A 60948-nucleotide genomic window follows, 5' to 3' on the forward strand; every position below is an offset into this window, starting at 1 on the left:
ATATAAATTCTGGACAAAATACAGTGGGCAACTACTTCAGGGCTCTAGAGAATAAAAAGACCAGGGAGATGTTAAGGGGATATTGACATTTGGAAGAAGGCAACAGTGCAGGATGAGTTTTCTATTTTTGTGATTTTATTCTGAAAGCAGTCTGTCTGTAGTCATGGCATGTTGCAAGGTGGCTTATACTTTGCTTTGTTTTGTTTTGTTTTGTTTGAAAAAACAGAAACGTTCTAAATTGGGCGCAGTGGCTCACACCTGTAATCCCAGCACTTTGGGAGGCCAAAGAGGATCATTTGAGTCTAGGAGTTTGAGAACAGCCTGGGCAACAATAGTGAGATCTCATCTCTACAAAAAATCAAAAAGATGTGCCGGGCATTGTGGCAACTCGGGAGCCTGAGGTAGAAGGCTCACTTGAGACGGGGAGGTCAAGGCTGAAGTGAGCTGTGATTGTGCCACTGCACTCCACCAGCCTAGACAACAGAGTAAGATGCTGTCAAAAAAACAAACAAACAAGCAAACAACAACAAAAAACCTTTATCTTTCTTGTATGAAGAACCAGATGATGGAGCCAAAACAACTTCCAGTTGAAACTAAAAGAACAAAACTGATATCTAAGCTGCTACCTACCATAGGCAAAACAGAGTTTGCAATTTGCATCTCACTGGGTAAATTGCCTGTTAGCACAGAAACATAAATCCTTTTTGGAAAAATATAACAGAATTCAGGACCATACAACATAAAACTCACAGTATCCTGGATATAATTTAAAACTTCTTGATATGTGAAGAAGTGGGAAAATGTGATTCATTCTCAAGGGAGAAGATAGAAAAGCAAAAGCCAACCATAAGATGAATTTGCCATTGAAATTACCAAACAAATACTATAAAGCTGCTATTTCAACAAAGTTCAGTAAGGTAAAGGAAAATACACTCCTAATGAATGAAAGGATAAAAATCTCAGAAGAAAAATAGAAACTATAAAAAAGAACAAAATACAAATTCTAAAATTGAAATATAAAATTTCTAAAATGAAGGTACGCAGGATTGGTTTAACAACAAAATAAAGATGGCAGACAGAAGTGTCAGTGAACATCAAGGTAGATCAGGAGAAATTGTTTAATGTGAAGAAGAGCATTTGTGTGTGTGTGAGAGAGACAAGGTCTCACTCTGTGGGTAATACCCGGGCTGGAGTGCAGTGGCAGGATCATAGCTCACTACAGCCTTGACCTCCTGGGCTCAGGCAGATCCTCTTACCTCAGCTTCCCAAGTAGCTGGGACCACAAGTGTGAGCCATCATGCCAGGCTAATGTTTTTATATTTTGTAGTGTTGGTGTCACCCTGTGTTGCCCAGGCTGGTCTCAAACTCCTAGGCACATGCTATCTTCCCACCTCAGCTTCCCAAAGTGCTGGGATTACTCATGCCACCACACCTGGCTGAGAAAAAATATTTAATGAGGAAACTAAAGGAACAAGTAGAACAATATCAAAAGTCCAATACATGTGTAAATGGAATTCAAGAAAGAAAGAAAGAAAAGAACTCCCAGTTTCCAGTCTGGCATGTAAGAAGCTTGCAAGTCACCACTCTGTTTGTCATAACAAGAAGTAAAAAACTGAACAAATTGAAAAATCAACAGCTTACACCATCAGAGAAGTGAGATCACAAGGCAAACCACTGCCCCCAAAATTGGAGAGACAGACAGATACAGAGAATCCCAACTTCCCAAAGCAAAAACTCATAAGCAGAAACTGCAGGAATCAGCAGTGGGCTAGGAAAACCTGAACTGTAATAGACGAATTGCTGGAGGCTCAGAATGGACAAGTCTAAGAGTTGAACACACTAGGGGGACCTAGTCATTAGGCAGCCTCCACAGTTTAGTTTTACCTCCAGGAGCTCTATCAGGTTATCACAGTGAAGATCAGAGAAATATCTCCTCATGCTTCCACCAAGGAATGGGGAAAAATAATCATTTTGAAATATGCCAGAGCATTCTGTCCCTCCTAATAAGGCCTCCTCTCAAGAAAAGCAATTTTACCAGACCCTAACCTGCCAAGGTTTTATCAGACTAATTTACCTGGGGAAAGGGAAATATCCAACCCCCAGCCCCTTCTAACCATCCTGTCCCACCCAAGGGGAAGAAGGTATGAACTGAGGAGCAATGATGAGGTTTGCAGCCCAGGGCACAGGCTCACCAAAGGACACAGACTTACTCATCGGACTATAGAATGCTTCCTTTTCCCCCACACTTTACTACGACATCACATTACTAAAGGCCTATTTACCCCAGTTCCTTTTACCTAGCACATTATGTCCAGCTTTAAACAAAAAAAAATTGCATACTAAGGGGCAAAAAACACGGTTTGAAGAAACACAGCAAGCATCAGAATCAGACCCAGGTATGGAAAATATGTTATATTTATCAGACCATGAATTTAAAACAACTATGATTTAATATGTGAAGGTCTGTAATGAAAAAACTAGGCAGCATGCAATAATGAATGGGTAATGCACATTCTAAGAAAGAATAACTGGACATTCTGAAAAGGAATAAATAATGAAATGTTAGAGAAGAACAGAATATTCAAGAACTGTGGACAATGACAAAAAATTGTAACATGCAGGTAATGTGACTATCAGGAGAAGAAAAAGTGAAAGAAACTGAAGGAATATTCAAGACAATAATGACTGGTAATTTCCTCCAATTAATTAAATCAGACATTAAACTCCAGATCCAGTAAGCTCAGAGAACACCAAGAAGGATAAATGGAAAAAAATCTACACCTAGGCATATAGTTATATCAATATAGATATTACAAACATGGTAGATATTAATCTGTTCTCACACTGCTGACAAAGACATACCTGAGACTGAGTAATTTATAAAGGAAAGAGATTTAATTGACTCACAGTTACACATGGCTGGGAGGCCTCACAATCATGGCAGAAGCCAAATGAGGAGCAAAGTCACACATGATGGCAGGCAAGAGAGAAGTGTGCTGGGAAACTTCCCTTTATACAACCATCAGATCTCGTGAGACTTATGCACTATCACGAGAACAGCATGGGTAAAACCCACCACCATGATTCAATTACCTCCCACCGGGTCCCTCCCATGACACGTGGGCATTATGGGAGCTACAATTCAAGCTACACATGGACATTATGGGAGCTACAATTCAAGAAAGTTACCAGGTATAAAGACAGGAATTACATAATAACAAAGGGCCCAATTCTCCAAGAAGACATACCAATCTTTAATGTGTATGTGCCTAAAAACAGAGCATCAAAATGTAGGAGGCAAAACTGATAGAATTGCAAGAAAAATGGAGAAATCCACTATAATAGTTGAAGATTTTTGATACTCCTCCATCAGAAATGAACAGATCCAGCAGGCAGCTCATCAGAAAAAAACATAGTCAAGCTCAGCAATCAAATGAATAAAATTGATGTGTATCAACCACTTCATTCAACAGCAGCAGAATACATATTCTTCTTAAACTCGGGTGGGACTTTCACCAAGATAGACCATATTTGGTATCATAAAATGCATCTTAACAAATTTTTAAAAATAGAAATCACACAGCATCTGCTCTCAAGCCACAATGGAATTAACTAGAAATTAATAACAGACAGATAGTCAGAAAATCCCAAAATACTTTGAGATTAAACAACACATTTCTAAATAACACATGGGTCAAAGAATGAATCTTGAAGAATACTTGAAAATATTTTGAACTAAATGAAAATACAAGTTATCAAAATTTGTGGGATGCAATGAAAGCAATGCTTAGAGGGAAACTTACAGCATTGAATGAGTATATTAGAAAAGAAAACATCTAAAATCAATTATCTAAGTGTCCACCCTAGGAAACTAGAAAAAGGAGAGTAAATTAAATCCAAAGTAAGCTTTAAAAAAGAAATAATGAAAGTCAAAGCAGAAATCAATATAATTGAAAACAGGAAATCAAAAATTAACAAAATCAAAAGATAGCAATTTGAAAAGTCTAAAAAATTAATAAACCTCTTCCCAGACTAAGAAGAAACAGAAAAAAGACACAAATTATCAATATCAGAACCAAAAGAGAGGCCATCACTATAGATCCCAGGAACATCAGAAAGATAATAAAGAAAACGTATGAACAAATAGATAAAGAGTTCCATGATAAGCAAAGAAAACCATGAACACACCTTTGAACTACAAGCCCACAAATTTGATAACTTAATGAAATTGACCAATACCTTGAAATACACAATCTGCCAAAGCTCATATAAGAAGAAATGGACAATCTGAATAGGCCTATAGCTACTAAAGAAATTTAATCAATAACTAATAATCTTACAAAACAGAACACATCAGGTCCAGATGGTTTCCCTGGTGAATTCTACCAAGCATTTAAGGAGGAAATGATACCAATTCTCTACTATCTCTTTCAAAAGATAGAAGCAGAAGGAATACTTCCTAACTTATTCTGAAGCCAGCATTACCCTAATACTAAAACCAGACAAATACGAGGAAAAAAGCTACAGACCGATGTATTTTATGAACATAGATGCAAAAATCTTCAGCAAAATATTAGCAAACCAAATCCAACAACGTATAAAAATAATTATATATGATCAAGTGGAGTTCATACGGGCATGCAAGGCTAGTTCAACATTCAAAAATCAAGTAATGTAATCCATCACATTAACAAGGTAAGAAAAAGAAAAATCACTTTATCATATCAATAGACACAGAAGAAAGAATGGGGGAGAAAAAATATTTGAAGAAATAATAGCCAAAATGCCTCAAATTTGGAGGTGTAAGTTTACAGCCTTAAGAAAACCAGTGAATTTTAACAGAATAAATGCAAAGAAAACCAAGAGTAGACATATCAGCATCAAAGGGCTAAAAATCAAATATAAAGGGCAAATATTGAAAGCAGCCATATAAAACCCATCCATTAAACACAAAGAAACAAGAATTCTGACTTCTCATTTAAAACTATGGAAGACAAAAGACAGTGGAACAAAATCTTTGAAATAATGAAGAACAAAAAGCCCTCTCAGCCAAGAATTCTACAGCTAGCAAAACTAGCCTTCAAGAATGACAGTGAAATAAAGGCATTTTCAGAAGAGAGAAAACTAAGGGGATGAATTGCCAATAGATCTGAAGGGACAATAAATAGAATTATATCATTGCAGGATTCTTACACTTTGTCTGAAATTTCACAATGTTATATCTAAGAAGATAGTTTTATAAATTAAGAATGCATATTGTAGTCCCCTACAACCACCACTAAAAATAATGTAGGGTATAGCTAACAAGCCAACAGATGAAATTAAAATGAAATTTTAAAAATATTCAAGTAATCTACTTGAAGGTAAAAAGGGGAAAATGAAAAAATACAAGAGATGAAGCATAGAGAATTTTGGGGGCTATGAAGTTATTCTGTATGGTACTATAATGGCAGATGATGATTATGATGTGTCAGTGTGGTTCAATTGTAACAAATTGTAATACTCTGGTGGGGAATGTTGATAATGGAGGAGACTATGCATTTGTAGAGGATTGGGGTATATGAAAAGTTTCTCTATACATTCCACTCAATTTTGCTGTGAGACTAAACCTACTCTAAAAAAATAAAATCTATTTAAACAAAAAAAGAGGGAAAACATAAAACAATTAATTAAGTGGTAGGCCTAAGTTTAATCATATTCATAATTATATTAAACGTCACTGGGCAACTTAAAGTTTCAATTCCAACATGTAAGGAGCATGAAAATCATCACTTCTCCTATTATAACAAGATAATCTGGGTAATCTGAAAATCAATGGCTTTTCTTGGACTCATCAGAAAACTTAAGTTTCAGGGAAAACCATCACCCTAAAATCTGGAGAAACAAGTGAATCCTAAGTCACAGTTGAAATCTTACTACCTAAAGAAAAAGTCTCAAGAGCTGTTAACTGATAGGAACACTTAAATGGAAATTTTGATGAATTTCTGGAGACTGGGTATGGATTACTATGAGGGTAAAAATTTCCTAAAGGCCTTTTTCTTAGGTATTTCCCCAGATTTCCATGGGCTTTACCTCCAGGAGCACTACCAAGTGATCACAGTGAAGATCCCAAAGAAATCCCCTCATGGCTCTGGCAGTTGGGGGTGGGAAAAGGTTAATCATTGTGAAATATGTTCAGAGCCCTCTCCTTAACAAAGTTCTACTTACAGGGGAAAAGACTTTGCCAGAGCTTTATCCTGTCTGGGGAAAGGGCATTCCTTCTAACCCACCTCCCCTAAGGTGGGAAAAAAAAGTCAGTAAAGGTTATAGCTTCAAAGTAATAGAGCTGCAGCCATGGAAAGGAATTAGGGAATGAGCTATACTACTGGAAAACACTTTTAAGATCACATTCCAGAGACACGGGTGCACTAAAAGATTGAAATTTAATTATAAGATTACAAAATGCCATTTCTTCCTCACACCTCACCACCACACCAACAGGCCCTAGTAAAACAACTGTGACAGAGACACAAGCTGTAGACTATATGTAAAGAGTCAAGGGAAGTTCTTAAGGAAGTCTAAAGACAATGGAGGAAACAAAATCAAGGACATTAGGGGAATTTGAAGCTTCTAGCATTTACAGCTACAACAAACATTAAACAGCTGAAATCCTAGTTAGATAAATATAAAACCTCATGCTAAAGGCCTATTACCTCAGTTCCTATTACTCAATGCATCATGTCTGGCTTTCAGACACACACACACACACACACACACACACACACACACATAATGCTAAAAGATAAAAAAAAAAACTTAGTCTGAAAAGGCAAATCAAGAATCAGAACAAGATATGACACAGATTTTGGAATTTTCAGACAAGGAATTTGAAATAACTATGATTAATATGTTAAGTACGCTAAGAGGAAAAGGAGACACCATGTAAACAGAAATGGATAATGTAAGCAGAAAGATGGAAACTCTAAGAAAGAATAAAAAGGAAATGCTAGAAATCAAAAACATTGTAACAGAAATAAAGAATGCCTTTGATGGGGTCACCAGTAGACTAGACATGATCAAGGAAAGAATTAGTGAGCTTGAAGATATATTGACAAAATTTCTCAGACTAAAACAAAGATAGAAAAGAGAATGAAAAAAAAAACTCATTAACAGAAAATCCAACAACTATGAGACAACTGCAAAATGTGTCACATGTGCATAGTTGAAACGCCAGAGAATATATATATATATATATATAGAGAGAGAGAGAGAGAGAGAAGGAGGTAGGAAAGAAGGAAGGAGCTGAAGGAACAAAGGCTAATAAAAACTGAGCATTTTCCAAAATTTATGACAGACAGCAAATCATAAGTCCAGGAAGTGCAGAGAACACCAGGCAGGATAAATATCAACACACACATACCTACACTGTCATATTCAAACTGCAAAAACTAACAAAAACTAAAGGGAAATCTGAGAAGAATCCAAAGGATAAAAACTTTTTTTCCTGTACTGGAAGAAGGATAAGAATTACAATGGGCTTCTCATCGTAAACTATACAACAAAAAAGGGATGAAGTAAAATCTTTAAAGTCTTAAAAAACTACCAGTGTAGAATTCTATGTCCAACAAAGTTATCCTTTAAAAGTGAAAGAGGAATAAAGACTTTCTCAGACAAACAAAAACTGAGGGAATTCATTGCCAGCAGACCTCCCTAAAAGAAGTGTTAAAAGTAGTCTTTCAGGCAGAGGAAATTTTTTAGTTCGGAAACTTGGAACTACAGAAAGAAAAGAAGAGCATCGGTGAAGAAACAAATAAAGATAACATAGAATCTGTTACTTTTCTTTTTCTTAAAAGATAACTGTTTAAAGTAATAATAGTAACAATTTGTTAAAGTAATAATAGTAACAATGTCTATAGCATATGGATAAGTGAAATGAATGACTGCAATGTTACAAAGACTGAAAAGAGGAACTGAGCACACAGTTATAAGGCATCTGCATTACACGTGTTCTTTGAAAGTGAACTGATATTTGTTAAAAATATATATTACAACCTCTGGGAAACTTTTTTTTAATTTCAAAAAAGTATAATTGTTATGCTAAAACAGATTTTTTTAAAATCATATAAAATGATCAATTAAAACTGGGAGTGGGAGACCAAAAAAATGTAATAAATAAAAAATAGTTACATAGTACATATTAACTTATTTATATAAATAGCCATTTTTTTTTTTTGAGACAGAGTCTTGCTCTGTTGCTCAAGCTGGAGTGCAATGGCACAATCTCAGCTCACTGTAAACTTCCCTCCTGGGTTCAAGTGATTCTCCTGTCTCAGCCTCCAGGAGAGCTGGGATTATATGAGCACACGACCATGCCCAGAATAGCCACTTTAAATGGTAACAGTATAAAACACTGAGTAAAAGACTACAATTGTTAAGGCAGATTTTTAAAAAAGGCCTAACTAGATATGTCTCTATGAAACCCACTACAAATATAAAGACTCAAGAGAAAAGTAAAGGGATGGAGAAAGAACATCACAATAATACCAATCAAAGTAAGCTGAAGTAGTTGTATAACTTCAGACAAATGTGACTGACTTTAGAAGAGGGAAAATTATCAGAGCTAAAGAGGATATTACACAATGAAAAAGGACTCAATTCTCCAAGAAGGCATAACAATCCTAAACATGTATGCACCTAACAATAATGTCAAAATATATGAAGCAAAAATGGATAGAGCAGCAAGAAGAAATGAAAAAAATCATTATTATAGTTGAAGACTTTAATATGTTTCTGTCAGTAACTGATAGGTCAAGCTGGCACAAATTTAATAAAGATACAGTTGGCCTGAAAAGCACTATCAATTAACTGGATCTAATTGATGTTTATAGAATACTCCATCCAACTACAGCAAAATACACATTCTTCTCAAGCTCACATGAACATTCGCCAGGATAGGTCACATTATTAGCCACCGAGTACACCTTAACATGTTAAGAGAATATAAATCATATGAAGCATGTTCTCAGACAACCATGGAATTAAAGGAGAAATCAGCAACAGAATGATAGCTGGAAAACACTGAAATATTTGGAAATTGAACAACATATTTCTAAATAACACATGACTTAAAGAAGAAATATCAAGAGAAATTTAGAATATTGAACTAAACGAAAGTAAAATACAATTTTTCAAACTTTGTGAGATAGAGTTACAGCAGTGCTAAGAAAGAAATCTGTAGCATTAAATGCCATTAAAAAGGAGAAAGATCTAAAATCAAAAACCTGTGTCCACCTTAAGAAACCAGAGAAAGAAGAACAATTAAAGTCTAAATGAAACAAAAGAAAATAAGTATAAAAATTTGAACATAAGTCAATGAAACTGAACATGAGAAAATAATAAGAGAAAATGAGTGAAATCAAAAGCTGATTCTTTAAAAAGATTACTAAAGTTGACAAAACTATTGCCAGGCTAACAAAGAAAAACAGAGAGAAGACACAAATAACCAATATAAGAATAAAATAAGAATCACCATTACTAACCCCATGAATATTAAAAGTGTAATACATGAATATTATAAACAACTCTATGCTCACAAATTTGATAGCTTAGATGAAACTGACAAATTCCTTGAAAGACTCAAACTATCAAAACTCACATAAGAAACAGAGATTGCATATCTCTTATTCAAAATGCTTAAGACTAGAACTGCTTTAGATTTTGAATTTTTTCAGATTTCGGAATATTTGCACATACATAAGGAGATATCTTGGGGATGGTACCCAAGTCTAAACACAAAATTAGTGTATGTTTCATGTACACATTGCCAGAAGGAAATTTTATACAATATTTTTAATAATGTTATGGATGAAACAAAGTTTTAACAGCACTTTTTAAATTTTTTAAAACTGCTTGTGAGTACAAGGGAAGCGTACATATTTATGATATGTACATATTTATGATATGATATTTTGATACAGACATGCCATATGTAATAATCACATCAGGATAAATGGGGCACCCATCACCTGAAGAATTTATCTTTTCTTTGTGTTACAAACAATCCAATTATACTCTTTTAGTTATTTTAAAATGTACAATAAATTATTGCTGACTGTAGTCACTCTGTTGTGCTATCAAATACTTGATCTTATTTATTCTAATTATAATCTTATATCAATTAACCATCTCCACTTCTCCCCCACCCCACTACCCTTCTCAGCTTCTAGTTACCATCATTCTACTTTCTATCTTATAGAGTTCATTTCTTATAAACTTTAGTTCCCACAAATTAGTGAGAACATGTGAAGTTTATCTTTATCTTATTTCACTTAACGTAATAAACTGTAATTCCATTCATATTGTTGCAAATTACAGAATTTTATTCTTTTTATGGCTGAATAGTACTTCATTGTGTACCACCACATTTTCTCTATCCATTCATCTGTTGATGAACACACATTACTTCCAAATCTTCACTATTGTGAATAGTGTTACAGTAAACTGAGAGTGCAGGTATTTTTTCAATATACTGATTTCCTTTCTTTTGGGTATATACCTAGCAGTGAGATTTCTGGATCATATGGTAATTCTATTTTTAGTTTTTTGAGAAAGCTCCAAACTATTCCCCATGGTGGTTGTACTCATTTATATTCCTGCCAACAGTGTACAAATGTTCCATTTTCTCCATATTCTTGCCAGCATTGGTTATTGCCTATCTTTTGGATAAGAGCCATTTTAACTGGGGTAAGATGATATCTCATTTTTGTTTCAATTTGCATTTCTCTGATGCATAATGATGTTGGCACCTCTTCATATGCCTGTTGCCATTTGTATGTTTTCTTTAGAGAAATGTCTATTCAGATCTTTTGCCCATTTTTAAATTAGATTATTAGATTTTTTTTTCCTATAGAGTTGTTTGAGCTCCTTATATATTCTGGTTATTAATCCTTTGTCAGATGGGTAGTTTGCAAATATTTTCTCCCATTCTGTAGGTCGTCTCATCTCATGAATGTTTTATTTTAGTAGTTGCATAGTTTGAGGTCTCAGATTTAGGTCTTTAATACATTTTTATTTGTTTTTTGTATATGACAAGAGATAGGGATCTAGTTTCATTCTTCTGCATATGGTTATCCAGTTTTCCCAGCATATCCAGTTTTCCCAGCACCATTTAGGGAAGAGACTATCCTTTCCCCAATGTATCTTCATGGCATCTTTGTTGAAAATGAGTTCATTGTAAAAACATAGATTTAGTTCTGAGATCTCTATTCTGTTCCATTTGTCTATGTGTCTGTTTTTATACCAGTACCATGCTCTTTGGTTACTAGAGTTCTGCAGTATAATTTGAAGTCAGGTAATGGGATTCCTAGTTTTGTTCTTTCTGCTTAGGACATCTTGAGCTATTCTTGGTCTTTTGTGGCTCCATATAAATTTTAGGGTTATTTTTCTATTTCTGTGAAGCATGTTATTGGTATTTGGATGGGGATTGCATTTAATGTGTAGATCGCTTTGGGTAGTATGGATGTTTTAACAATATTCATTCTTCCAATCCATGAACATGGAATATATTTTCATTTTCTTGTGTCCTCTCCAATTTCTTCAATTACTTACATCAATGTTTTATGGTTTTAGTTTTTGTTTTTGTTTTTTTGAGATGGAATCTCACTCTGTCACCCGGGCTGGAGTGCAGTGGCATAATCTCAGCTCACTGCAACCTCTGCCTCCCAGGTTCAAGTGATTCTCCTGCCTCAGCCTCCCGAGTAGCTGGGACTACAGGTGCCCGCCACCATGCCCGGCTAATTTTTTGTGTTTTAGTAGAGACAGGGTTTCACTATGTTGGCCAGGCTGGTCTCAAACTCCTGACCTCATGATCCACCCGCCTTGGCCTCCCAAAGTTCTGGGATTACAGGCGTGAGCCACTGCACCCGGCCTGTTTTATAGTTTTCATTGTAGAGATTTCCTTTTTTTTTTTTTTTGTTAATTCATGAGTATTTAATTTTATTTGTGGTGATTATAAATGGGACTCATTTCTTTATTTCTTTTTCACATTGTCCTCTGTTAGCATATAGAAATGCTACTGATTTAGGTATGTTGATTATGTGTCCTGCAACTTTACTAAATCTGTTTATCACTTCTAATAATTTTTTAGTGGTCTTCAGATTTTTCCAAATATAAGATCACATCATCTGCAAACAAGGATAATGTAACTTTTTCCTTTCCAATTTGGATGCCTTTTATTTCCTTCTCTTGTCTGATTGTGCTAGCAAGAACTTGCTGCACTATGTTGAATAACAGTGGTGAAAGTGAGCATCCTTTTCATGTTCCAGATCTTAGAGGAAAGGCTTTCAGTTTTTCCCCATTCAGTATGATACTAGCTGTGGGCCTGTCACATATGGCTTTTATTGTGTTAAGGTATGTTCCTTCTAAACCCAGCTTTTTAAGGGCTTTTTGCATGAAGTGATGTTAAATTTTATCAAATCTCTTCTCAATCAATTGAAATGATCATATGATTTTTGTCCTTCATTCAGTTGACATGATGTATTAACTTGATTGATTTGCATGTGTTGAACCATCCTCGCAGCACTCTTCCCTCCCCTTTTCACATGTAGAAGAGTCTCTCCTCATGGCTACCACTGCCCCATTTTCATGATGAGTACTACCTGACTACTGCTGATGTTCATTCAAGGCCCAGGGGCTTTTCAATCAGCTTATGGAGAAGGCTGCCAGGCCTGAGACTCTCCCTTCAGGGCAGTGGGCTCCCTTCTGGCTCAGGGCAGGTCCAGAAATGCTGTCCAAGAGCCAAAGCCTGGAATCAGGGACTTCAAGGGCCCACTTGTTGCTTTACCTCACTGTGGCTGAGCTGGTACCTAAGCTGCAAGACAAAGTTCCCTTTAGTCTTCCCTCTCCTTTTCTCAAGCAGAAATCCCTTCCCATAGCCACCACAGCTGGGAATATGCCCGGTCACATCTGAAGCACATCTCTGAATCTCACCAAAGGTCCACAGGGACTACTGCCTGGTACCACTACTGATTATTCAGGGCCCAAGGGCTGTTTCGTCAGCAGTGATGAATCCTGCCAGGATTGGGTCATTTCCTTCAAAGCAGTGGGTTCCCTTCTGGCCCAGGGTGTGTCTGGAAATGTCTACAAGCTAGGGCCTGGAATTGGGGATCTGATATGGTTAGGCTTTGTGTCCCCACCCAAATGTCATTTTGAATTTTAATCCCCCAGTGTCAAGGAAGAGATCTGGTGGGAGGTGATTAAATCACAAGGGTGGTGTCCCCCATGCTGTTCTCGTGATAATGAGTGAGTTCTCACGAGGTCTGGTGGTTTTATAAGTGTCTGACAGCTCCTCCTTTATGCATTCACTGTCTTTCACCTGCCACCACGTAAGATGTGCTTCTTCCCCTTCTGCTATGATTTTAAATATCCTGTGACCTCCCCAGCCATGTGGAACTGTGAATCAATTAAACCTCTTTTCTTTATAAATTACCCAGGCTTGGGAAGCTCTTTATAGTGGTGTGAGAATGGACTATTATAGGGTCTCAGCTCTCTCCCTGGTGCTCTATCTTAACGTGGCTGAGCTGGTATCCAAGTTGCAAGACAGTCCTCTTTACTCTTCCCTCTCCTTTCCTCTAGCAAAGGAAGGAGTCTCCCCCGGAGCTGCAAGCTGTATTGCCTGGGGTTGGGTGAGGAGTGACAAAAGCACTCCCTTGGTCACTCCAACTGGTGTCTCACTGAGTCATGTGCCCCCAGAGTCCACTGGCTCCATGCCCAGCATAGCACTGGGACTTGCCCAGGAATTGTAGTGCTTTTGGCCTGGACTGCCTTTCAAGTTTATTTGGAGTCACAGAGCACTTTAGCCCCTTTTAGTCAGAATTCAGTTTCCAGCTGCTGGGATGAGCAAGTCTCTTCTAGATAGGGCTGGTCTAAATGCTCACTCTGTGGGTGCTAGCTGAATTCTGCCTAAAATTGCTTTTCACAGTGTCAAGACAGCATGGAGTTCTAAAGCAAAATCCCACAATCACTATGGTCTTCCTTCCCCAAGCGCACAGATTCTCCATGCCATGTGGCAACTGTTGAGGGAATGGGGAAGGGGTGGTGGCAGCAATTCAAGACTATCTTTTCTACCCTCTTATGCCTTTTTAATGATATGAAGTTAAAACCAGGCACTGTTCCCTTTAGTCTTGAGTTTCCTGAGGTTCAAATTGCAATATTTTATTGAGGATTTTTGCATCTGTGTTCACAAGAGGTGTCAGTGTATATTTTTCTTGTAATGTCTTTATCTGGTTTTGGTATCAGGATAATACTAGCCTCATAAATGAGTTAGGAAGTTTTGCTCTCCTCAGATTTTCTGGAAGATATTGTAAAGCATTGGCATTATTTCTTCCTTCATGTTTGGTAGAATTCACAAGTGAAAACATCTGGGCCTGGTGCTTTCTATTTTGTACAGTATTAATTGTTGATTCCATTTCTTTAATGATATACACCTATGTGAATTAGCTATTTCTTATTGTACAAATTTTACTAGATTGTGTATTTTATGTAATTATTTTTTAGATTGTGTCTTTTAAGAAATTAGTCAATTCAATCCAAGTTAGCAACCTCATGGGTATAGAATCTCCAAACTTTTTTATTCCTTTCTTTACAATCTGCCATAGCAGTTTTTGCTTCTCTATCTCATTTAATGTGGACCATGACTTTCCATAAAGGTCCAAGAGCAATCCAGCAGTGTACTAGAATTATCTCCAAGGGTGCTTGCCATATGTTAAATTCTGTATCATGGACAGTACCTTCTTATTAAAAAAGATATAATCACTCCCCCTTATTAGTTTTCCCCAGCACATGCCTGGATGATTTAGGCTTAAATGTAATCCTAGTATTGGTCTAGTGGTCAGAAGGAGAATTGAGGGCAAATTCTGAAGAGAATCAATACTTTATTGCTACCTGTCTAATAGTCTTCAAGAAAAGGAGACTCTATATTTTTGCAATGGAGAGTTGGTGCCACTTCTACAAGCCCAGAGAGCACAAGAGGATTATTAATGCTCAATATATCTACCCAGATAACCTTCTATCAAGTCTTACAGTCTCACTCCTTCTCTATCAGGGGATTATCTTTAGCATAGGAAATTTGGCTAGACTGAGAATTCACCTGTCTTTGAAGTACTGCCACTCCTAGAAATTAGGTCCTGGGCCTGATCGTCAGCTGTATCTGTCCTCCACTAGCGAGAAACGAGGTCACTTTGAAGGCGACCTAAGCAGCCCCCTAACTCTCACATTTTGCTTTAAATTGGTGTCAGAGGGTCAGGTGCAGTGGCTCATGCCTGTAATCCCAGCACTTTGGGAGGCTGAGGTGGGCAGATCACCTGAAGTCGGCAGTTCGAGACCAGCCTGACCAACATGGAGAAACCCCGTCTCTACTGAAAATACAAAATTAATTGGGCATGGTGGCACATGCCTGTAATCCCAGCTACTCGGGAGGCTGAGGCAGGAGAATCGCTTGAACCCAGGAGGCAGAGGTTGTGGTGAGCCAAGATGGCACCATTGCACTCCAGCCTGGCCAACAAGAGCGAAACTCCATCTCAAAAATAAAATAAAATAAAATAAAATGGTGGCAGATTTCCTGAGCCTATAATTTTCTCTTTTCAAAATATTCTGCAACAACCACCAAATTTTCCAGTTCTTGTAATTATTCTCTTCTATGTTCCAAATGCCATAGATATTTTACAAACCTATGCAACCTCTTTCATAATATCCTATCCTAGTTCACTACAAGTGAATGTCTCAGCAGTTGTCCTCTACTGCATACCACAACAGGCTATCAGAACTGGTAATGAGGTACTCTGTCATGCATCCAGAAAGTGATCCAAATTGGGGATCCCATTCCTAGAGTCTGCTTCCTGGAAGCACTTCTGGAAATGACTGCATTAGATTGAGTTCCCCAGACACAAGGCCTGAGACAGGGTTTGTAATGCATGTGATTTGAGAGAGTGCTTTTCAGGAAATTATTCCTATATAGGGAGAGAAGGAAATATAACAGGAAAGGATAAAGAGCCAAGTAAGGCTGTGTTTTCTGGTAAAGGCTAGCTACGGCTTAATCCAGAGGGGAGGCTCAGAAGCATAAACCACACCGTGGTGTTGACCCTTCTTGAGGCAAGGAATCCAGCAGTAGTCCCATATTAGTCATTCACTGTCTGAGGACCATTCCCAGAGGAGATATAACTTCCCAGGGGTGGTGGTTCTCATTAGAAGATGGCAATTCTCTGAAACATTTGACATTGTTAGCAGTTGACACACAGCATCTAGAGGTGTGGGTGCACTGCCTTGCTAAATGGGGATCTGGGTAAGACATTATTACATTACAAGTGGTGAAAGGAGAGTCTTTTCTATACTCAGTGCTATGAAAACTGGATATCCAGTTGATGCAAAAAATATTGAATTACCTTCATGCCATATTAAAACTTTATTTAATTCCAAGCATTGTAAATATATATATTAAAGGTTGTTACACAATAACATCCCCAGAAAAAAGTATGCTATCTTCATATTCTTAGAATAGTATAAAATTTCTTGACCATCACATGAAAAAAGCATTATCCTTAAAGAACATGATTGTTTAAATTAATTACTTTTGCACATTTAAGGACATCATTAAGAGAATGAAAAGGCAAACCACAGAAGGGAAGAAGATACAGGCATTATAGATATCTGACAAAAGATTGATCAGAGTATATGACAGTCCTACAAAGTAATGAGAAAAAGACTAACAACTTTATTTTTACAATTATTTTTGCAAAAGATATGGACATGCTCTTCATAAGAGGATATGGCTGTCAAACATATGAAAGAGCGCTCAGGATCATTAATCAAGAAAATCTGAAACCACTATGTATCCATCTGAGTGACTAAAATTAAAAAGACTAATGATAATAAGTGCTGACTGGGATGTGGAGAAACTGGAACTCTCCTCCACTGCTACTGGGAGGATAAATCGTGACCATTTGAAAAACCATTTAGCTATATATACTACAAGAGTATACACACTCAATGACATAGAAATTTCATTCATAGGTAAAATATTTAAGAGAAATGTGTATATATGCAGACAAAAGAGCATGTGCAAGAATGTTCATAGCAATGTTATTTGTAATAGCTGAAAACTGGAAACCAAAATGCCCCTGAAGAGTAAAATAGGTAAGTATATTTATATCATGAAATTTTATACAGTAATAAAAATAAACAAATTACTGCCACATACAGCAGTATAAATTAATCTCACAGAAAATAAAATCAAAGCATATAATTTCATTTATATGAAGTGTAAGTTGTTACCTCTGAGGGAACAAGAGAGGATCATTATTAGGAACAGGCATGAGAGGATTGGCTGGGTGTTGGTAATGTTATGTTTCTTCCTAATCATTTTGCAAAAATTAATCAAGCAGCACAATGGGGATTTATGCCTCTACCTGTATGCATTTTATATTTTAATATACAATACAATTTTAAAACAAAATATAAAGGACTTGCAATTAATAAATCATGATTTTCTGAGTTAGCCCAGGAACAACCTTTAAATAGCCTTTAAAAAATATGTATCAGGTCTCATGCTAAAATCCGTATTAATTACAGTTGGATAATTCTTTGTACTTTACAAAGTCTTTTCATATATTATCTTTTTATTGATGTAATGTAATGGTAAATCAGTATTAGAACATTTCTGAAGTGAAGGGAAACCAGAGCCCAGCTATGCCCACACAAAATCTGTGTGAAGTTATCTCACATTTGAGAGGGAAAACTGCAAGAGAAGTAAAATGCTGCTAACTTTTTTTAATCCCTCAAGTGTATCCAGGGAAGTCCAATTTTATTTTTCCCACCCCTTCATCATATGTTTCCCACAATATTTTTCCCTTTCTCTCTTTTTCTCTCTCTTCCTTTTCCCCTCCTCTGAGATTCCCTCCTTTTCTTCCATTTTCTTCCTTCTTCAGTCTCCTCTACAGTAGTTTCATGGAGATAGTAGAGACAGTGGTGAAGGTATCACCATTAAGGCTATTCATGGGGAGAATGGTTTATTCTTCTGATATTTTCCATTTCAAACACTAGTGTTAATTCTTTATCTGTCTAAATTTTCTCAAAAAAAAATATGGTAGAGCACATGATGTAGGTAGTTAACTGTCCACCAAAAATTCATGGTCTCCCATCCACAGTGTAGAGATTCTTTGAAAAGTGACTGCCCAGCTAAGGACTACGTTTTCCGGTCTTCTCTACAACTAGGTAAGACCATATAAATTGAGTTCTAGCCTATGAACTCAAGATTTCCACTCATGCCATGGAAATGTTACATGCCATGTCCAGTTCTGGTCCATAAAATTCTTTTCTCTGGCTTATTTTCCCTAGTAGGAAATCCCTGTTGGGAAAACCTTGGTGCATCCATATACTGAAGTTAGCAAGACCTCTATCAACCTAGATTTCTAAATGACTGTGTGGAGAAAAGCTACTGCCCACATTTTCCCCTGCCTACCACTGGTATATGGACAAGAAATAAACTTGTATTATATTTGAACCTATATACTTTGGGGTCTATTTGTTAAAGCAATTTGCCCTGATGCAAAGTCTTTTTGGAAACTTTAGTAAAGCTCACTGGATTATTTTTTCCAAATCCTAGGTTTGATAGACCATAAAATTTCTGTGACTATCCCTGTACATAGAGGAGACTAATTTTTCCACTCCGTGGAATGTCATTGAAAACATTCTTCCTCAAATAGTTTGTTCTATGAAACAGGGAACAGAGCAGTTTTGTATCATATCTATTCTGCCAATGAGTCAAAGAAAATGGCCAGGGAAAATGTCAATTAATTCTTGTAGCCTAAAAAAAGAAGAGATGTCACATCTTTTCTCTTTAATTCTACATCAGTATCTTTACCAAGGCCTGTATGAAATGGCTTATAATAAACCATGAGAGCCTCTGAACAGAGTGCAATAACCAAAAATGATGATGGGGCTTAGCAACATTTCATTCAGAAATACAGTGGTTTCCTGAAAACCCCAGCTTCAGAATTTTGTGGTTCGGAAACCAAAGACAAGGCTTGTTTTGTAAGAATGACTTGTTTTTAAAACAAAAAGAAATACTGAGTAGTTTATTGAGTGTCCCACTACCCAAGCCTCCTGCTTCGTAAAACAATGCCAAGGAATTCCAGTGGTCTGGTGCGCATGTGTCTTGGAAGTTGCTTTATGCTTACAGGCACATGAGACTTTGTCTGATTGGACCAAATTGCTCTAGTCATAACCTTGGAAAATCATCCCAGGGACATCTTAACTCTATCCCCAGAACATCTGAGAATATCTTGAAAAATTAATAATGAATCATGGGGCAGAAATTTGATAAGTACTTATGACATGGGCATTAATGTCAAATGATTTTTATCATGATTAATTTTACTATAATAAATACTAAGGGAACAAGAAATGATTTAGGCCATCATTTTAGGCCATCACTTACATAGGCCAAGGTACCCAAAGTGTAAATCTTTAACGAATATAGTAGTTTGTTGTGATGCCACTAAGATGTAAAGTGTCACTTATCTCCATGTGACTCCATTTGGCATTCCAACAGTTCCACTGTTTATAGTTCAGAGCTATCTAATCATGTGGTGGGGTACATTCCATAGCTCCCTCTGACAGAATAATTCCAGTGTGTCATTTCATAGGAATACTGAACTAGACCCTAACTTGGCTAACAGTTGGGTACTCCAAATTCCCAACGGATTGTTTTTGATGGGAATCTGGCCCCAAATACTCTGAAATGCTCACACTTAACCTCTACAACTAACCCAAGAACTATCTATCCCAGATTTTGTGTTTGGTCCAGTAGGTCGTCCTGGGCTGACAAATGTAAAAATACTCTGATGAAGAAAAATGGATTTGATCAAAATTCAGGACTACAACTTCAGGCTAATGATCATCACCAAAAGGCTTGTTCTTGTGCCTCAGGGCCACTACACCTCCATGACTGTAGAGATTGCCAGGGTCCACAGAAAGGACTTCATACAGGATCTTTATATACATAAACACACACACACACACACAGTTCTCTGAAATGCCTGTAGTACTGAAGTCACAAACTTCAACTGTCTTAAAAACAGACTACATCTCTCTCCACTAGAATTTTTAGAGGTATGAACAAATGAGAGTTTCACCATATAAAGTTGCTTTATGACATATTTTAAATTAAGCATAGATTTCTCATCTTATGAAGGTAACATATGTTTATTATAAATCTAGAAAATATGAGTAAGCAAAGAGATAAATTCATAATTGTACAACCTATAGATAACAACTATTAATATTTTTGATGTTTATTCTTCTAGCTCTTCATTATTCAACATTGTAGCTACTATCTATATGAGGCTATTGAGCCCTTGAAATAAGCTTTTTTTTTTTTTTTTTTTTGATGGAGTCTCACTCTGTAGCCAAGGCTGGAGTGCAGTGGCACAATCTCGGCTCACTGCAACCTCCACCTCCTGGATTCAAGTGATTCTCCTGCCTCAGCCTCCCGAGTAGCTGGGTTTACAGTTGTGCACCACCATGCCTGGCTAATTTTTGTATTTTTGGTAGAGATGAGGTTTCGCCATGTTGGCCAAGCTGGTCTCGAACTCCTGAACTCAGGTGATCTGTTCATGAACCACCATGCCCGGCCAAAATGCAGCTATTTTGAGTTGAAATGTACTCTAATGGTAAAATATTGACTGGGTTTCAAAAACTGTACCAAGAGGCCTGGCACAGTGGAAGAAAAAGAAGTCTATTCCTTTCTGGGTTTTCCAAAAGGTTTTCAAAATATATGACAATATTTGTCCTTCACCCAAAATAGAAAGATGAAAGAACAATAAATATCATTTGCCACAGTGGTTATAACTAAAATACGGATTGGAGCATCAATACAATTAATGGAATTGGCTTAGAACTTAAAAGCACAGTATAAATGCCCCTACTGTCCAGCTTTACTCAAGAGATCACACTCTACTTCAGTAAAATACGTAATATTCTGAGTTTAACCCCAGAAATTGGATGCTGTTTAACTGTGCTCTGTAAACATTTTATGAAAGTAAACCACATGCATTGGTGGTATTCAGAACATTTTAAATGTGGGCAGAAATAAAATCCTAGAACCTTCATTGGTATTACATCCATTTTTAAGACAGTAAATAGAAGTACCTAAAAACACCCCCTCTCTTAAATATTCCTGGCTTTAAATCCAGTACTCTTGTTTTCTATTTCTCATTGAAATTTTTTGTTGTACCATGTGAAATGTAGGTCAAGTTGCTGGTAAGTGCTGGATAAAAATCTGTTTATACCAAAAGTAAACAGTAAAATCCTCCCAGCCTACACAGTTTAAAAATATAACTCCTGCCAAGTGTGCTATTCAGGGTATCCCCAATAAATTTAATTTTGAAGAATTCTTAACATAGACCTCTCTGGATGCTAGACTTTAGTCATAGCCGCATAATATTCTTTTAAGGCAAAATTTATAAGAATTAAAATTCGCAAGGCCTTTTATTCCTGGGGATCAATGATGAGAAGCACAATTACGATCTTATTCAGGTTGCTATGCTTTGTGTTCAGTAAAGTCATAGAAAGAACCAACATGCAACTAGGGGCAAGAAGTATGCTATGGACTTAATATGTGTGTAACCCCAAAATTCATATGTTGAAGTCCTAATCCCCAATGTGATGGAATAGATGTGGAGCCTTTGGAGGGGGGCAGTAATTAGGTTTAGATAAGGTCCTGAAGTTGGAGCCCCCATAATGAGATTGATGCCCTTGTACAGAGAAAGAGACCAGAGGCCTCTCTCTCTCCACCATGAGGACACAGCAAGAAGGCAGCCATCTGCAAACCAGGAAGAGAACCCTCACCAGAAATCAAACCCTGCTGGCACCTTGACCTTGGACTTCCAGCCTCCAGAACTGTGAAGAACAAATGTATGTTGTTTAAGTCACCCAGTGCATAGTATTTTGTTATAGCAGCCCTAGAAGATCTTAATTCACAAGGTGAAACTCCAGCACTGAAGGCAAGTCAGGCACCATAAAAGCCACCACCAACTTCAGGTGGAATTCCCCTAGTTCACATTAGAACCTATCAACATACATTGCTTTCTTAGCCGTGATTTTTGAACACTAGCTTACAAAAAAGCCTCAATGTTATAGCAGTAGCAGAGAATGTGGAAGTAGTATAAAATTTAAGTTCTTTGAAATCCACAGATGAAACATTCAGCCCTTCTTCTGCTTGACTTGGGCCAATGTGCTAGCTACTCTTAAAGTATCTGGAGCAGTGGGCAGTGAGGAGAGACAAAAAGATCTTGACTTTATGAAGCCTGTCGAAAGATGTAAAAACAAACAAAAAAAAAACCTACGTACATGTGCATTTCATATATGTATATACAGTCGTGCACTGCATAATGACATTTTGGTCAATGATACACCACATATACAATGGTAGTCTCACAAGATTACAATGGAGTTGAAAAATTCCTATTGCCCAGTGACTTTGCAGCCATCTCTGAGTCATAGCACAATGCATTACTCACATGTTTGTGGTGAGGCTGGTGTAAACAAATCTACTGTGCTTTCAGTCCTTTGAAAGTATAGCACATACAATTATGTATAGTATATAATAATGACAATAAGTGACTGTGCTCCTGGTTTATGTATTTACTATACTATACTTTTTATTGGTATTTTACCATGTGCATCATCTACTTATGAAAAAATATTAACTGTAAAACAGCTTCATGCAGGTCATTCAGGAGGTACTCCAGAAGGTATTGTTCTCATAGGGAATGACAGCTCCATGCATGGTATTACTCCTGAAGACCTTCCAGTGGCACAAAATGTGGAGGTGGGAGACAGCGATATTGATGATCCTGACCCTATGTAAGCCTAGGCTGATGTATGTGTGTGGTCTTAGTTTTTAACAAAACAAAAGAAAAACTAAGGTAAAAAATTTAAATAGAAGAAAACATATGGAACAGAAACATAAAGAAAGAAAATACTTTTATATAGCTGTGCACTATGAGTTTTAAGCTAAGTGTTATTATAAAAGCATCAAAAGTTTAAAAAATTAAAAACTTTATAGAGTAAAATACTTACAGTAAGCTAAGGTTAATTTATTCTCAAAGAAAGAAAAATATCTTTTAGAAATTTAGTGTAGCCTAAGTGTACAGTGTTTATAAAGTCTACAGGAGTGAACAGTAGTGTCCTAGGCCTTCACATTCACTCAATACTCATTCACTGACTCACCCAGAGCAACTTCCAGTCCTGCAAGCCATTCACAGTAAATATCCCATACAGATATACCACTTCTTATCTTTTTTTTTTTTTTAAGATGAAGTCTTGCTCTTGTCCCCCAGGCTGGAGTGCAATGGGATGATCTTGGCTAACTGCAACCTCTGCTTCCCGGGTTCAAGTTATTCTCCTGCCTCAGCCTCCCGAGTAGCTGGGATTACAGGCGCCTGCCACCAAGCTCTGCTAATTTTTGTATTTTTAGTAGAGATGGGGTTTCAACATGTTGGCCAGGCTGGTCTTGAACTTCTGACATCAGGTGATCCACCCGCCTTGGACTCCCAAAGTGCTGGGATTACCGGCATGAGCCACCACCCCCAACCCACTTCTTATCTTTTGTACTGTATTTTTACTGAACCTTTTCTATGTTTGGCTACATTTAGATACACCAATATTTCCCATTGTGTTCAATTGCCTACAATTCAGTACAGAAACATGCTGTATAGGTTTGAAGCCTAGGAGCAATAGGCTATACCATATAGCCTGGGTCATAGTGGGCTATACCATCTAGGTTTGTGACAGTACACTCTATAATGTTCACACAACAACGAAATCACTGAAGGATGTATTTCTCAGAAAGTATCCCCATCATTATCATTAAGTAACACATACAAATCTAGGTTTGTTTGAAGATAATTTTGCTAATTTAACCCTCAAATATAATGTTTTTATACAATGTCCAAGCATATAGGTATGGTCATTTTGGAAATGGGAATAAATTACGTGATTATCAAGAATTCCTCCAATATAGCAACATAGTAACTATCACAGCTCTTGCTTAAATGATTGTCATATGTGACCATTATAGTTTGTGAAATAGAATCGGTGAAGTGCTGAGTGTGGTAGGAGGGTGTTCTAAAGTAACTCCAGATCCTAGAGCAGTCCATCTTCTGGGTGAAGTCACCTAGCTTACAGTAATCTTGACCTGAATCAAACGATGCTTATCTGGCAATACTCTTTTGGTATTCCATGAAGAAAAGTGTCACTGAACGTAAAGCACCCACTGCCATGAGACAAACCAGTGCTTCAACCACAATGGAAGAGAATGAAAATCCATCAAGGAAAAAGACGTGATGGCTACTAAGAAGGCATGAATCTAAAGTTCACAGATGTACAAGGTGTGCTCTGAGCAAGGTGACCCTTCTTAATCTCCAACCATTCAGTTCTAACACGTGCTAAAACTGCAACTGTATTCCGGTTGCGAGTAGGACCTATGTTGTTAAATGACAACAGTTTTCCACAAGGACTCACCTGGGTCTGGTTCTAGTTCTGGCTCCACCCAGACTAGATCATCTCAAGTTTTCCATGAAAATGTTGCCAGTGCTTAGAAAATAGGTAGCATAATAGCGAGGCTATAAAGAAGGAAAAGTCAAAAGCGTTCCCAGTTGCAGTATATCTTCCCAGGGTTTGTCTAGGTTATGAGCCAAATGAATTGGAGGCCTCTAATTCAGAGAACAGGAAATTAAGAGAGTTTGTTCCTCTAATAAAAATAGTATCAAATCCTTCCAGTGCATATTTTAAAAATAAATATTTTGCTTGCTTATGGTGATTTAAGTGCCCTTCACTCTATTCTTTTGGAACAACCCTTACCGTGAGCTGAGCCACCTTTGCACCAATAAACCTCAGTGCTCTGGCACACTGTGTTTTCTCAGGGTTTCAGTATGGGTGGCCAGGGAGCAATGCATCACTGGGTTCAAACCAGGGTAGGATCTACTAGCGCTGATTGGAGCCCCAGTATTGGAGGTCACATTCTTTCAGGTTAGAAATGCTGTAGGCAAATCCCAAGGGGAGGGGCATCAAAGAATTACCCAGTGGGGGTTGATGCTTCTGAAACTCCCCATTCTCCACCAGTACAGTATAAAAGGAGTGAAGCCAAACCTTGGGGGAATATACCGGGGATCTGAAATATAAGCGCACAAACCTAGGTTCCCTGACCATCAGCACTCTCAGAGCCACAAAGCAAGATCTCATTGAATTCCAGCATTCCTTGGATACCTTCTATGAGCCAGGGTACGTGATGAAAAGAGAGAAGCCGGGCGCGGTGGCTCACGCCTGTAATCCCAGCACTTTGGGAGGCCGAGGCGGGTGGATCATGAGGTCAGGAGATCGAGACCATCCTGGCTAACAAGGTGAAACCCCGTCTCTACTAAAAATACAAAAAATTAGCCGGGCGCGGTGGCGGGCGCCTGTAGTCCCAGCTACTCGGGAGGCTGAGGCAGGAGAATGGCGTGAACCCGGGAAGCGGAGCTTGCAGTGAGCCGAGATTGCGCCACTGCAGTCCGCAGTCCGGCCTGGGCGACAGAGCGAGACTCCGTCTCAAAAAAAAAAAAAAAAGAAAAAAGAAAAGAGAGAAAAACAAGTGAAGAGTGATGGGGTGGGTCCCTAGCCACAAGAAGCTCACCACCTAAAAGATTTTCTCACATGTTTTTGTTTAACAGTTTTATAGTTTTTAGTACTGACATTTAGATCTATGACCTATTTGGGGTTAAATTCTGTTTATGATGTGATGTAAGGGTCAAGGTTCACTTCTTTGTACACAACTAGCCAATTGCTTCAGTGCCATTTGTTGAAAAGATCATCCTTTCTGCATTGGATTGCCTCGATACCTTTTCTTAAATCAATTGTATATGCATGAGTCTATTTCTAGACTTTTTATTCTGTTCCATTGATTTTTTTTTTAATTTATAAAGAAAAGAGGTTTAATTGACTGACAGTTCCTACATGGCTGGGGAGGCCTCAGGAAACTTTCAGTCATGGCAGAAGGGGAAGCAGGCTTGTCTTACATGGCAGCAGGCAAGAGAGAGCATGTGAAGGAGAAACTGTCAAACCCTCAGATCTCATGAGAACTCACTCACTATCATCAGAACAGCATGGCGGAAACCACCCTCAAAATCAAATTGCCTTCCATCATTTCCCTCCCTTGACACGTGAGGATTATGGGGATTACAATTTGAGATGAGATTTGGGTGGGGACACAGAGCCAAACCATATCATTCTGCCCCGGCCCCTCCCAAATATCATGATCTTTTTACACTTCAAAACCAATCATGCCTTCCCAACATTTCCCCCAAAGTCTTAACTCATTCCAATGTTAACCCAGAAGTCCAAGTCCAAAGTCTCATCTGAGACAAGGCAAGTTCCTTCTGCCTAGGAGCCTGTAAAATAAAAAGCAAGTTAGTTACTTCTAAGACACAATGGGGTTACAGGCATTGGATAAATGCTCCCATTCCAAATAGGACATATGAGCCAAAATGAAGGGGCTACAGGCCCCGCACAAGTCTGAAATCCAGAAGGGCAGTCATTAATCTTTTGTTGTTGTTGTTGTTGGAAGACAGAGTCTCAATTTATTTATTTTTATCTTTACATCAAGACTATACCATCTTAGTTACCATAGCTTTATCATAAGTCGTGAAATTAGGCTGTGTAAGTCTTCCAATTTTGTTCATCTTTTTCTAAATTGTTGTTTTTTTCTAGATCCTTTGCATTTTCACATAAAGTTTATAATGAGCTTATCAAAAAAAATTCTACTTGTATTTTGACTAGGTTTGGGTTGAATTTATGTCAATGGGGGAAAATTAACATCCTAATATTGACCATTTCTATTTGTGAACATACAGAATTACTTTTCAGCTCCTATACCTGTGTCTTCCATCTTTCTGAGTATTTTTCTGGGGCTTTTAAAGCACAGTATCTCTAATAGACTCTGCTGTATAACATGCAGTATTCAGGAAATAAATGATGTGTAATAAATGTCAAAATAAATACTACTACCCAAGAAGTGGTGTGAAAATGTATTATGTTTTATAACAAGTAACAGAAAACTAAGGCTGTTTTGTGCTGATATGCTTTTTTACTAAGAGATTTTCTTTCAACTGATATGCTATAAAGTCTTTATGTGTTTCTTCTCTTTAAATTGCATAAATAATTCGTCTAGTTTCACTTTTACTTGAAGGATATTCACATTCACTTTCAGTCTTTCAGTCCCTAAAAGGGTAGATCCTCTGCTTTAACATAAACTGTTAGCAAAATTTGATCCCTGAATAGTAGAAAATGGTGAAAACCTCAAGACTCCACATCTAGATTCTTCCTAATGGATGTAAGGAAAAAGTATCTCTCTTTGGATGCACCTAAGTATGACATATGGCTAGAATTTATATTCAACAATCTATGTAACATAGACCCAAAGAGTCAGAAAGGATACCCACCATAACTTACCCATAGAGCAATTTGTTGCAAACCAGCTAAAACTAAACCCTGTTAATAGACATTAGGACAGGTTTCCCTGTGCAAGCCCAAGTGCCTCATAGGAAAAGGCTGAACTTCTGTGAAATTTTAATAGATACGAAGTTGCTTCAACTCCCCACCTTTCCACTTTCTGAATTCCTAGTAGCCTCAAGGCAGTTCCTGCTTCCCAGAGACCATCCTTGGAGTACCATCTCCCCACCCCCAGAACTGTTCCATGCTTCCAGTATTTCACTCCAACAAAACCTAGAATTATAGGCTTTCTGTGCTGAGAAGGATCTTAGAAACCATCTATTCCAATCCTCTTGTTTTACAAGCAGGAAAACAGGCCTAGGAGCATAAAATAATAAGCAAAGTCATATACCATATCATGCTAATGCAGAAATTGTAGAAGTCAAGCTCTCCATCATTTGCTGACTTCAAGAGCTGTCACAGAATACGGCATCACAGAAATTAGTTTTAGGTACTAATCATCCTGGGATAGCTCTATTTTTTCTTTCTAATTATAGAATTAATACACAAAAAATTATATTTTATAATTTTTAAATAATGTAAATTATATAAAAGTTACTTTTGGTCCTACAGTACCTTACTCCCCTCTCCTGATGTACTTTTATTCTCAGATTGGTGTGTATCTTTCTCCCTGTGCATTTATATATAGATAACTTTTTTTGCACAAGCAAACATTTGATTTAGCCATTTCTGTGAATATTTAGACATAAGGCACTAGCACCTCAGAAACTAATGCCAAATAGATTACATTCTTAAAGTAGTGAACACTCTGGAGGTCACCGATATCTGGTTTTTAAATTTTTATTTATTTATTTATTTATTTATTTATTTATTTATTTATTTTGAGACAGAGTTTCATTCTTGTCTCCCAAGCAATTCTTCCACCTCAGCCTCCTGAGTAGCTGGGATTACAGGCGCCCACCACCATGCCTGGCTAATTTTTGTATTTTTTGGTAGAGACGGGGTTTCGCCATGTTGGCCAGGCTGGTCTCGAGGTCCCAACCTCAGGTGATCAGCCCACCTCAAACTCCCAAAGTGCTGGATTACAGGCATAAGCCACCGTGCCCAGCTAAATTGTTTTTTTTATTATTATTTTTAGATGACAAATAAAAATTGTATATATTTGTGAGGTATAATGTGATGTTTTAATATTATGTGTACATTGCAAAATGATTAAATCAAGCTAATTAACATATTCATCACCTCATTTTTTTGGTGAAAACATTTAAGATCTACTCTCTTAGCAATTTTTGAGTATATGATACATTATTAACTATAATCAGCGTGCCACATACACTTTTAAGAATTCTAATAAAATTTTGCTTTAATTTCTGCATATAATTTTGTTTTTGAGGTGTTGTATTAGTCTATTCTCACGCTGCTATAAAGACATACCCGAGTATGTGTAATTATAAATTACCTGAGTATGGGTAATTTATAAAGGAAGGAGATTTAATGGACTCACAGTTCCACTAGGTTGGGGAGGCCTCATAATCATGGCAGAAGGCAAATGAGGAGCAAAGGCACATCTTACATGGCAGCAGCCAAGAGAGTGTGCAGGAGAACTGCGCTTTATAAAACCATCTGATCCCTTTCCCCTGGCTGGCAGCACGGAGGCTGCACAATGCCTGGGGAATTACTGTAAAGAACATGAACTGGCTGGGCGCAGTGGCTCATGCCTGTAATCTCAGCACTTTGGGAGGCCAAGGCGGGCGGATCACGAGGTCAGGAGATCGAGACCATCCTGGCTAACACGGTGAAACCCCGTCTCTACTAAAAATACAAAAAATTAGCCAGGTGTGGTGGCAGGCGCCTGTAGTCCCAGCCACTTGGAGGCTGAGGCAGGAGAACGGCATGAACCCGGGAGGCGGAGCTTGCAGTGAGCCTAGATCGCACCACTGCACTCCAGCCTGGGCGACAGAGCGAGACTCTGTCTCAAAAAAAAAAAAAAAAAAAAAAAAAAAAGAACATGAACCAGCAGGAGTTCATTAGAGCTCTGGCAGCCATTCTCAAAAAGTCCAGGAAGCTGAAAGTCCCTGGATGGGTGGACACCGTCAAGCTGGCCAAGCACAAAGAGCTTCCTCCCTGTGATGAAAACTGGTTCTACACATGAGCTGCTTCCACAGCACAGCACCCGTACCTACAGGTGATGCTGGGGTTGACTCCATGACCAAGATCTATGCGGGACATCAGAGTAAAAGCGTCATGCCCAGCCACTTCAGCCGAGGCTCCAAGAGAATGGCCCGCTGGGTCCTCCAAGCCCAGGAGGGGCTGAAAATGGTGGAAAAGGACCAAGATGGGGGCTGCAAAGTGACACCTCAGGGACGAGAGATCTGGACAGAATCACCAGACAGGTGGCAGCTGCCAACAAGAAGCATTAGAACAGCACAGGAAAAATTCACCCCCATGATTCAATTACCTCCCATGACACGTGGGAATTATGGGAGCTACAATTCAAGATGAGATTTGAGTGGGGACAGAGCCACAACATATCAGATGTTTTTAATCAAAAAATGTTGCTGGGCCTCATGGCTCAAGCCCGTAATCCCAGCACTTTGGGAGGCCGACGCGTGCAGATTACTTGAGGTCAGGAGTTTGAGACCAGCCTGGCCAACATGGTGAAACCCTGTCTCTACCAAAAATAAAAAAATTAGTCTGGTATGATGGCGAGTGCCTGTAATTCCAGCTACTTGGGAGGCTGAGGCAAGAGAATAGCTTGAACCCGGGAGGCAGAGGTTGCAGTGAGCTGAGATCGTGCCACTGCACTCCAGCCTGGGTGACAGAGAGACTCAGTCTCAAAAAAAAAAAAAAAAAAAAAAAAAAGTTATAACTACCTATTGTTGGTAAATTCAGTTTGCCTGTCTGTTTGGTGGCTTGCCATACTGGAAGTCTGCCCCATATACCAAAGTGTGCCAGATGATCTGTTATCCACTCAGCACTATATCTTCCTCTTTCTATGCCCTGCTCAGCACCACAAGGGAGAAACTCAGAAATGCATTTCCCAGAATCCCTTATAACTATGGTTCTAAGTTAAATTTTGTTCTTGAAAAGAACTCCCTCAAGACTCAGATGGCAATAGAGAAGTTATTTTTCTCCAGCAGTTATTGCAGACATGTGGGCAAATGGAAGAAGATGGGAGCCTATAGCAGTTACTGAGAAAGCTCCTGAAAATCACCTGCTGCCCAACTTGTAAAACGCCTCAAAGAGCAAGGATATGAATGAAAGACTATTTGAAAGACAGAAATCCCAAAGCTTTTTCTGGACACAGGTTTAATTCCTGGATCAAGTGGGGCTGTCATCACCGATGTCCCATTGTCCAGTTGTCCCTCCCAATCCCTCTTTAGATTCTCTTTTCCTAAAGTTTGTTTTGATTCAATGTCCTTTCAGTTCATCTTGAGGCAGCACTGTAAATCCCATTCTGGTATTTTCTAAGGGATATTGCTGAGGGTGCTGTTTCCTATATAAAGAGACATTGAGAAATTTCTTTCAGAAATAATTGCTGAAGGAAATATTTGCAGAGATAAGAGACTGGTGGATTAATCAATTAACAAATCACTTTTGTTGGTAGGAAAATCAGAGTAAAACTTTTGCTCAATTTTCAGAAACTGTGTAGGTTTCAATGGCTCACGTGTACAGCATCTTCCTGGGTTTTTACCTTCTATATAAATTTGTTCTTTTTCTGCCCACACTTTTAGATTTATTTATACCTCCCCATTTCATTATGTATACACTGGTATTTTTCCTAACTTTCCTAATTAAATACATATTTTAAAAATAAGTTTAAAAAAAATGCATGTACAACTGGGCATGGTGGCTGACACCTATAATCCCAGCATATTGGGAGGCCATGGTGGTGGGATGGGATGGCTTGAGTCCAGGAGTTTGAGACCGGCCTGGGCAACATGGCAAAACCTCTTATCTACAATGTGTGCAAAAGTTAGCTGGGTGTGGTGGCATGCACCTTTCTTCCCAGCTACTTGGGAGGCTGAGGTGGGAGGATCAACTGAGCGCCCAGAAGGTTGAGGTTGCAGTGAGCCAAAATCATACCACTGCACTCCAGCACAGGCAAGAGAATGAGAGCCTGTCTCAAAAATACATAAATAAATAAATAAACAAACAAATAATACATGTAGCTCAAGTTTTCTCAGACCTCATCAGCAGGCAGGTGCAAGGGATGATTTGAACAGCAGCTAAAAGGTTACTGGTTTATATTCCCATTTTTTAATAAAAGTCCCTGGGTTCCTATAAAACATGCCTTCTCCACCCCCCAACCAAATGTTTCTGGAAGTCCTCAGTGGGTGTTTCACATGCACACCCATCTGTTCTATCAGGCATCACCATGGTAGCTGAACTTCATAGACATGTATTTCTTCCCTCAAGTAACAGTCCTCAAGTAACAGTCCTAGATGAGCACTCAGGTCAGCAGGACAACTCATCTCTTTGTGGCTATTCAGGATCCTAAGCTGATACCACTCTGTCATTTTCATCATGTGACTTCCAAGGTTGCCCTGAGTGTCAACATCCAAATCAACTGAAGACAGTAAAACTTTTTTTTTAATTTAAAGGCATAGAAAAACATGTGTGAGAAATTTTTATGAGTCAAACCTGTACATGGAATACATCATTTATGCTCACAAACCATTGGAGAGAACTTAGTCATATGACCACATGCAACTGCAAGGGAGGCTGGGAAATGTAGTGTGCCCATATATCAGGAAGAAGAGAAGGGATTCTGGTAGATAGCTAGTGATCTCCTCCACAATATATTTTCTTCTAGTCTTTTTGCAATATTGTTTCCACAAAATTATGATCATATTGCATTCTTCTATATTCATTTAAAATTATATTCAGCACTTCCCTGTCATAAAATTGTCCTCAAAAACCATTTAAAAGATAATATATTATTTCATCTCATATATACCAGAACTTACTTACCTACTCTCCTTCTGTTGGATATTTATCTTCTTTCCAATTTTTGGTTTAATAAATGAAGCTGAAATTTGAATATTACATATCAGTTTTTGTTTCTTTTTTTTTTTTTTTCTTTTTGAGATGGAATCTCACTCTGTCGACTAGGCTGGAGTGCAGTGGCACAATCTCAGCTCACTGCAACCTCTGCCTCCCGGGTTCAAGGGATTCTCCTGCCTCAGCCTCCTGAGTAGGTGGGATTACAGGCACACACCACCACACCTGGCTAATTTTTGTATTTTTAGTAGAGACGGGGTTTCACCACATTGGTCAGGCTGGTCTTGAACTCCTGACCTCGTGATCCGCCCACCTTGGCCTTCCAAAGTGCTGGGATTACAGGCATGAGCCACCGCACCCAGCCTACATATCAGTTTTTAGCAGCTTCCCTAAAATTTTTCTTAGGATGGATTCCTGCAAGTGGAAGCACAGGGACAAAGGATATATACATTTAAAAAGGCTGTGTTTAATTTCTGTTCCATTTGGTGAGTGGAGTGGCAGGGGTTGAGGGGATGAGCTAGGCCTGTTTAGTCACACTGGGGTATAGAGTAGGAGATTTCTCTTTTCAACCATCACCCCTCTAGGTGTCAAGGGCCCCACCTGGAAGGCTCTCACCAATGCTGATATGAAGGGCATCTACGCAGATCCTCAGCACAGGTTACATATAATATTCACTCAAATGAAAACTGAATGGTCCACAGACACTGACTTTGCTCCCAAGTGATTCCCGGATGTTAGCAATAGATGTACTCAATCTACTATAGGCTGGAGCCCACTCCATTCCTACCCACAAAATCTCTCCAGGTCCTACTGTGCCTTGACCTTGCTATATACATTTTTAAGGATTTTTCAAATTTTGGGAAATTTGCCTTTTGCTTACCAGTTGAGCATCTGAAACTCAAAAATTCAAAATCCAAAATGCTCCAATGAGCATTTGCCTTGGATGTCTTGTCAGCACTGGAAAAGGTGCAGATTTTGGAGCATTTCAGATTTTAGATTTTCAGATTTGGGATGCTCGACCTGTACTTGTAAGCTGCTTCAAACTCCCTTTCCAATGCATTGGTCTACAAGTAAGTAAATAAGAAAAATTATGTTCTGTAGGATAGGAGGCAGCAAACTACAGTCTCCAAGTCAAATCTGGCATGCAGCCTGCTTTTATAAATAAAGTTTTATTGAAATACTGCCACATCTATTCATTTCCATATTGTCCATGGCTGCTTTCTATTACAACTGCAAAACTGAGTAGTTGTGATAGAGGCCTATGGCCTCCAAGCTTAAAATATTTTCTGTCTGGCCCTTTACAGAAAAAGGTTGCTGACCTGTTCTTCAGAATCAGGCTACAACAACGAAGCTAGGGTCTGTACTCACATACACCCCTATTTGTTCGATGAGCTTGTTCAGCTCCATATAACTTCCTTATTTTACTTATGAATGTCTTATACTATATTAATGCATCGTTAATACATCTGGCCTTCATAACTTCAGACCTTGCCATAATTAATTTTTAAATTTCACTCCTCTTCTCATTCAATTTTGATTCACAATTTATGAACACACACTATATTTCAGTTACCCAAATTAATAATGAACATGCAAAGTGGTATTTTTCTCTCTGGAAATGAAAGACACACGTATTTTCAAATGCTTGGTGAGCAGCACTATTGATATTTCTCTTTCTCTTATTCCAAGTAAATATTATGCCGCGTCTGTGTGGTCATAGCCATTTCCATCACAAAAGACTCTACAAACCCAGGATTACCTCATCCCAATAGAAACAAAGGGGAAAAGGGAATTAGGCTGAAGGGAAAGCTAAAGTAAAACCATCTTCAGCGATTTCAAAGGGACTCAGAAATAACAAAGTATATTTCTTTCAAGTAAATGTGCCCTTTTTTCAAAAGACTACTGTGGCAGTCCTAAAAAATGCCATTAAATGCAAAGCATAGAAGAGAGAGATCATTAAAATTAAAAATCAATTAAATTCTAAAATTTAATTTGCCTAAATCAAATTAAATCACCCAAGAGAAAACACACAGCTACTTGAGAAGTGCATATAAAATTGCAAGATACTCCCGTCTCCTAAACAGCTAGTTAATCACTGTTTTCCAACTGACGTAACAAGGATGTGCTTGCGTGTATTGTTTACAAGACCAAATACATGATTAATAAAAAGACGTAGTTTAAAACACCCTCTTTTAATGTTTTTGTTACACAAGTGGACCCAGATTTGTGATTAAAACTCATCAGAGAAGCATGTGAAAAAGTGGTATGAATCATTACTGATTTCCTGCCTTGCCCCTTTCCAAAGAAACTCATCCTTTCCCCCAATTGAAAACACATAAAAAGTTGACAGTTATAAAACCATGTAGTAAGACAGCAATTTGTTTTTTAAAAATTTTTTACTCTCTAATACAAAGCCTTCTTCCCTAAATGCTAATATGTGACTTAAGTCCTTCCTAGAGGTACAAACATGATTCATAGTTTAATATAGCTAGAGATAATTTTAGAAAGAGCCCCTTTTGTTTAAATGAATGTGAAACCTTTTGCCAAGCCTTGAAACTGCTGCCTTCATTGGCATGTTGACTTGTAAAAGGTGAGATAGTCTTTGGTAGCCTTAACTAGAGTCTTGTACGAGGAAAAAAAAGAATGACTCAAGGATCTCAGGAGACTTTTTTTTACCCACATTACTGTGGTCCTACTGTCTGATGAAATCCAAGGGTTGTTCAAGTACAAAACAATTTTCACAACTTCACAGGATGTTGAAAGATCCATTTCCAAGCCTTCATATCCAGGAGTCCTTCCCAAACTAACATTCATCGTTTTGCCTTTTTTTCCTTTCATCCAGGTGCTCTGGGAATTAGTTATTGAATTCATTTTCTCCCACCATTCCCAGCCCCATGACTACATCCCCTTTATAAAGTGTAAACTATACCACTTTGGGGCAAAACGTGAAGAAAATGTCTCTTTGGCCTCCCTGATCTACGCTTTTAATATTTCTTTTAACGTTGCTCTTTTCTTCCAGGAATCTAGCACCATGTGCTGGGTTCTGTATTAGTTATGTATTGCTGTTTAACAAATTATCCAAAAACTTAATGACTTAAAATAATAATTATTTATTACCTCACACAATTTCTGTGGGCTAGGAACTTAGCTTGGTGGGTTCCGCCTCAGACTCCCTCAAAAGGTTAGAGTCAAAACGTCAGCTGGGGTTACAGTCACTGAAGGTTGCATTGGGGCTGAAGAATCCACTTCCCACGTGGCTCACTCACATACTGCTAACTGGTGCTGGTTGCTGGCAGCAGGCCTCAGTTCCTTACCCCAAGAAACTATGGGGCTGTTTGGGTGTCCTCATGACATCGCAGCTGGCTTCCCGTAAGAGAAGTTGATCTGAGGGATCTCATAGAGTAAGGCAGAAGCCTCTGGAAGTCACACTTAGGAGTCATTTCCACAATGTACTATTGGTTACTAAGGTAACCCTTATTCAAAATGGGAGAGAACAACACAGAGTGTGACTAACAAGAAGTGAGAATCACTGGAGGTCATCCTGGAGGTGACCACAGACCCTAATGGCCCAAGGTCTTCCACCCTGTCCCAGGCTGCCTTTGTCCTGGCAGTCCTCTCCAGATGGCCTCCCCAACGAAAGCAAATCTTTCATGAGTGTATTCTGTCAGTTCCCTATTCTTTACTAAGGTAATGCTGCTGATCTGTTACTGAAATTTTGCTAATGTGCTCAGAGAATGCTGCAGGGGAAAAGTGTAGCTTTTTGCACACATTCTCCTTCATCAGCAAATAAAAGAGTCAAGGCCTTGACTAAACACTGATTCTCAGGGTGGAAGCACCAGGTCTACTATAAACAGATGGGGAAATGTCCTATTATTTAGTCCTGGAAAATTTCACCATGTAGGCATATACCTGCTTCAACAACTCCTAAGTCTGAGTTTATAGGGACAATTTGGACAATAGGATTATTCTAGTCACAACAAGTTTTTACTTCAGCTCTCTGACTATTCCCTGTGCACACTTATGCATCCTCAGAGCCTGGCAGAGACCACTCAACAAATACTAATCTCATGAAAAAAGGAAGGTCTAGACAGACTTCATAGTATTGATAGAGATACACACCTGCTTCATAGAAACTCAAGAGGTACAGCTTCAATAAAAAAGAACAGAGGAAAAGCAAAAGAAAAAATCATTGAATACACTTTACATCAATGCAACCCAGTTACTATCAGAAAAGAACAATTAGAAGCAGAGCTCTCTGAAATTAAAAAAGCGAAGAATGGGATTACTTCATTCAAGTTATGTCTTTGAAATTAAAAACAAAAGAACTACAAACAGTAATTGTTAGTCAGAGACTAATAATAATAATTTCACTTACTGAGCATCTAACTTGGGCCATGTACATCATACATTATCAATACCTCTTTCAACAACCCTGCAGGGCAGATAGGTATTAGGATTCTCATTAGAAAAGGAAAAACAAACATGAAACAAATGGCTAGTTTAGAGAGGCAGAACAGGGATTTAAACCCAGGTTTGTCTGACTTCAAAGCACAACCTTTTCTCCAATGCCACACTGACTAACCTGTTGTCTTTAACAACAACATAAAAAAAAAAAAAAAGAAAGCAAAAAAATAACCAGGCTCACTGACTACTACCAATGGAAGTTAAGGTAGCTCTTTGACTCCTCTATCATCTACCTGGGCTCATGGGTGCAAGTATTATCAGATTGGCTCAGTGCCCAATCACAGGCCTGCTAGAGCCAGGGACTTGATATGGTTCATCCCTAACTGTACAATGCTCTTTTGAGGGGTGTGGAAAAAATACAACTGGGTTAAGGCTCCCTTAGCACTAAAGTCTATAAATTTTGGGGATGTATACGATTTGACTGGACAAGGGCAGAGAAGAAAACAATGAAATATTTACATTTCTTTAAAAACAGTAAGTTAAATTTATTCTCCCCTCTGTTTGGTGTATAGATATACCCAAAGGGTCCATTTTTCTGTACATCATGATTTTTTTATTCTACAGCAACATTCATCTCTATATGAGAGTTCCAAACTGTAATAAAGGACTTTAATGGGAAAGAGAAGAAAAGGAAATTATCCTCCATGCTCACATATGGCCACCAACCACACAACCTTCCAAGAAAAAAATCATCTCTAAACTACAGATTTCGTGTTTTAAGGATGTTGGAAACAGTGTGCTGAATAGCATCATTTGACTACTCAGTGCTGGACAACACTAAAATTCTAATGAAAGGAAAAAGCAAAAAAAAAAAAAGAAGAAATTCTCTTCAAGAGGCTTACCATTAAACTCGTAAGCTATTCGATCCTTCATTGCAATCAGTAAGAAATTGTAGCTTTTTATTTCTTAAAATTTCATAGCTTTTGAAAGCATTTCTATTTTCTTGCTTGTCATTGAAAACTTGTCTTAAAATTCAAGTTAGGTAGGATTTTAGTAACTTCCACATTTCAGCTTTGTCCTGGCATTGTGGAGGATGCCAAGAACTCTAAGATGTGTCTCTTTCTTTCACAATCCTGGTTCTCAAATTTGAACACGCACCTGAATCATCTGGAGAGCTTGTTAATTAAAATACAGAGTGCTACCCCCTACCCCTGGAATTTCTAATTCTGCAAATCTAGGGTGGAATCTAAGAAATTACAGGTCTAACAAACTCTCAGGTGATGCTAATGTTATGGTCCAGGGACCACACTTGGAGAACTTCTGCTGGAGAACTGAGTCTCTAGTCCTGGTAAAGAAGCAAGACAAAAACATGTATGAAGTAAAGGAATTGTATGCAGCAGCATAAGCTCAGAAACCAACTCAGAGAGACAATTGCTGTAAGAACTCTCAGGAGGGAGTAATCCCACAGGCAGAAGTCATCAGAAAGGAAGTGAGACTTGGCAGGTTCTCACTGAATGAGTAGGAAGACGAGGAAGAAAGGCATCACAGACCAGTGTACATGTGTTGTGTTCACATAGCAACCAAGCCACCATAAGGAGAGCTTCTCCACTGGCCAGCGGTTTGAAAAAATATACCAGGGCAGTGCGTGCAGAGAACCATCAAATAAGACTAAAGGATCAATGGGCCTTAGGAACCACTGAAGGTTGTATAGTGGAAGGGTGATTGTTTAGGGAAGATTTAGTGATGTTTTAGTGAGGATTAAAAAGCAACAACATACACATTGGATTGGTGCAGGGAGAAACCAGACAGAGGGAGGGTGCCAGCTACAGGGCAAATGCTATGATCCAGACAAAAGCTTGGATCCAGACAAAAGCTTGAGAGAGGTTGAGGCAATGGAAATCCTGAGAGAGAGACAGACCAAAGAGGTAGAGGATTTAGTGACTTACCTGATACGAAGGCCAATGCGACGGAGAGAGAGGGGAGTCAAAGTTTACTGAGGTTATGAACCCTATGACTGGGAGGAAAAATATAACAAAACATTTCATTCTGTTGAACTATGCCCAAGTAATTCTGCTGACAATATGATATCACAAGGTACTGACTTTTAGGGAGGAATGGGAGAGTCTATTTTGGCAAGTTTCAAACTTTCCCTAATCTTACAGGGTCAGGATTTCAAGTCTGAATCTCATTTGTGTCCAAACCCATTTAAACTCTTTAATAAGTGATTTCCTGTTTTAAAGAGGAAAAATGTATATTTTTAAAATTATTCAAAGGACTTAAATACTTCTTAGACATCAAACAAGTCTCAAGAAATAATATTTTGATGATTTAAGTAAAATTAAACAAAAACATATGGAATGAATTTCTTTCAAACATACATCATGTTTAGAAAGTGAGGGTAAGACTGCTTCATAAAATGAATTTGCTGTTCTATCAAACCCAAAATGGCTGAAAAACTCTTCAAACATTTACAATTCAGCCAGATTTGTCCTACCCTGACTTCTATGCTATTGAATATCAGAATCTTTCAAGGTCATTTTACTTTTTTAGTCAATGAATCATGACATTGGTTTCTACAAGATGTAATATTTATGGACTGTTTTGACATGTGTATCAGCAAAATAAGAGAATTCAGTTGAATCAATTGAATGCTCTGATGAGAGGTTCCATACACTTCCAAGATTGCCCATTGCTGACAGTAACCTATGATCGTGGTTTTCACATTTGGCAAGAGAGACTGTTCTGAGCAAACCCTCCTCCCTGAGGAGCTATGAGGAAGCTGACTAGCTTGCTAACTGTGGCCCACCTAGCATCTTTACCACCAACCTACACACACAGAAAGAGAGTGAGAGAGCAGCAAAGATGTATTATGGCTTTTGTGTCATACTCATCATACTTTATTTCCTTTCAACAGAAACTCCATTACCTTCGTCTTAGATTACGGCATCCCCTAAACCCTGTAATTTATCTTCCCATACCCCTCATTGATTCTAGCCTTGTACTCTGTCAAAGCATGGCTCCTCCTCTGCAAAAATACGTAATAATGGGCTATTCATTAGACAAACAAATCTGTGATTTTCTTCACACCTGAGCAGGAGAAAGAACTTTATGGGTCACTTGGTTCAGCCCCCTTATTATCAGCCGAGTGAAGAGAGCTCCTCTATGGGACACAGCTGGTCAGTAGCCAACCCAGGATTAGCGTGCAAGTCTGCTAATTTCCCATCCAATTTTTTCCTCTTTACACACACTATCTCTTGGACACCTGCTTTTTACAAATGACTGCATTACTCCCAAGTGACTGTTCTTTTTCTTAAGACAAAAAGGAACCATTTCCCTGGCTGATTGATTGTTCATCATTTGCTCTCAACTTTCTGCAAAACTATCTCAGTTAAAACATTTATGGTCATCCTTCCTAGAGACACTGAGGGCAGGGGAGGTATTGTTGGTCAGAAGAGCACTTCCATGGTGTTCATATCATATTTCATGATTTACTACTGCTGACTCAACTAATGCCTAAGGCCATATCTCTTCCACATAACTACGCTCAGTTTAGGATGGTGATTTGCAACCAGGGGATATTTCTGCCCCCCAGGGGACATTTGTCAAAATCTAAAGACATTTTTGGTTTTTACAACTAGAGCATCCTACTGGCATCTAGTGGGTAGAGGTCAGGAATGCTGCTAAACATCCTACAATGCATAAGACAGCTCCCTGTAACAGAATTATCCAGCCTCAAATGACAATAGAGCCAAGTTTGAGGTCATGTGTTAGGAGAGGGGGCTGAAGTAGACATTAGTACAAGAATTTCAGTATATCGCTAGGTTTCAAGATAACAGCTAGATCCTTCGGTCTTGGAGCATTCATTCAGCAGCTATCATGTGCCAGGCATTACTCTAGGTACTGCTGCCAAATTTATAATCTGATTGTCCTCCTGCCTAGATATTAGAAACATAGAATGCTGCAGCCCTGAAAGATTCTGACACAGTGAAAGATAAGCGTCTTCAGCCAGATATGTTCCTAAGCCTACCACATTACAGACAAATAAAACGCTGAACCCGTTGGAAGGCATGGTGTAGTTCACTCATTCCTGGGATCAACAGCAGCCATTTGGACCTGGTGGAGAACTTTCAAAGATGAATGCGGTGTCAGTGCCCTGAAGCCATCCAAGAACAACTAGACAGGCATCTGTAAAGAATGCTTTGCAAAGTGAAAAACGGCCACGTGGTTTCTTTTGTTGCTGTTGTCATTGTTCTGCCAAGTGAAAAGCAAATGATGCTTTAAATATTTCAAGAAAGAAAAATTTCCCTTTGATACTACATCTTACTTACTTTCACCAAAATGTCATCCTGTTAGGCTGGGTGCTATCAGGGACATATCAAAAGCCTCTTTTATCAGTGTTATTTCTACTTTGAACATATTCCTTTAATTTAAGTCAGTATGGCTGGTTTGTATTAAAATATTGGAAAGGTTCTTAGGTTTCAGACTGATAGTAAATCCATAAAAAAACAAATGGCTTTTCCATTTCCGGGAAATCTAATTAAATGTTGTGAAAACAAATGTGCTCTGGTGTGGCATATAATGGAATAATATCGAAGAATAAATCTTGGGTTTCTGTTGTTTGGTAAGCTCTTTGAACTCTGGAGAATGTGAGAAAAATACCTTCCCAAGCTAGGGATCTGGGAACAGGGAGATAAGGAATGACAAATACTCTCTCAAAACTACTCCAGATTCTCCACACCATAGAAACCTAAATCAAATTAACGGAAGACCTCTAACATAGCTCTCCTGCCGGGTGGCAAATTTTGTATCCAAGAGGTTTTCTCCTTATAGTCCCTACCAGAATCCTCAAGTGAAAAAAAAAAAAGAAAGAAAAAAGAAAATGTGTCTCAGCCCCTCCCCCACTACCACCACCTCACACTCAATCCAACTTGGTAATGGTGGATCCCACCACAAGATGGCGGTCATAGTTTATCTTTGTTTTCAGTGCTTATCTCGACAAAATATTTGTGAGGCTCAGTGGTGGTGCTTCAGGGGTCTCTTTGAAAGTACATGGGGTGTTGTAGTACTCCATAATCTACATGGGTTCCTTTCTTCCCAGCCCACATGTGATCTAAACAAAAACAAAGTGTTCGCTGTGTAAACACAGCTTCCAGGGAAATCCTCTTCCAACCAGAGGGCTGCTTATAAACCCATTCTATAACAGAAATTTGATGCCAATAGGTAGGATTTCTATTTTTTACCGAAAATAATTCCTTGTGACTTTTGTCTCACCATTTACAAGCTTTTGCATGTACTATCATATTTCATGGTTTATCATATTTCTGACACCCTCCCCCTGCCCTGGGGCCCCTTACTTAGCACCGTTTCAGAGCCAGAAAGGAGGCCTGTTGAGCTTCTCTGTACTGACCTGAGCAATAAATCCTGCCCACCCCGTATCTCCTTTCTGGCCTGTATCAAGGGGATTGTGCTTTAAAAGAAATAAGCCTACCTACTCTTCTGCCAGCCTAAATCCAAGGGGAGATCACTCTCAGTAAGTTTCATCCACCCATCTTGCTTTCCAATTGAAGAAGAGAATTAATTATCAGTGGCTTTTGTACAAGTTGACTTTTATAATTTACCATCAAGATGTACATCTGCCCTTTTCCTGGACATAAGTCAAGCACTTACTATCCTACTAATTCCCCCAAGTCTCTATAGTTCATCTTAAACTGCAGCACTGATGTGTTAAATTACTTCCCTGACATAACTGGCAGATAGCGATCTCAAATCTCTGGCAGATAGAAATCTCATTGTGAGCCTCTTCAGCTGGAGCGGCCTCCTCACCTAAGTAACATCACAGTTGCATCCTGTCTAGTCCTTTCTCATAATGCCACTTGGTGCAGCTGTGTCTGTGTGGCTCTATCTGTGTAGGTCTGAGTATGGCTCCTTGCATGTGTGTAGTGAAAGGTCATGGAAGCTGTCAAACAACTCTGATCCAATTGAGTGACAGCATCACTGCAAGTAAAGACATAGTGGGAAAAAAAAAAAAACATTCAATATTGAAATAATTACCTGAAAGACTGTTCTTAGTTCTTTGGCCTTCAGAACTGCTATAAGTAGTAATTTCTGACTTAAATATGTTAAGAGGCATATTTAAGCATAAAACACTAAGCTAAAACATAGTAAGCAACTTTCAATATATTGCGGGTTTGCTACCAGAGAGTTGAACTTTTATGCTATTTTCAATCTTTCTCCCTCTGAGATGACTGAGCAATCCAATATTCTTAAGTAGGCAGTTTGTCTAACATGACAGTATGAACATCTTACTGCTTTTATTTTCTTTGCAAATCTGCATTCCCTCCAACCACCCCACCCTTAGGAGGGCAGGGACTCTATATTGTACAACTTTGAGACATCAACACCTAGTGTGATGCCTACATAATGTCAATGGATGATAAATGCTTTTTAATTAAATTAAACAAATGACTCTGCAGAGCTCTTCTCAATTAAAAAAAAAGTTTATAAAACTGAGCAAAAGATATGACCAAAAATATATAAATCTCCACTAAACACATAAAAAGAATTTCACCTATACTATATATCAGGGAAATGCAAACCAAAACAATAAAATATTTTTCATCTATCGGACATCATTTAATTTAAACAATTATTGAAATGTTACATCTTGACAAGTAGAAAGGACACTCATAGTATAAATTGATTCAATTTGACATTGTCTATCCAAACTTGAAATGTGCATACTCTTTGATCTAGTAATTCCATTTTGAAGAATCCATATGGGAAAAAAACTCAATATGTGCACAAAAGTAGAAGATTCAATAAAGCATGGTTTGTTATTGAAAAAAATTGAGAAAGCAAATGTCCATTAATAAAGAAATGGTAAATAAATAATAGTGCATCCATATGATGCAACACTGAGGCAACATCAAAAAGAATGAGGTAGACTTTTTACTCATTTTGGAAAATCTTCTACATCTAATTAAGGAGAAGAGCAAGTTAACAAATAACAAAGACATAATCCCATTTGTTTTCTTTTCTTTTTTTTTTCCAGAGGGGCCATATATGGGTATATGTGTGCAAAGTAGACTTTATTAAAGAGTACTCAGGTTGGACACAGAGGAAGGGGACATTATAGCAACTTAAATGATTTTGAGCTAAATGTTATTCTTCTCTTTATGAGTCTTAGTAGGATGTTTACACTGACTGCCTTACCTTGTGTAGTGGCCCCCAGCCCCATGCCTTCTCAGTGGTTTTTCTCGTTTCTCAGTTTTTTTTTTAAGTTAATGCGTGTATATATGAAGCTATGAAATGCAATTATCTTTTTTTAATTTTTTTCTTTCTACTGTTTTTGTTTGGTAAATTAGAAGATTTTAATTTGCCTTGCTCATCAGATTCACTCAGCTTGTCATAGTGACTGGAAATACTCAATAATGGCTACATAAATGGATGGATAGAGGAACACAAACAGGCTCCCTTTTTTTCTTAGTTGCCAGAATCTCTAAAGGTGTTTATTGAAGATGGTTTTCACACCTTAGCCACGGAGAATGAAGAGGAGGTATCTGCATTTTAATAAGGAATTATGAAAGACAGAAAGAAAGGAATTTTAGCATGGAGTTTTGTTTGCAAGACACCTTCAGTAAAATATTCACTGAATGAATGACAAATTTCTGGTGTTGGAATTGATATAAAGGAGATATTTAGGGAGATTGAGTCTTTCCAGTATCTTAAAAATAATTATTGGAACAATTCAGGAGGACATTTGTTAAAAGATTTAAAAATCACTTATAATCTATCATTCTTACTCCTTTCTTTCCTATTTTCTTTAATAAGTAATGCCTGGTTACATTTTTGTTTTAGATTCAAACCGTACAGATGTTTGAATAGATAAAAATAAAAGATAAACAACTCTTTATACCCCTATTTCCACTCCCCTCCCAGAGGAAACCATCAGCCAATTAGATGTGTGTTTTTTTCTAGTACCCCCTCTGCATCTTACAGCTATCTATGTACATGTGCTCACTTTTTATTTTTGTCCAGATCTCCAAGGGGAAGTCATACCTAAGAAAATTACTAAGAAATTGATCCAAAATTTGAAACTTATTGTTGGAAGGCTGGTATTAGGGAAATGGTGTTATGTAAATAACTCATAATAACCTAAATTCATGCATGTAGGACTCACACAATGTGAGGACTACTTACATATATCATGAACCACTACCCTCTTAGAAAACTGAGTTTTCAGTGCACTGGTCTTTCACATGCTTTTAAAAAAAAACAATATTTCATAATGGATAGGGATATATAAATGTGGAGATAAAAATTGAGATTAATCAAAAAGTCTAGAGACTTGGCAGTAGGGGAAAGAGAGAATAAGAGAGAAATTTGGAAGAAGGCAGAGAGGCATGCGTAGAGCTAGGAGACCAGTTAGGTGTCTAATAGCCAGGCAAAAGAAGGTGGTAGCTAGGGGTAGAGATGTAGGAAAGTAGACAGACCATGGGGGTATATTTGGTAAGTAAAGTAGAGGGAATTTGATGAGGAATTATGCAGGAAAGGGGAATGTCGAGGATGAAGCCTACATTCCTAGGCTCGCATGACCAAATGGATGGTGTTGACTTTTGCTGAGTCATGGAGCACTGGAAGACAAGAAATGCGGTGGAGGGCAAGCAATGGCGCTCATGAGGTCAATCCTCAATAGACTAAACGGTCTTTCAAACAGCTAACTAGAGATTCTGAATAGGAGCTCAGAACAGCCTCATAGGCTGGAAATGTAAGCACAGAAATCACTGACCTCTAGATGTATGTGAGGTGATGTCAAGTGGGACAGACAGCTGCTGAGTAGAAACAGAAATGAGTGGTGGTGTATGGGGCTCAGAAAACAATACTCCAACATGAAAGCCTTAGAAGCAGCTCTCTCTGACTTTTTCCTTCCCTCCTGCCTCTGGCCCCTCATTTTCCTTGGAGGCTAGCCACAGAAACTAGAATCCCCCTTCCCCAAGGCAGGTCATAGAAGCCAGAACCCCTTTTCTCCAAAGCCAGCCATAAAACCTAAAAACCACTCCAGGTTTTCCCCCACTTTCCTGTGTAAAAACTGGCCATAGATAAATTATCTGACTTACCCTATTTGACTGTAGGTCATAAGATCCCCATTCCAGAAAGAGCCCTGCCACATACACAGAAGAAAGAAATGCATGCTCAGAGATGTCAAGAAGAATCTAGATGAACAAGCCTTACTGGGCTTCACCATTCAGTCTGTTAGCATTAGATCATACCTGTTTTGTCCAATCGCATTTCTACACAACTATCTGTACTTTGTTGAACCTAAACACAAAAATGGACAGTTTTCTCCTGTATCTTTGAGTCTTCCTTTTGAAGGCTCCCATGTCACTTAAAACTATGATCAAATGAATTTTTACGCCTTCTCTTCTATTAATCTGCCTTTTCCCGGTGATTTTCAGTGAGCCTCCAGAGGGCAACGGGGAGGTTTTTTTTTTTTTTTTGGCCCCAACAGGGGTCAGTGACAAAAATTACCCAATTATGACAGAACCAGATCTGGTAACCATAAAGTCCACTGAGATAAGGCCCAACTGCCCTCTAGTGGAATTCAAGCCATTTTAACAGCCTGCAACAAGAAATACATTAAGCTGATTTTCACATGACTGTGAGCAGAAACGCCCGTAGGCTTTCTGTGAAGAAAAAAAGTACCTCAAGGCAAGATGCTTACCTCTCTCTACAAGGCTGTCAATAAAATTAAGTTTCTCTATTAGTGGAACTTTTAAAAATACAGTGAATCAATAACTGAGGTTTTGAAATACCTGTCTGCAGTCTCTTTTCCAAAATTCAAACATCTGAAAGTTTCTAAAAACCAAAACTTGTTTGTTTGTTTTCTAAACTCACTTGGTGGCAAAACCTAACTTGATTTGAACTCATTTGGTGGCAAAATCTGACCTGAATTTCTAATTATTGACTATGTCTGCTGGTCCAGGCCCAGATGAGAGTGTTACATAGTAAATGCACCTCATTGCCTCTTTAAAAAAATCTAAAATATCTTTTAACAAATCTCAACTCTAAAAATTCTAAGTCTCATGTGTCCCTGAGGTTTTTATTTAAAGGATCAGGCAGATTACCAATGGCAGAAGATATCATAACATTCGATTTCTTTTTTTATTTTTTTTTCTCTTGAGACGGAGTCTTGCTCTGTCACCCAGGATGGAGTTCAGTGGCACGATCTTGGCTCACTGCAACTTCCGCCTCCCAGGTTCAAGCGATTTTCATGCCTCAGCCCTCTGAGTAGCTGGGATTACAGGCACCCACCACCACTCCCACCTAATTTTTGTATTTTTAGCAGAGACAGGGTTTCACCATGTTGGCCAGACTTGTCTGGAACCCCTCACCTCAGGTGATACACCCACCTCAACCTCCCAAAGTGCTGGGAATACAGGCGTGAGCCACCGTGCCCAGCCTGAATTTTTAATCATAGGGATGTTCAAAGAAGGAAACTTACCCTGAGTCATTTAAACAAAAACATATGCAGGCTCAAGTTATCTAAGATTCAGCAGAAGTGCAACAGGGAATCAGCAAAATACACAAGTACTAAAGTTTAACTTTTCCAGGATTTGCCATTGAATGGGCTGCCACTGTCCTGATAACGTGTGTGTGTGCATCATGCTTATGAATCAGGAGGCAGGCATCGGCTGTACGTTCTTCACTCTTCCTGAGCTGTAAGCCAAGGCCACGGGTATCCATGCTTTGACATATGCAGGAAATACAAGTGCAGTGGACTCAGTAAGAACCTAAGTCCTAATCTAGTTCTCATCTTCATATAAATCTTAAAATCAGAAAAATCTAGATGAAGATTCTATACCATTTTCCCTTAAGAAATACATAATAAATAATAATAAGCATTTTCTACTAAAACCATGCCAAGGGAAAAATACTGCATGCTCTGAAGGGCCCCTCACTACTTACATGGAAAAATCTATGATAATCTCATTCCTTGTGTTTTTCCAATTGTTGCATGGCCCAGGGCCGGAAGCAAGCCAGGGCAGAAATATCATTGAAAATTTTTATTTTATCTATATGTACTAAAAACAGACTAGTTTAAAATGCAATGCACTCTCCAAAAAAGAAGTACCTTAAATTCATTTAGAATTGGAGACTTTTACATGATGTTTATTCATTCATTCAGCATATATTTATTATGTGGCTCCTAGGCACCAAGAATTGCTCTAGATACAATGAATAAGACAAAGTCCTCCTGATTCATGTATGGGGCAAAGAAGCCAGGTAGCATTATCTGCATTTTACAGATGCAGAAACAAGATTGAAAAACAATAAAGGTAGTAGGAGAAAAAGTTGCCTGCAAGCCTTCTGCCATAAGTCTCTCTCTACTGACCCATGGCCAGTGCTGTGCAGCATTCCCAGAGGCCAAGGCAGACATCAGAGATAAGGCCTAGAACATTTGCAAGGTGAGCAAAGGAGAAAGTCACAGAGTGAGCCAGAACAGATACCTCCTAGCCCCAAAGTGAGAGGAACAACACAATGGCTTCTTTTCGTAAAGAGGAAGGTATTGGGGAAGACTGATCCCAACACCAAACACATCAAAATCCAAACCTAGATTATTTTTAAATCTTCTTCTAGAATGGATAAGGTGGTAATATTCATTTATGACTAGTATAATTATTATGCTTTTCTTCCAGGTTTGCCTTAAGCTGAGCGTTCAAAAAATATATATATAAAGTAATCCTAAGAACAACATATCTTGATTTTACAGCCTTTCTTTTTCCTTGCCAAGAACCCTAGAGCATTTTGTGAGAGGGTATTAGATTCCTAATGAGCAGTAGCAAGATAGGAGGTGTTTCCACAGTCTCTTGGAATTTCGTGAAGAAAGTTAAAGGCAATGAAGAGGTCACCAAAGGCCACAGATCCATTGTGTAAAGTCTGTATTCATGCATATTTTATAGACAGGTATGGTAAGAGTTAGAAATGTTACAGTTCTGTGAGCTTTTGGCTCCTAAGGGATTGAGATGGGCCAAAAATGCAGGTAAACAAAATACCAGCTGAAAATTCCTCTACAAGAATGCTTTGGAATATCACACCTGGATTTTGGCTCCAAGCCACCACAAACAGAGTATTTGGGCTTACTGGCATTGAAACAAGAATATCTGTGGGAGTAATCAGGGGGAGTAGATGGCTTAGGGGGCTGATAATGGGATATATTTTGTCTCTTATCTTCTGGCTCAAATTCAGCCCAGGTGGAAAGTGACTAAAAATGGCTGCCTCATTGTGGCCTCTGGTCTTGGTAATTTCTACTCAGGTCTGGGTAAACAAAGATCCACCTCCCTCAGATAAAAGGCTCAAAAGAGAAACTTGGAGAAAATGTCTAACAGATCTGCCAAGAACTCAATGGGTCATAAAAAAAAAAAAGAAAAATAATAATAAAACCGAAAGAAAAAAGAGAAAGAAATGGGGGAACTAAAGCTTCCTCACCTTAACAGGTGGTTAGAAACTGGCACAAGAGCCGTTCTTGCAGTAAACCCATCTGGGGTCTTGAAGGAGGGCTCTTGTAAAGATGCAGTCAGTTAGGCATGAGAAAGTCAGTAACTAGATTATAACATATAGGGCAACATCTCAGCCTCATGTAACACTCAGGCAGAAAGAGAGGAGACACAGCTAGATTTAATTGAATACCTAATACACGAATGTTTGAAATCCTTTCATCAACTTGCTCATCAACATGTCCTTCATTTCCAACTTTCTGAGCTACAACCATCCTTCTGGGCTGGAGTTTCTCAGCCTCAACAGTGCTGCCATTTTGAGCTGGATAATTCTTTGTGGCTGCTGTGCACATGGTTGAGCAGCATATCTGGCCCTCCCACCAGATGCCAGTAGCAGCCCCCAACTTCCCCAAAACTGTGACAACCCAAAATGTCTCCATACATTGCCAAATGTCCCTGGGGGCAAAATTGCCCTTGATAAGAAGCACTGCTCTCCGATGAGGGACCAAGTAGAATAGTGAAGAGCATGAGCTCTGGAGCCAGCAGACCTAGGTGTAGGTCCGAATTTCACTTCCTGTCTGTGTGGCCTTGGGCAAACTATTAACCACCTTGACCCTCAGCATCCTTATATGGGCCACTATTACCCTGTTGTGGTCTTGGGAAGATTAAATGAGATATACCCTGGCACATGATAGGTGTTCAATTTTCAGTTTTCTTCCCTCCTGTTATCCACGACTCTCAATTTAGAGATATCTTTCATAGTATTCTAACCTCTCTCCTTCTCCTACTTACCATCAAATCTTTTTTTTTTCTTTTCCTCTGGTCTGCCTCCATGGTACAAACACTGAAGTGAAATCAAAAGACTTGGAATTATGCCATAGCTTTCTGCTTACTGGCTACATGAACTTGGACACGTTATTTAACCTGATTTTGGGTTCTCTGATATTAAATCAGTCTTATCATCTTGGTATCTACAAAACTGCATGAGGTTATCTCTTCCCTGCTCAAAAGCCTGATCTGGCCCTCTTTTGCTTTGTGAGTCATGCAAAACATGGATTGCAGGCTCCCTTTTCTTTACTCAACAAAATTTATATCTCACTAAGTTGATTTTCAAACATGCCTAGGCATCAAGATGTCTTGTGAAGATTTTCAAAACAAAACACAAAGGCTCAAGGCCCATCTGCAGAGAGTCTGATTTAATAGGTCCAGTGTGAGACTCAAGCAGCTTTATTTATTTATTTATTTATTTATTTTGGAGAAAGAGTCTCACTCTGTCACCCAGGCTGGAGTGTAGTGGCATGATCTCAGCTCACTGCAACCTCCACCTTCTGAGTTCAAGCAATTCTTCTGCCTCAGCCTCCCGAGTAGCTGGGACTACAGGCGCATGCCACCGTGCCCAGCTAATTTTTGTATTTTTAGTAAAGACGGGGTTTCACCATGTTGGCCAGGCTGATCTTGAACTCCTGACCTCAGGTGATCTGCGGGCCTCAGCTTCCCAAAGTGCTAAGATTACAGGCACGAGCCACCATGCCTGGCACAAGCAGCTATCTTTAAAAAAAAAAACAAAAAACAAAAACAAACAAACAAACAAACAAAAAGCTTCTCAGATGATGCTGATACATGGCCAGGATTAAGACCTACAGTCCTAGACTCTCAATGCAGTTAAGTGGACCTGCTTACCATCCCGAGCTCATGACTAACTCCCTCCTACTTCCAAAGGTTTGCCCAAATTACTGCCCCTACCTGGATTACTTCCCCAGCTTCTCTCAGCCAGTCTATGGCTTTTTCCTCTTTCAAAACTAGCTCCCTTTAAGAATCTTCCCACTTTCCTCTGGTACTGGGACTTGCTCACCCAAGCAAATTCTTAGTCCATGCATGATATGTGATGCTTAAAACTCAAAATTTATTTTTGAACAAAAATAACCAGCCTTCCTAGAGAACACTGAAGACAGGGGAGGTATTATTGGCCAGAAGAGCACTTCCACAGTGTTCATATCATTAGGCCTCAGAGAAAAAATTCTGGAAGGACTTCTACAAAGGATATTACAAATCAGAACATCAGTTTGAACTCTTCTTGTTTAACTGATGTCAAAGATAGTTTATGAGCCATACGTGAAGGACCACGTTGTTAAAGTTGAAAAAATAAAACTCTACAATTCATTTTTATCAACACACCTTGCTCATCATCCTTGGCTCTAAATATCTATTAGAACTTTCTAAATATTAAGCCCACCATTAAAGGATGATTTATTATTCTGGGTAATATGAAGAAATTGTACCACATGATCTGAACAAAACTTCAAAAATATTTTGAGCAACAGCAATGTTATTGGAATAAGTGTGCAGGCTTCCAAGCCAATTACTTGGGTGGAAACGCTCATTTGAATAAACAAATTATGACACATTTTCATTGTAAAAAGTTGTCACTATCCAACACAATATCTTAATAGTTTAATTACTGTTACTAACTCAAAGTCTGTTTGATTAGAGTGGTAGTTCTCAATGAGGGGACATTTGGCAATGTCTGGAAACATTTTTGATTGTAACAACTTGGGAGAAGGGTGCTACTGGCATCAACAGAGTAGAATGTAGAGGCTCAACATCCTATAATGACGAAGACAGCTCCTCCTTCCCTTCAACAAAAAATTGTCTGACCAACAATGTCAATAATGCCACTGTTGAAAACACTAGATTAAGTGTTTCTATGCCTCTGTGACATATTTTCTTGTATATTTTGGTCTGTCTCCTCTCTGTAGTAGGAATTTCTTCTTCCTCATACTACTCAGTGCAAACCCATATAGATAAAAGCAATGACAGAAATGCTACGTGACTAGTTAGCAAATTTTCTCTGTAATTGGAAATCCCCATTAATCAGAAGTCATTGTCCCAAGAAGGCATGACAGACAACAGCATAATGTCATGACTGCAAAGGTGGACTCTGGAGCCAACCTTCCTGGGTAGAAATCTCAGCTCTGCCATTTATTTACCAGCTCTGTGACTTGAGGCAATTTACTTACCTTCCTCATGCTCTAGTTTCTTCATCTGTAAAATGGGAACAACACTATCTCTTATCTCATACTATTTTTGTGAAGGGAAAATAAATTGTTAAGTGTTTCTTAAATGAAGTGCTCGGTAATCATTAGTTTTATTATTTTAAGTAAAAATCATTGCAAAGGTTAAAATGCTACACACTGGCAGAGAGCACAAAGCCAAGTAAACTCATGATTAGTATCAATAGGTCATCAGAGCAGTGGCCCTTTATCTTGGCTGGACATCAGAACCACCCAGGGAGCTCTGGAGGGGAATAAAACTTAATGTCCAGGCAACACTCTAGACCAATTAAATCAGAATTCCTAGAGATGGGACCCAAATGTTAGTATCTTCTTAAAGCTCTCTATGTGATTCCAATGTGTAGCTTAATTTGAAGATTACCACATTAAAGTTATATAAAAAGACTGTCTCTAAGTGGGATGATAAAAAGAGGGCCTATTAAGAAAAGAAACAAAGGCTTGTGAAAAAAAGTAAGAGATGGAGAATAATCTTTGAGCTAATGAATAAATTTAGATTAATAGAGATACAGAGATAAGAGTACAATAGTTCCTATTATTTGAAGTATTTATAATCCCTTTGCCAATATAATATATAAGGTGCTATGGGAACAGGAAGGAAGAAGCACTGAAATATAGCCATGTGTGAAAGTGACTGTAAAGCAATTTATATAGAGTTCAGTGAGAAAGAAAAAGCTCTGTAGAAAGTTGGGGAGGTAAGAACATCCAACACCAAGAGTTTTCAACTGGAGATAGTCACCTAGGATAGAGTGACAAGATTTTCAAAATTAAAAAGCAATCCCAGCAATCCCACTGACAGTTCAATAACGAGTTCTGAGTAACCAAGGAAAAGCTATTTATTGTTGATTTTTTTAAATGTTAATTTCACAGATATTAAGTACCTTGTTTCCTCATCCCAGGAAGCGTGACAAACAAGACACACAACCTTAAAAACTGATTGACCTTACTGCGTCCCATGTTTCACAACCTTCTGCTGACCCTGTGCAGAATTACAATCCCCAACGAAACTCAACCACCAGTTTAAAAGCAGATCACCATGTAAATCTACTAATGAAAAGGAATGGATATTTTCTATTCTTACCCCCAGAATCAAATGTAGCAGATAATAATTTGTATCTCAAAGACTTTTTAACATTCAGGACCAAGCCAACTTTTAAGAGAGATAATAGCAAAAATCCCAATTTTCAGAAATTTTCTTTTCTTTTTTTTTTTTTTTTTTTTGAGACAGGGTCTTCTTCTGTCCCTTGGGTTAGAGTACAGCGGCACAATCACCACTCACTGCAGCCTAGACTGCCCGGGTTCAGGTGATCCTCCCACCTCAGCCTCCTAAGTAGCTGCTACTACAGGCACATGCCATCACGCCGGGCTAATTTTTTTTGTCTTTTCTGTAGAAACGGGGTTTTACCATGTTGCCCAGGCTGGTCTCAAACTCCTGGGCTCAAGCAATCCGCCGGCGTCCCAAAGTGCCGGGATTACAGGCATGAGCCACCGCGCTCGGCCAGAAGCTTTTATCCTATTGACCTGGATGTTGGTCTCCGGAACATCAAAGTTTTGTTTTTGTTTTCTTTAATTTTGCCTTCCACATTAACTTCAAAGTATGTGCAATCTTTACGTGGTAACCACTGAAAAAAGTGACTCTAAATACTGGGAGAAGTTTTCATTTTGTACATTTGGCTCTCCAAAGGCCTGTTAAACAGATCAAAACCTACATACGGGAGGAAAGCTACCCCCACTCACTCAAACAAAGCATGAGCCTTGATATCTTGTTTTATTTTTCTTTGTGCATCCTATTATGGACCTATGTAATAATGCAAGACCACCACACGGGGTAAGGAGCATGAATTATAACAGCTGTGGTCTCAGTGCAGGAACCACAGCACACTGTGAAATTCTCCATAGCTCTGGATCACAATTAGAGTAACACCTGTGCAAAACAGGTTTCTTCTGATCCCCTAAAAAGCCCTCTATTTTATGCAGGCCCAAATTGTGTTTGTTGTTCTTAAGCCAGTTCCCTGCCTCGGAATTTAGACAATCATTCAACTGCTTAATTTCATCCCTCTAAAGCAATCCAGAGAGTTCACCGGAGATATATCAATGAGTCAGTTCATTCCTGCCTCACCCAACCCTTCTCTATGTGACTCCCTGGGCAAGATAACTTTTACAGGGATGAAAAAGAATATCCTTTTTCTATGACACATAATGGCTTTTTATGAAGTCAAATCTTCCATTGCATTGACAGAGTAGGGGAAAGCTGGGCAAAGGATGTGATTCCTCCATTTCTGCAGGACATATTCCACCAGTAAAAAAGAAACAATTGCATGCCCCAAAGGAAATGGTTACCAAATTGAGGCAATCGCTTATGCTAAAAAAAAGTCTGTGGTTTCTGCTTTAAAAGGGTCAGAACAATGTCATTCTTGGACACTACTGAAAACGTGATTAAGACAACTCTGCAGAGGTCCACAATAGGGACAGGAAATGTCAGACTCAAATTTTCAGGCTCAATTATTCATCTCATAAATAAATTTTGAAGATGGGTTTGTCTTATGAAAGTTGAGAAGCACAGTGTTTAGCAATTATACAAACCCTAAGACTTGGCTCCTCAAAACCATTTCTGTTGGTTTTGGAATGTTGTCTGCATCCAAGTAGCTGACAAAGTTTTTTATTATTATTATTAATAACACAAGACTTTAAGAAAGGTATGAGCTCTTTGAGTGAGAAAAGAGACTCTGGCTTACTTCCATTTTTCCAGTCTTACTATGGACCAATGGCTGCTGATTTTCTACTTACACTTTGCCCTTGTGTCTTTTCTACTAATAATAATACATTAGTCAATCCAGGATAAATTCAGAGTCAGGATGTTGGGTCCTTTAAGAAGCCTTATAGAAACAATTGCACAAGGAAATTGGTTGAAATCTCAGTAGGTGATAATTGTAATAATTGTTCTCTTGGCCTGGCCACTGAGAGGACACCTACAGAACAGCTTATTGCTGTTACACATCCATCATAAAGTATCAGAGCCAGCATGCACCCCCTTGAGTCTTTAAGGAAGTTTCTAGTACTCTCATCGTTCTCATTGTTCAATATAGTCTAACACACTAAAATCTGTGAAGGCTTGTAAGAAACACCTGCAAGTCCTAGACCATGCCCTCTAGGGGCTTACATTTTTAGTCAGTAGACCACACTTACTTGTGCAATAAATGCACTTAAATTAAATGCTCACTGTGGGTTACACACCACGGGAGTTTCAGAAGTATAAAACTTGTCTCATCCTCATGAGGCAATGGACTTGGAGAGACAAGATATTTGCTAGAGAGGAGATCAACAAGGACTAGAAGCACCACAGAAAAGCTTAGGAGAAGGTGTGCCTGTAGCTAGGCCTTGAAAAATGGGTAAGATTTAGGTGGAAGGAAGACATTTGGACAAGAGGCTATGATAAACAAAGATGTAAAGGCAGGAATGAGGATGGCAGTCATGTGGGACTCAAAGAGGATTCCCCCACACCCTTCCTTTTTATTTTGGTCTTATTAGATCCATCTGATGGGGACAAGGTCAGAATTATTTGAAAGGATTTTGCCTCATCTGCATGGACTTCCTATGGAAACAGAAAGACAAGGGAGCCTTTGAGTGAGGGAACAGTGATAGTTCAGTGGATTGGAAACGTCTGTGTCCAGAAGAAAAAAAAAGGAGTGGAAAGGGTTGTAATTATAATACAGTGTGTAAAGTGCTGCCATGGAAACATACAGTCCTGGGGCCAGGAAGGTTCCCAGAAAGATATGACTCCTTTCTTTCACTCAGCTAGGTGACACACACACATACACACACACACACACACTCACACACACACACATGAACACACACATCATATCATACATATGTATAATTAGCTGCCAATTATACAGACTGTAAGGATGCAGAACACTCTGGGGACGTTCAAGTTTCTCATCCTTCTATCTGACCCCATACTCTCCTATCCATGTGCTCCTGTAATTCCAACTTAAACCTCCTCATTGGCTTCCACCAAAATCCACTCATGCCCCAGCATTTCTTGAATTTATTACCTTTATTACAAATTTAGACAGCCATGAAGAGAGATTGCATCTTAGAGCACATGACTTTCTGTCATCCAGGTGGATTCACCAGTACCAATCTATCCTTCCTTCTCTCCAAGAAGTGAGCAAGGTCTTTGCTTGTCTAGCTCAAAAGAGCTCTATCCCTATCAGGTATTGTGTTCTACTTGGGCAAGGGGATGATTATAAGCCCAAACCTCAACATTATACAATACACAAATATAACATATAACAAATCTGCACATGTGCCCCTTGAATCTAACTTTTTTAAAGACCTCTATTCATAATATTGAAAGCTCGTTCTGTACTCCAAGCCCTTTCTCAAAGACATTTGCCCGTCTAAGTGAATTCTGGTGAATGCAATTTTCCCCATCTTGTTAAGAGAGAGTAGAGTGGTGGTTGCTGAGAGCTGGTGGGAGGGGGAAATGGGGAGGTAACAGTTAAAAGGTACAAAATTTCAGTTATGTAAGATAAATAAGTTCTAGAGATCTACTACACAGCAAAGTGCCTACAGGTAATGATATTCTCTTATTGTATACTTAAATTTTGCTGAAAGGATAGATCTTATATATTTTTCTTTCTTTTGAGACGGAGTTTCACTCTGTTGCCCAACCTGGAGTGCAGTGGCATGATCTCGGCTCACTGCAGTGTCCACCTCCCGGGTTCAAGTGATTCTCCTGCCTCAGGCTCCCGAGTAGCTGGGCCTACAGGCGCGTGCCACCACAACCTGCTAATTTTTGTATTTTTAGTAGAGAGGGGGTTTCATCATGTTGGCCAGGATGGTCTCGATCTCTTGACCTCTTGATCCACCCATCTCGGCCTCCCAAAGTGCTGGGATTACAAGTGTGAGCCACCGTGCCCAGTGGATAGATCTTATATTAAGTGTTCTTACCACAAACAAATTAATGATAATACTAATAAAGGGGGCAGGGGGAAACTTTGAAAGGTAATGAATATATTTATGGCCTTGATGATGGTGTTGGTTTCACAGGCCTAAACTTATCCCAGACTCATCAAGCTATATATGTTAAATACATACAGCTTTTCATATGTCAATCATATTGCAATCAAGTGTTTTTTTTTAAACCTTCCCCTAAGTGAAGGAGAGAAGGGGAATATTATCAGTCTTTCACAGCTTTTACCAAGTTCTCCCTCCAAGGGAAAGGAAAGGAGAAGATACAGCACATTGACGACTCAGCATTCAGTTCCCTTTCACACCCACCCTTCTCACTCAACGGCCTTGATGTCCTTCTATCTTTATCCTAAGACCTTGGAGAAAGCCAGTCTCTAAAGATCCTATTAGAATCCTCATCCAGCTTTGCCTCTTCATTTACCTAATGGGTTGCTTCCACTCAGCTCAACCACAAAGGCCTTTTCTGTCAATGGAGATCTCCAAAGAACCTAGAGGAAGAGAATCCTGTGAATATACCACTATTGTTAATGGAGTTGACAGTGGTAGGGCTTAAGGGAGCCCCAAGAATGGATGAACTCCCAACCCAAACCTTGTGCCACATTTTCTTCACCCTCAGAGTTAGAGGCCTCCCTGGATCTTTGAGTCCACCCAGTGGAAGGATATTGTTAAGTGGGCACCCTGCCCTTTGCAGCTCCTCTCCCTGGGGCCTCATCCACATACAAGAGAGGATTAGGTGTTTATGTGAGCATCTTAGCTCATGGAGATGGAGTAGTTTACCTCTCTGGTTTTTCTTCCATTTCCTGACATTCATTTCTGGAAAAGTAAGGGGCTTTCCTGCCAGTAGGAGTTTGCCACAAAATGTCTTTCCTCTCTCTTAACAAAATCATACTTCAAATCAGGATGTCCTATGTATGTTCTTACATCTCATAAATTGTCCAAAGCTACCACATGTCTTGTTTATGATTCAGCATATTCCGAGCTTCTTTCTGAAGTAGCCAATATTAAACAATGCATTTTCCTCCAAAGGCTATATTATCTATCTCAAAATGGTTTCCATACATTTACTCTTAATACAAATGGAATTTCCAAAATTAGCAAGAGTTTTAGCAGATTCCACAAGCTCCTCCTATCCCTGCACAATGCACTCTACAGTTTGGAAGTCATGGTAAGGCTGTACTCCTGGTTCAGTACAGTCTCTTAATTCAAATGATACTGGACAGAACCCCCAAATAAAACAGAGGTGTCAAATGAGAATTTTGAAATCTGTTTAAATTTGGACAACTGCAAATTCTGTAGGACTGTGAAAGGCAGAATTCTGCGATTCCTGCCAGGGCTCAGGAGTGGCTTCCTTGGGCTTCTGCCTTGCACTGCAACACATCAATCCAGGAAGGAAGCCAAGTCTGGTCACTGGTTTCTGCAAAAATCTATTCACACCCAAACATATTTTGAGTTTAGCACCTGTAGAAAGACTTGGAGAAAATTTCATGGGTATATATTTCACACCCCCCTGTTCTCTATCTGTATTCTTCTCTCTTTCCCTCTCTTTCTTTCTCTCTCTTTCTCTCTCTTTCTCTCTTTCTCTCTGCAGAAACATTTTTCCTTTTGTCCTACATGGAACAATTCTGCATGCAGTCAGAACCTCTGGCTGGGAGAAGAAAGCGAGTTCAATGTTTTTTGTGTGCAATTTTTTTTTGTTTTTGTTTTGTTTTGTTTTTGAGATGGAATTTCCCTCTTGTTGCCCAGGCTGGAGTGCAATGGCACTATCTCGGCTCACCGCAACCTCCACCTCCTGGGTTCAAGCAATTCTCCTGCCTCAGTCTCCCAAGTAGCTGGGATTACAGGCATGCACCACCATGCCCAGCTAATTTTGTATTTTTAGTAGAGACGGGGTTTCTCCACGTTGGTCAGATTGGTTTTGAACTCCCGACCTCAGGTGACCCGCCCGCCTCGGCCTCCCAAATTGCTGGGATTAAAGGCATGAGGCACCACACCCAGCCCAAGTTCAATGTTAAATCTGTGATATCAGAGATGGCTGTGGGGCAATGAGCTTGGGATGCCCAACTACCAGTGGAGTGTCAGTTGAAAAATCACTTGCATTGTCAACCAAGATGAATTCTATACCCAGGCTGGAGGCAGTGGTGCGATCATGACTCACTGCAGCCTCCACCTCCTGGGTTCAAGCAATTCTCCCACCTCCACCTCCGAAGTAGCTGGGACTAGCGTGCCACCATGTCTGAATAATTTTTTAAAATATTTTTTGTAGAGATGAGGTCTAACTATGTGCCCCAGCTGGTCTCAAACTTCCAGGCACAAGCTATCCTCCTGCCTCAGCCTCCCAAAGTGCTGGGATTACAGGCAGGAGCCACTGCGCCCAACCCCAAATCACCTAATTCTTGTTTTCCAGCTTGCCATGTGGGTTAAAATATTGTCTTATTTGTTTTCTTCAGTCATTTCCATAAGTGCAGTTTTAATTTTATCCACTAGATTATAAATTCCTTAAAAGTAGCAGAGACTTTTTCTTTTCATTTTTCCTATAATTTCTATTATCATAATGTGCTACATTCTGTCAGTAAATGTTATTAACTGAGTGACCAACTAACTAGGGAGAAGTACTGTGGAATGTAATTTGCTGCAAGAATTCTGGAGTTGTAGATTGCAGAAATACTTAGAAGGGGGACAGCAGGCCTGGGTTCAGAGGAGAAAAACAAAAGTGAAAACATCAAGGATGAAACTAAAAGACAGGAAAAAAAATATGGAGGCAGAAGAAAATGAGCCCTCTGAAGGGGAAACAAGAACACGTGTTAGATTAGTGGGGGCAAGCTGAGCCCCTCCAATGGAAGTATATGGAGAAAAGATTCCTGCTGCAAATATTTTCAGCTTGAACCAGCAAAGGGAAGCACATGATTGGTGACTGAACTTCAATTTATTAGGTTGAAACATATGACATTGCTAATATTCAGTTATTTTTTTACCTATGGAAACAACAATACCATATGATTCAGCCATAGGGAATTCAATAGATAATTCAGTTTATTGAAGATGGTGGAAAATAACTGTGGAATACATTATTCCTTTTTTTTTTGTCTAGTAGTTTTAAGTTAATGAAAATACAGGGATATACTAAAATTATCACTAAAACATGACAAAAATCAACTGTTTGTACTTATTTCCTTACATCTTTAGTATTTATATATGTATATTCATATATACTTTATATTAACTGTATGCATAATTATGACATAAAGTATATGATATGACAGTCCCTTTAATTATCAAGCAAAAGATTATTAGAATGGTCAGGTAACTTGTTCCTTTTACTTTGTATCTGAGTATTCCACAACAATCTCCAAGGTCTATGGAGAGTAGAATGAAAAAGACATCACAGTTGTTGTCATTTATCCCTAGCCAGGGAATGAAACGACAACTGAGTCCTGTGTCAGATCTTTCTCCTTGCCCTAAAATGAAAATGAAAGGGGTGG

General features: G+C 38.7%; 1 pseudogene, besides 2 other annotated features; it reads left to right on the forward strand.

Annotated features, from left to right (window-relative positions):
- RPS19P4 (ribosomal protein S19 pseudogene 4) lies at window positions 29520–29943 on the forward strand (annotated as a pseudogene).
- Window positions 38178–38472: a silencer, noted in NCBI's record as "tiled region #15081; HepG2 Repressive non-DNase unmatched - State 24:Quies, and K562 Repressive non-DNase unmatched - State 24:Quies". NCBI's record gives its function as "represses a minimal TATA promoter and a strong SV40 promoter by Sharpr-MPRA in HepG2 and K562 cells {active_cell/tissue: HepG2 | K562}" and the evidence as "EXISTENCE:reporter gene assay evidence [ECO:0000049][PMID:27701403]".
- Window positions 41698–41992: an enhancer, noted in NCBI's record as "tiled region #5487; HepG2 Activating DNase unmatched - State 8:EnhW, and K562 Activating DNase matched - State 12:CtcfO". NCBI's record gives its function as "activates a minimal TATA promoter and a strong SV40 promoter by Sharpr-MPRA in HepG2 and K562 cells {active_cell/tissue: HepG2 | K562}" and the evidence as "EXISTENCE:reporter gene assay evidence [ECO:0000049][PMID:27701403]".

This window comes from Homo sapiens, chromosome 5 (assembly GCF_000001405.40).
Source record: "Homo sapiens chromosome 5, GRCh38.p14 Primary Assembly".
In the NCBI taxonomy this organism is placed as follows: Eukaryota; Metazoa; Chordata; class Mammalia; order Primates; family Hominidae; genus Homo; species Homo sapiens.